The sequence below is a fragment of the Budorcas taxicolor genome, chromosome 5 (assembly GCF_023091745.1).
Source record: "Budorcas taxicolor isolate Tak-1 chromosome 5, Takin1.1, whole genome shotgun sequence".
In the NCBI taxonomy this organism is placed as follows: Eukaryota; Metazoa; Chordata; class Mammalia; order Artiodactyla; family Bovidae; genus Budorcas; species Budorcas taxicolor.
In genome coordinates, this window is record NC_068914.1 from 74,691,573 (window position 1) to 74,760,791 (window position 69,219).

The 69,219-nt window shown below is 48.9% G+C and overlaps 4 protein-coding genes across 4 annotated transcripts; 1 reads left to right on the forward strand and 3 right to left on the reverse strand.

Annotated features, from left to right (window-relative positions):
• The first annotated feature begins 2,551 nt into the window (after positions 1-2,551).
• RACGAP1 (Rac GTPase activating protein 1) lies at positions 2,552-19,789 on the forward strand. Its single transcript, XM_052640668.1, has 16 exons — positions 2,552-2,636; positions 6,645-6,847; positions 7,810-7,946; positions 8,871-8,940; positions 10,565-10,618; positions 11,540-11,620; positions 11,998-12,115; positions 12,779-12,909; positions 13,533-13,697; positions 15,411-15,506; positions 15,594-15,792; positions 17,134-17,239; positions 17,414-17,546; positions 17,655-17,790; positions 18,739-18,847; positions 19,642-19,789. Exons 1-16 carry the CDS (start codon positions 2,552-2,554, stop codon positions 19,715-19,717), a joined length of 1,899 nt encoding a protein of 632 aa, XP_052496628.1. The 3' UTR covers positions 19,718-19,789.
• A 10,925-nt stretch (positions 19,790-30,714) lies between these two features.
• AQP6 (aquaporin 6) lies at positions 30,715-33,270 on the reverse strand. The gene is made up of 4 exons (XM_052640874.1): positions 32,878-33,270; positions 31,935-32,093; positions 31,594-31,674; positions 30,715-30,927 (listed from the first exon to the last, which is right to left on the reverse strand). The coding sequence occupies exons 1-4, from the start codon at positions 33,268-33,270 to the stop codon at positions 30,715-30,717; spliced, it is 846 nt and encodes a 281-aa protein (XP_052496834.1).
• Positions 33,271-41,461: 8,191 nt separating this feature from the next.
• AQP5 (aquaporin 5) lies at positions 41,462-44,702 on the reverse strand. The gene is made up of 4 exons (XM_052640957.1): positions 44,340-44,702; positions 43,081-43,245; positions 42,625-42,708; positions 41,462-41,647 (listed from the first exon to the last, which is right to left on the reverse strand). Exons 1-4 carry the CDS (start codon positions 44,700-44,702, stop codon positions 41,462-41,464), a joined length of 798 nt encoding a protein of 265 aa, XP_052496917.1.
• A 14,344-nt stretch (positions 44,703-59,046) lies between these two features.
• AQP2 (aquaporin 2) lies at positions 59,047-63,905 on the reverse strand. The gene is made up of 4 exons (XM_052640842.1): positions 63,546-63,905; positions 60,367-60,531; positions 59,899-59,979; positions 59,047-59,256 (listed from the first exon to the last, which is right to left on the reverse strand). Exons 1-4 carry the CDS (start codon positions 63,903-63,905, stop codon positions 59,047-59,049), a joined length of 816 nt encoding a protein of 271 aa, XP_052496802.1.
• Between the last annotated feature and the right edge of the window lie 5,314 nt (positions 63,906-69,219).

Here is a 69,219-nt window from a genome sequence, read left to right on the forward strand (position 1 = left end):
ATATTTGTAGGAAAGGGAGTAACTTAAGGTGATTCTGAGGTTTGAAACTGAGTGACTGGGAGAATGATAAAAATAAGAAAATCAAAGTTGATGTCAGGAGGAGGAGGACTAGGGTAGGTCAGTGGGTAGAGTAGTTGATAAAATATGTGAGGGAAGGTTGTTTTCAAAATCAAGCTCAGCATCCAGATCATCCCGAATTGAGAGCTATAGGATTGAGTCAGTCGGAGGGGAGCTGAGGGCCAGAGAGAGAAATGGGGGGGCTGTCTGAAGCAATGTAATGACTCAAATGGGGTAGTTGGATACGTTCAAACAGCTGTCTCCTAGGTACTAGGCATCGTGTTAGGAGAACAATGTAGATTGAGGTGGTTGTGTGAGATCACAGTTACTATGGTGAGACGTCCCCACGTAGGTACTCTGTGTCTTTAGTCTTTTCAGGAATCAAGTTGTGTTTTCAAGAACGTACCTCCACACAGTGCTCACTCTAGGGAGTGGTGTACACAAAGAAAATAGTGAAACAAGAATAGAGGAACTTGAGAAAATAAAGAATTTCTCTTAAAAGGGACGGAGAATCAGATTGTTGTCATTTAAGTTGTAAAAGTCCTCTGAATTTTTTTTTAATAACCAGTTTTCAGTATTCTGGTTGCACTGTCAGGTTTTCCTTTCCTGCTAGTGTGCTCAGTCGGGTCTGACTGTTTACGACCCCGTGGACTGTAGCCCGCCAGGCTCCTCTGTCCATGGGATTTCCCAGGCTAGAATACTGGTGTGGATTGCTATTTCCTCCTCCAGGGGAATCTTCCCAACCCAGGGATTGAACCTTTTCTGCATTCCTAGTGAAGTAGAAGTTTTTCTGTGTACTGAGCTCACTCTGGTACATTCTCAGATTATACAGATGAGGGAAGAGATGATAGACACGAATAATACCCCACATTAAAACTGACCACCGACTTTCATTTTTATTGGGAGCCAAAGGAATTCATTTGAATAGGCTACTGAACGCCCTATCCCTGTTTCTGTCCTGTAGCACAGAGATGTATTTGCCTTTTTTTGGTCATATTGTTAAAACCCATGGGCATCTCTGTGACTTCTGCATCTTCTCCTGCCAGTTTTAATACTAGTCTTTTAGTTTTGTTTTTAGTTTAGAGAAAGAGCTTTGTAATAAATTTGTTGGTCTGGTTGCTTAGCAGCTTGCTGTGATTATTATGTAGCTTGGAACAGAAACATTGCCATTTGAAAAATCTTGGTTTCCGGCCCTGATTCAGGTGTATATTGCATCCAAGCTTAGAATTGAAAGCTTTTTTGCTATTAGAGCAATCATTGTACAAGTACAAATGAATAATTCTGTAGCATTTAATAGAAAATATCTTAATGTTTATATATTTCTTTTTCCCTTGGTTTTCCCTCCCCTTTCTTGCCCTCTTAGCTTATAGTACGATGTTACAAACACTGTAAAGTTACTAATCCTTCGTTAAAGAGCTCTTAAAATTCTATTTAGCTGCATGAAAGAGGACCTGGACTAGAGCGTTCAAGGGATGATTAGGAGAACATAAGAAGAAGCCTTTAATGGTGTTTCAGAGGACGTTCAAGTTTCAAATGAAATTTGATTGTTTAATTTCATTTCCTTGATAATTTTCATAACATCGCACTGATGTCTTTCTTTCTCAACTGTTAAATGAAGATATTATTTCCTCAAAGTGTTCCCAGTTAAAGTCTATTTGAAACAGAACTGCCTGTAAGGACACCATTTTTAATGTAATATCAGCAAGTCTTTAGGGGGGAAATATGAAGCTTGAAATTCACTATTACAGAACACAGTAGCAAATGATTTTTCCTTTGCCCTTCTAGCTGTGAAGGTGGTGTATTGTCTCCTTGATGCCAGAATGTGGTACAACATAATCCTTTGCCTATACTTAGTATAAATTTATTAGACATAGTCCCTGCACGCAGTCCAGCAGAGAGCCCTGCATTACAGAAATAATTCTTGTGCTGCTGAGCTGGCGATTTCCCCACTTAATCGCTCGTGTGACGTCGTCTGTGCCGTTGGTAGGAAATGTGCTGACCATGTCCTGCGTTTTAAAAGGCAGTTGCCACATGGGTACTAGCTGAAAGTGAAAATAAAAATAAACCTTTTAAGTTACATTGAAAGTCTTCAAAGTACAGCAGGATTCAAGTGGCAGAAACGTTATATTAACGATTAGGGTCGCCTAAGCAGTTGATCACCTAGTAATAAACTGACGTGCTTGTCCCTGATTGCTTTCTTCTCAGCTCCAAAGTGATTCAGAGTGGAGGAAAAGAAGCAGGCAGGAAGGGGTGTTATATTCAGGGGACTGAAATGCTTTTGTAATTTTCAAATGAGTCTTAAACATTCTCACTTTGTTTTTATAATAAGGATTACACAAAGCATCAGCTGTTGACTTGAGATTCTCATAGTGGTGGCTTACACATGGATGAGTCCAGATGTTAGTCACTGATCACTGTGCTGGATTGCTACTGAATCTTTTGTCTGAGGGAGATGGCAGGACCCCTAATGTATATTTGATTTCTTGGCAGAAAGATGGATACCACAATGCTGAATATGCGGAATCTGTTTGAGCAGCTTGTACGCCGGGTGGAGATTCTCAGTGAAGGAAATGAACTCCGTAAGTCATTCTGAGCTGGCCTGTGAGAAAAGAAAAAACAGATTTCAGATTTGGGCTTTCTCCATAGCCAAGCAAAATTGTTTTTCATTTTGAGTTACCTAAAAAAAAAAACAACGGTCAGTTATTTGTGATCAAAGTTTCATGGACATGGATTCTAAATGGTCACTTTTTTTTTTTCCTGTGGTTATTTTTAAATGGGTTTTACTCAGATTTTTTCGTTATTAAAGTTCTCTTTTTACTAAATTGTTGGCATTAGTTTCCAGTTTCATTTTTGTATAACAAACTGGGCCTTTTTTCATTAGAGGAGTTAGTTGTGTACATTTTTTATCTGAGGTTTTCCCTATGTTCTATAAAACATTTTCAATTGGAAAGGAGAAAAATGACATAATTTCTTCTTGAAGGAAGGACAATCCATCTGCTTTCACCTACTTCATATATTTGATGCTTAGTAATAAAGGTTTGAGGTTGGGTGGAGAGCTAGGGAGGCAAAGGAGGTGGTGATAGAATAGTCTTCCGGGAAGTAGATTAGTGACAAAGAAAGGTGGAGCTGATAGCTCTGACTTAGGTGATCTAAGGGAATTATTCTTTACCAGCTTTTCTTTGTGTTACCATCCTCTCCTATTTCAGATTCTCATGAATACCTAATTCAGTGGGTGTTGCTGCTAAGTCAGTCTCATTGGTATAAAAGTAATGCAAGAACTAGGTCTTAAGAATCTTCATAGCACTTACTGTGGTGTGTTGCTTGTGCCATTCAGTGCTTTCTTTAATTTGATTCATGCTTTTAATAGCTTTCATTTACTTACAGCCCTTTCAAAACAATATTCTCTTTTCTCTAATAACTGTTGTGTGACCTTGTCATCTGGTACCGACTCAGTAACCATGATGGCATACTAATTAGGCTTTTCTTTGAGGTCACATCATCTCAGAAGACAGATTGCTTTGGAGTCCAGTGGGGAAGAGATCTTAAAATTCAGGTTTAGTCAGCCCATATTCAGTGAGACCCTGTCACAACTTCTAGCACATGTAGAGGGAAAGGGATGACTAAATGACTCCATGGAAAAAACTAGGGTTTGACTTGAGCCTTCAATTGGATATAGGGTAGGATCCCAACAGACAGAGTTAAAAGAGGTCATTGAGTGTTAAGGGAGACATCTGAGTGGAGGCAAGAGGATGTGGGATGTGAGGTGAATAAGAGTAAGCGGGGAATGACTTAATCAGAGCCGTGCTTTTGGAAGGTTACCCTGCCAGAGGTGGCGGCTGCATTAGAGGTGGAGGCTGTGAGGCTGATTAGGTGGTTGCTCTAGCTCAGGAAAGAGGCATTGTGGAGCCCTAACTGGAGTGATGATTGTGAGCATGGAAATGGGCAGAAAAGGCTGTGATACTAAGATCTCTAGGAGGAGGCAGCTGATGGCATGTGGGGGCAGAGGGAGGAATTTGAGGTTTGGAGTCTCGGTAACTAGTGCTGGCTTTTAACTGTTATTTCTGTCTGTGAGATAGGAATTTTGCCACAAGGATTTGGAGATAAATGAGATACTAAGTTGTGAAAATAAATACCTATGGAAAAAATATGCTGTAAAAATACAAGATATTTATTCTTACAGGAACCTTTATTTTATAAGTAAATTTCCGTCTTTCCTTAATTTCTGTTACAAAGTAGAGGTACATTTTGTACCCTCTCTGAATCCCTAACTTGGTATGTTGGCTTTTGAGGAACTAAAATGACTTAATGTCTTCTAGACTCTAGAATCTCCTTTACTGCAACCACTCTAGTCTGTTATCGTCTTAGACCCTAGGAATTCTTCCCATGCCTAATTGTCCCCTGACTCCTTACTCTTGCTTTTCATCATAGTAACTTCATTCCTTTTTTTTTGTATAGTAATATCTTAGTCATGTATGCAGATGCTCTGGTTTTGGTCTAATATAAACAAATATTTAATCATTTGTATTAAAATAGGAATGCCTTCCTTTAAATGAACTGATACTTTATTTGGTTTCAGTTCCATTGTCCAATTCAGTTAGATCTGTAATATATGCCATTTAACAATGAATGGGAATTAAACCCCAAATAAGACTTTTCAAGAGTATCCTAAAGAACAAAGCTAACCAGCAAATTAGGTCAAGTGAAAAATCTTTTCATTCTTAAATTGTTTTTCAATTCAGGAAATAGTTGAGTGTGTAGGCAGCACTGTATTTAGAAACACTGACCACAGTGTAGAACTAGAAAGCTTTTAAACTATGGAAAGTGTGTTTCCTGTTCTTTATTTTTGAAAAAGGGAAGTATTACATTGAAAATATGCAAACAATAAGTTCCTTGCTTGGTGAATCGTGAAAGTAAATGTGACTAAGAACCAGCTCTTGTTTTTAAACTTTTTCTTTGTGAATCTATAATTTTGAAATATTTAAAGTTGCAAAAGGATATATTGTTTTCTTTTACAGTTAAGGAGAAAAAAGCCCCTTAGTAATGGGTTCTAAACTGTTAACTAAACCAGTATATCATTTACAACTATTTGAATTGTAATAATATATTTTACTTTTTGAGATCCTTGATATTTGTATTATGTAAGATAACTAGGTCATAATATCCTATTTTGCTAGACTCTTGTTGACTAAAAACCTGTTTACTTGTGTTTCAGAATCAGTTTCTCTAGATTGAACTGTTATTCTAATTTGTAAGTTTGAAATTTGGTCAAATAATTAAAATTCCTTTTAAAAAGCACTATATTATTTCTATGCTCTTATGTTAAATTCGAATAGGAAAGCCTCCCTTATTACCAGAGAATCTGCTAGCTTTGTGTGAATTTGGCCTAGTTTCCACTGTAAACTGGGTTAATTTGACCAGCAGCAGATGTACACCTCGGAAAGTTCCTCCACGATGCTGGTGGAGTGATGGCTTAGAGACACATTGAGGTTAACTAGAATAGTAAGGCATTGTAGCGGAGAAGGCAGTGGCACCCCACTCCAGCACTCTTGCCTGGAAAATGCCATTGGACGGAGGAGCCTGGTGGGCTGCAGTCCATGGGGTTGCTGAGAGTTGGACACGACTCAGTGACTTCACTTTCACTTTTCACTTTCATGCATTGGAGAAGGAAATGGCAACCCACTCCAGTGTTCTTGCCTGGAGAATCCCAGGGACGGGAGAGCCTGGTGGGCTGCCGTCTATGGGGTTGCACAGAGTCAGACACGACTGAAGCGACTTAGCAGCAGCAGCAGCAAGGCATTGTAGAATTGTCTTTGCAGTAGTCTTTGCAGGTGATAAGAATGGATGCCACCAGGGTTGTCATGCTTTGAGGTGCTGCCTTGGAAGAGATGCTTCCTTTGCAGACATTTGAAGAGAGTCCACATTCCTCTTATCAGTGAGTCATCCAAAGCTAGTATGATCTTCTCTTCCTGTGTCTTTCCACCTGGAATGTTTACATACCCTTCAGGGCTGTGTTAAACAGCAAAAGCAAATTGGCTCTTTACTTTCAAATCAATATTTGTGTAATTATACAGCTGAATGCGATTGCGGCCTAGACATCTGTAATATTAATCTACATCTACTGGAGCATATTACAGCAGTTACATTTGAATGTGCTGTTTAACGCCTCTTTGGTGCAGCAACATGTGACTCTAAAGGAGGCTGCTTTTGTTTTATGGCCTAACTGTCCTGGTGCATGACAGCTGCCCCAAAGGTATCCTGCTTTGATTGCCTTCTGTTCAGATGCTTTCACTGTTAGTGTTACATCTGGAGCCAGGTGACTAATGAGTTACTTATTCCATAGCAGATGCCACTGGCTAAGCCAAAAGTAAGTGGCCTATTGGAATAGGAGTTGCTCCTCACAAAACTCTTGACCAGAGTGATGAACAAATATCCAGGATCTGCTCCTGGTTATTTTCAGCTGGATTTGCCCATAATTCAGCCGGTCCCTTAATTATGCATTTGGAGTAAAACTAACTGGAGGACTCATATATTACAGCATTTATACTCTGTTTGGTGCTTGAATTATTAAACTTTCCCCCTTTTCTTAGAATTTATCCAGTTGGCAAAGGACTTTGAAGATTTTCGTAAAAAGTGGCAGAGAACAGACCACGAGCTGGGCAAATACAAGGATCTTTTGATGAAAGCAGAGACTGAGCGTAGTGCTCTGGATGTTAAACTGAAACATGCGCGCAATCAGGTGGATGTAGAGATCAAACGGAGACAGCGAGCTGAGGCTGACTGTGAGAAGCTGGTGTGTATTGTTTTTCTGCTAGCACTGTGATGGTGGGGGTGCCCAGTTTCTTCTTCATTAAATTAGAAGCAGTTTTTCCATGATTGGAGCTGAAATTGTAACTAGAAATACTATTTTTCATAGGTTGAAATTTAAATTTAAAAAATTTTTTTCTCCTTTAGATCTTAAACATTTATTTAATATGCAGATTCCAAATGAGAATTTCAAGAATTAGGGGAAAGGCAGGGAAATCCTAGCATATTTGATCTATTTCTTATTGTTGATTATCAATGCTACCTAGAACATCCTCATGTAAGATAGTAATGGCTAGTACTTTGTCATTGATATAAGCAGGACAATTCTTAAGTCTTCATTGCGGCTCTTAATTTAGGATGAAAGGGCTAGCTGTGTTCAACCAGTGTGAGCACTGGGACATAGAGCACTGTCATTCTGATGTGCCAGGGTGGGTCATGGTTCAAAGGAAGCCCTTCCTAGGAGGGACTGATCCATCTTGGCATACTGTTAGGCACCTCAGCAGGCTCAAATCGTCCGGTTCCAGTGCATCACAGCTTTGTATCCATTTTAATGCATTTTGCTCCACCATTTAGAAAGGTGGGTGGCTGCTTTGATCTGTAGAAGCCAATAATTGTCCTGATAAGATGACACTAACGTGTTTTTGCTCTGTGAAATCTATTTTGGGACTCTGATTTTGCAGTCCTCTCTTCTCTTGAATTAGCGGTTTGATCCAAAAGTCTTGTAGCAGAAACCTCACTATTCTAGATAGAGTTCATTTTACCAGTCAGAAATCAGAGACGCAATCTGGGCTTGATGTGAATTAATATGCTATTGGTGTAGCAGCCTTCCTGGAGGCTCATTTGCATAATGCTGTATTTTAATGTCTCCTGGTCTGCCTGTCCCATAAATTTAAGGTGACGCTTTCTCCCCTGGTTAGTTAGGACGTTTTACTCTGCTTTGGTCTGTAGGAAAGACAGATTCAGCTGATTCGAGAGATGCTCATGTGTGATACATCTGGCAGCATCCAACTAAGTGAAGAGCAAAAATCAGCTCTGGCTTTTCTCAACAGAGGCCACCCATCCAGTGGCAACGCTGGGAACAAAAGGTGGGGGAACTGCATCTGTTACCTGATCACAGGAACACAGCTCTCAGACGTTCTTGCTGTCTAAACTCTTAGATATACTGCTTTTGGAATGTGTGCTAAATAAAACAGAAAAAGACTTTGGAGGAAGGCTGGGTGGGAAATAAAGGTGCAGGGGCTTCCCGTTTTATTTTTTTATCTTAGGTTTTTTCATTAAGGGTAAAATTTGACGTTGGTGCACAATTGCACCAACATCAATAATCCTGCCCATTGCTAAGAAACCTAAAGGTGGAAGTGGCAATACTTGCAGTGTTGGCTCTCTAGAGAGCTCTCGTAGTTCTGGTTAAGAAAGACCCTCTGTGAGCCAAGACCAGATGATAGTTTTGGTTCTACTGCACCACTATTTAAAATAGTCTCAGCCAAGCTTTGAATTAACACCCCCAATACAATACGTAGGGAAAGGTCAGCACTCTTTGAGCTATTTATTTTGTTGTCTGGTTGTTTTATGGGAATCTTTATAACTAAGAAGATCTACGGGCTTAATTTGTTAGAAAGCTAATGCTGGGTAATTCTCTCTCTTGTAGAAAACAACCATAGTTGGGATCAAACTGAACTTTACTCTTCTGCCTTGTGACTTTCTAGCAGCCTGTAGTATAGACTCAGCAGGAAATAGCACCTATACCCCGACTGTAACTTTCAACTGCTGTTATGAGACCTTTGCTGAAATAGCAACTGTGCTGCATGTGTGCACACACACACATACACATAGTCCCCCTTGAAAACTGTAAAAAGCGGCCGACCACAGCTAGGGGTTGAGCTTGTAGTTATCTCCACAGGGAAGATGCTGCTGTGAGATTGCTGATGTTACCTGACCAGTGTGACTTTTTCCGGTGATGGTGGATTTTACTTTCCACAGTCTTGTTTCTAACTACTATTTCACTCATCTAGACTGTCAACCATTGATGAATCTGGTTCCATTTTATCCGATATCAGCTTTGACAAGACCGATGAATCCCTGGTAATGAACACTTGATTTCTGAGAATTATCTATTTTTCTTAACCCTGCTCCGTCAGGAATCTCTCTTCTGTCCTCTTCTGAAATTCCCTTGTTACTATTTTATTAGTTGATATGTTATAGATAATGACTAGCTTTTAAAAATATAAATACACACAAGCCTGAAAGAAATTGGCTTATATATTTAGCCTTTGGAAGTGAGAATATGGAATTTGGGATTTGGCATGAGGTTAAATTTATTTAATGAATCTGTGAGCTGCCTATACTAATTGGTTATTACATCTTGACTTTTTAAAACCCCAGCTAGGGGGGAAAAAAATTATCAAGACTCTATCCAGGCAGGCTTTATTTGCTGCTCTTGGCTAGAGTAGATGTGTGCCTTATTTCTAAATTAAATTAGTTCTTGAGGAAAACTTAGTCATACTTCACAATTAGAAGGAAACCAGTGCCTTGAACTTTAGCCCAAAGGCTGATGAAAGTTTCCAGGCACTAGATAATACCTTGATGAGCAGTGGTTCACCTGTCTGAGCCCTTTGTTGCCCTGCTGTTGTGGGGCAGCACCCTTCTTGTAATGTATGGTGGGGTTTCTGCATAAGAGGTCATACCCTGATATTCAGTCTTTGTTCCAGAGACTTGCAGCTTATGGTTTCTGTAGCTTTCCTCTTTGACTGGTGGAAAGCTAGCAAACAAAACAATAAGTCAGGAGGTTATTGGTAGTTGGTCATTTGATGATAGCAAAACAAATGACAACTGCTTGTTACATAGACTAAGAGTTTTCTGTCCAAATTCAGAGTTTGACTAGGGCAGTAATTGCTCTTTTGTAAATATTAATATTAGGTATTGCCTTTTGGGAATAAGGAATGACACAATTTGGGATTTGTAATAAAACTAGAATATATTTCTAGCTGATTTTAGAGCTAGACCTCTGGTGTAATATCTGTTGTAACTGAAGCTGAGTCAAACAACCAGTAGCTAAATTACTTGACCATAAATTGGAAAGGTTAAATTTATTTAGCTAAGCTATAATATATACAACTGTTTAGGGGTTTTGTGTTTTCAGAGACTATCAGGGTCAGGAGGTCATAGGTAGCTACTGAAGATGAATGCAAACGGTTGAAGTGAGTGAAGTAAAACTAGACCACAGTGGAAGACAAATGAACACTTTTTTAGGGCCCAAGGAGGAAGGATGATCGAGAGATGTGAATTCTAAACTAGAACTTTTAAAGTGGCTACCTTGTATAGAACATCGGATTAGATGGTAGCAGTCCCTTATGAGCGAGGATCACATCTGAACCATTAGTATAGTGCCCACCATTCTGTGAGTTCTAAAACTAATTACAAAAATAATCAGAAACAAAGGACCAGGTACTGAAGATAACCACGACAGAAGTTGATTCTTTAACCTTTTCTTACCTCTGTGGTATTGATTCCTGATTCTATTATAATAGCTTCAATTTTGGAAAGAAGGCATGTTCACTTACCACAGCACTATGGCTATAACATTTGAGAATTGTGAGTTAGATACTCAGACTCAGGAGGTTTTTAAAATTTTCTGTAAGTGTATTTGCATAGGATTTAGGGGAGGCCTAACCAAAGAAGGAAATTAATACAGTATAATTGTCAACAGGATTGGGATTCTTCTTTGGTAAAGACTTTGAAACTGAAGAAGAGAGAAAAGAGGGTATGTATGGTTTTGTTTACTTTTGGGTTTGTGTGTGTGTGTCTTTTTTTACTTAGTAGCAATAAAAGAGTTTCCTCCGAAATGTTGCCATTGTGCTACATTCCTGACATGTTGCTCTAGCTGGTGTTAAACACATATTACAAGTGAATCCATGTTGGGGGTGGGGGCAGTATTGATGTTCCCTGAGGTAGTAATTGCCTGGAAAATCCCATGGACAGAGGAGCCCGGAAGGCTGCAGTCTATGGGGTCACTAAGAGTCAGACACGACTGAGCGACTTCACTTTTACTTTTCGCTTTCATGCATTGGAGAAGGAAATGGCAACCCACTCCTGTGTTCTTGCCTGGAGAATCCCAGGGGCGGGGGAGCCTGGTGGGCTGCCGTCTATGGTGTCGCACAGAGTTGGACACGACTGAAGTGACTTAGCAGCAGCAGGAGCAGAGGTAGTAAACTCAGGACAGAATCCTGTCCTGCCTGTTTCACTATTCTTAGCTGATTTAAGTTCATTCATGGAGAGGAAAAGGATCTATTTAAGTTTGTTTTGAGATGTCATATGAATTTTTATGCAGAACTTTTGTGCTCTAATATAAGTTTCAGATGAAATGTGTGTATAATGGGATATACAGAGATCTATCTGTGCTTGTTTAGGGACCTTAATATGTTTCTAGGACTTCATGTCCTTAGATAGGATTACACTCTACTTATTCTGGTGCTGCCATCTAAATTTTTCCAAAGCTTGCTTGTTCTTCTAGGGCATTCAGGGCGTTTTTGTGGAAATAGGCTGTGAGAGAGAGCACATTGTTATTTCCTGCAGCCCTGGTACCTAGGACTTGCATCCAAGTTGTCTAATGGAATAATTTTATTTTTCGTGCTTCAGATCTCCTATCTGACACTAAAGTTCTTGGTTTTTGCCCCATTTCTAGCGCTCGAATAGCCGACAGTTCGTGGATGGTCCACCTGGACCTGTAAAGAAAACGCGTTCCATTGGCTCCACTGCAGACCAAGTAAGAATAACTAGGCTGAGAGAATTGTGGTCTTGAACATAGCAAAGTGTAGTGGCCCCAAGCATAAAAAATCCCAAGTCAACATTGCAGTGTTATTTCGAAAGAGCTGTTTAGTGAAAAATTTTCTCTGTACTAGGATCCTTATCCATGTGAATAGAATAGTAAACAACATCAGCTTCATGTTTGTTCTCAGTTGCTTGCATGTATACCCCTGTGACCTGTATTTTTATTGAAAGTATTAGATTTCAACTTCAAGAGTATTTGGGGCTGGGGGCTTAAGTCCTTACTAAGACTCAGGAATTTTTTAACTACACCAAACCACCCATAGTAGAAGGGAAATTAGATTTATCCGTCCCTCATTACTGCCTTTGTTTCAGGGAAATGAATCCATAGTTGCTAAAACTACAGTGACTGTTCCCAATGATGGCGGGCCCATCGAGGCTGTGTCCACTATTGAGACCGTGCCATATTGGACCCGGAGCCGAAGGAAAACAGGTCCGCTGGGTTTGTGGCTGAATTGCCTATGTAAAAACAACTGGTGAAATCCGGGGAGAACTGGTTTCTTAGAACCCTCATGAGGCAGGGGCTGGATGTTTCAGGTCGTTCACTTTACTGCTTCTTACTGGGGAACAGAGCCCTGTTTTCGTCATGCCCTGCTTTGGCTTGCTAGCCTGACCTCCACCGCTGGTGTGTAACTTGTTTCTCTGGAAACTGTGTTGCATAGCTCACTTCTGGGTGCTATAGATTCCTGGCTATCTACTAGTTATATTGTATATTTGGCTGTGTCGGATCTTTGTTGCAGCATGTACATTTCTTTGGTTGTGGCTCACAGGCTATTTAGTTCCCCTGTAGCATGTGGGATGTTTCCCAACATGGAAGACATGTTTCCTTTCCATGTCCCCTGGCACTGGAAGGGAGATTCTTAATCACTGGACTGCCAGGGAAGTCCCTACTGGTTATATTAGAATTGGGGTTAAAATTCAGACGAGAGAATTACCTGGCGGTCCAGTGGTTAGGACTTCGCACTCTCACTGCCAAGGACCCTGGGATCAGTCCCTGGTTGAGGAGCTAAGTCTCACAAACCACAGGGTACGGCAAAAAAAATTCAGAAGGAACGAAATATCTAAGACACAAAGCTTGGAGTTGTCTGTTTTCTAGGTACTTTACAGCCTTGGAACAGTGACTCCACATTGAGCAGCAGGCAGCCAGAGCCAAAAACCGAAACAGACGGCTCCAGCACTCCGCAGAGCAATGGGGGGATGCGCCTGCACGACTTCGTCTCTAAGACGGTAAAGCTGGGGCTGCTGCTGCTTTGGGACACATCTAATTTTTTAACGGTGGGCGTAATATTTGCTAATCACAAATTTAAATATTTAGTGTTGTAAAGTTAAATGTCAAATTTCCTTCCTCCTCATCCCCCTCTCCAGGGTTAGAGAGGGTGTGTATCTTTCCATTCTGTGAGTGATAGTAAAAGAAAGCAACTTTTCAGAAGCAGTGTTTGCTTTATCATGATATGTATTTACAGTTCATGCTTGAATATGGCACGTCTTAACTTTGTCCCATTTGATTTCTGGTAAAAATCCAAGCAAACTGACAGGGGCACAGAGGCCTTAACTGACTTGTTTGAGCCACAGGACAGTAAGTAGCAGAGTTTAACATAGAGGTTTTCTGACTCCTTGCCAGCAGTTTCTTTCCACTAGTGTATGGTGATCCCTTTGCAAATTACTTAGCCTCTTTTTGCTTGTTTCCTTATCTTAAAAAAAAAAAAAACCTATAGGATTATTGTGAGAATTACACAAGTAAAAAATATGTGTAAAGGGATGAGAAAGCTGTTGGGCACATGCTAAGTGCTTAATAAATGTGGATTGATGATAAATGTTCTAATTCATACCATTCCCTGTTTCATCCTCAGGTTATTAAACCCGAATCTTGTGTACCATGTGGAAAGCGAATAAAATTTGGCAAGCTGTCTCTGAAGTGTCGAGACTGTCGTGTGGTCTCTCATCCAGAATGTCGGGACCGCTGTCCGCTTCCCTGTATTCCTACCCTGACAGGGACACCTGTCAAGATTGGAGAAGTATGTATATGACCTGTGGGAGCCCTCACTGTGTTATGACTTTGTTAGCTTTAAAAAGCCTCTGTGCTCAGACGCTTCAGTCTGTCCAACCCCTTGTGACCCCATGGACCGTAGTCCGCCAGGCTCCTCTGTCTGTGGGGATTCTCTAGGGAAGAAGACTGGAGTGGGTTGCCATACCCTCCTCCAGGGGATCTTCCCAGCCTAGTGATAGACCCTGTGTCGTGGTGGATTCTTTACCTCTGAGCCACCAGAGAAGCCCTTTAAAAGCTTATGGTCATTTTTTTTCAAAAATTATTGATGCCATGTACATTTCCTCCCTCAAATAGTGAATAGAAATTATAAAATGTTAACTTGAAGAATCCTGTTTGGGTTTGTCTGTCTGATTAGTAGCTTTTCTAAACCAAATTCTTCTTCCTTTTCTTCCCCTCCCTTCCCCTTCCTCTTTCCCTCCCTTTCCTTATTTTCTTCCTTTTTCCTTCTCCCTTCCCTCCTTTCGCTTCCTATTCTTCTCTTCCTTCCCATCCCCATCCCATCTACTTTTGTAAAATTTCAAACATATACAAAAGTAGAGAGATGAGTGTAACTAACCCTGGTTCTTATCATTCAGCTTTCATGATCCCTGACTCATGTCCAGTCTTGATTTGTTAATACCTCCATCTTCTCCTGACCCTGTTCAGTGAATTATTTTGAAGCAAATCCCAGCCATGATATAATTTCATCTTTGAATATTCTTTCTCTTATGTTAGAGATATTCCATACTAGGCTGTTAAGATTAGATTCATTTCTAAAATTTGATTCAGTTCATTAAGAAATTATTATTAGAAGCAACATTAGCAAGAATCAAAACAAAATGATTGAGCTGCTACTCAGCCTCCAGCAAATCAAATGTTACTTTTCTTTAATCTTTTTTTTTTTTTCTTTTAATGCATGATTCCCATTTAATCTTTTTTTTTTTTCTGGTTGTTCTGGGTTTTTGTTGCTACTCGAGGGCTTTCTCTAGTTGACAGTGAGTGGGCCTACTCTTTGTTGTGGTACACGGGCTTCTTTCGTCGTGGAGCACAGACTTTATGCCCGTAAGTCTCAGCAGTTGTGGCGCGTGGGCCTTGTTGCTCTGTGGCATGTGGAATCTTCCCAGACCAGGGATCAAACCCATGTCCCCTGCACTGGAGGTGGATTCTTATCCACTGTACTACTAGGGAAGTCCTTTAATCTTAAGAGTTTTTATCCATGCATGTGGTTTTTTTTTTTTACAGATTTTCTGTACTATAGAGCCATGGAGTTCTCTCCTACAGATCAGTGTGTGTCATAGTCAACTGAGTTGTATTCAATAATTTTTCTTACTAAGAGTAATTACAGGATAGAACAGATTTTTAAGAGTAGTAACTTAGTTTATGTTACACTCCACACATGTAATCTCATTATTGCTTTCTTTCTGATGCCCTTGACTGTAAGAGGAGCAGGGGTGGAGTTGTAGCCAGTGATCTTATTACTTGTTCATGCGAGAGTGTGGCACATGTGACCATAAATCAGTCCTGGTGTAGAGGTAGGAAGAATAATTGAGCGGCTCTAGTCTTATTTATGCTTTGGGAAGAGGAATTTTAAAGTAGGCATGGTGTCCCAGCCTCAGTATTAGTCTGGGGATGGCTCTTCCCATTGGTCTTCATCTGCTAGTCTAAGTGGTATAAATAATAACTTTAAACTCGCCTTTTTCAGGGAATGCTGGCAGATTATGTGTCCCAGACTTCTCCAATGATACCGTCAATTGTTGTCCACTGTGTAAATGAGATTGAGCAAAGAGGACTGACTGAGGTAAGAGTCTACCCTTGGAGAGGGTGAGTTTGTTATTTGCATCAGTAATTAAGAGGTTTTTAATTGAAAGTGTCATCTTGATAACAGACAGGCCTGTATCGGATCTCAGGCTGTGACCGGACAGTAAAAGAGCTAAAAGAGAAATTCCTCAGAGTGAAAACTGTACCCCTCCTCAGCAAAGTGGATGACATCCATGCTATCTGTAGCCTCCTGAAAGACTTCCTTCGAAACCTCAAAGAACCCCTTCTGACCTTTCGGCTAAACAAGGCCTTTATGGATGCAGCAGGTGGGGCAGATCTTAATGCTTAAATGTGAGCCCGTGGGGCCAGGAGGTTCGGCGCTTCTGTTTCCTGTTTCGTCCCTTGCCGGGTGCAGTGCCTGAAGTACAGTGCTCAGATACTGTGATGGATGCATAACTCTTCCGTGTTCCCTGTGCTCTTCTGTCTGAACTGTATAGGGTCCTAACAGGTTTTTTGGTCGTTACTTTCTGTTGTGTTTTTGGTCAAGCTCTAGGTTATCCTTTTGAGCTTGGAGCCACCCTTGGTTTCTTCACCTCGTGCCCTACATTTAATCCATTGGCGCATCTCATCAGCAGAAGCCTTGTAAACATGCCTTAGATTTAAAATGTGTCATTCCTATTGCTGTCTAGACCTCAGATTTAAAATGTGTCATTCCTATTGCTGTCTTGACCTCTCTTAACCCTGGAGTGCTGAAGACCCTACTGCTTTTCCTATTTCTACTCTTGCCTTCTACAGTGTAACCTTCACACAGTAGCTAGAATGGTCCTTTCAGAATTTAAATTGGACGATATCCCTTCTTTCCTCAGTATCTCCCAGAAGCCTCTCATAAGTCTCAGAATAAAATCCACAGTCCTTAACAGGCCCCAAAGACCCACATGATTTTGCCCTGGTTATGTCTCCAATATCATTTCCATCAACACGTCTTCCTTCCTTCTTTCTTTTCCAGTTACACTGAAATTCTTGCAATTCCTAGACCATAACCGAGCTTACTCCCAACTCGATTAGAGGCCATCATACTTGTTGTCTCAACCTGGAGTGACATTTTCAGGATTTGCTCCTTTGTTTCTTTCAGGTTTCTTTTTGGATAGCTTGTCCACAGAAGCACCTGACCAGCTGGTCAGAAAGAACAGCTCCCATTACTTACAGTTTTCTTGCCTGCCTTATTATTATATGTATCACTGCCTGATAGGTATTTGCTTTCTGATTGGCTCCTCCAGTAGCATGGGGCAAGGGCTTTTGTTTAGTTCTGCTTGATGCTGCTCGCTTAGAACAGTGCCTGGCACCTGGTAGGCTCTTAACATGTTTTGTGAACAAGTACCTTCTTGATAGTTGTAAACTGCAGTTACACGTTTGCCTTCCTGGAAACATGAGTTTCCAGCTGCTCTCCCTAACTGCAAGAGTTGTTTTTTTTTAAAGTTCTGATTTCTAATATTGAGCTGTTGGCCAGAATCCTACTTGTTAATGAAACTAGAGACTGATGCAGTCATGAACCTAATCAGAAGTTTCAGAAGCTTACTGTATAGATGAGACTTTGTGGTCGATAGCTTGAAAAGCTCTTGTCAAGGGAAAGAAGTCTAGGCCTCTTGGTGCTTTCTTTCCATTTACAGAAATCACAGATGACGATAACAGCATAGCAGCCATGTACCAGGCTGTTGGTGAGCTGCCCCAGGCCAACAGAGACACCCTAGCTTTCCTCATGATTCACTTGCAGAGGTGAGTAGAGCAGAGATTTGTCTCTGTGAGTCTGGGAATTTGCCACACGGAAGAGAATGGGGGTTGGATGTTAGGGAAGAACGTGAAGGGTGAATTATTTTCCTGTAGATCTTATATTTTGGTCTACTTTTAAGCAGAAGGACAAGTCTTCTAATTTAATGCTCTTCTACATAGAGTGGCTCAGAGCCCAAACACTAAAATGGATGTTGCCAATCTGGCCAAAATTTTTGGCCCTACAATAGTTGCCCATGCTGTACCCAATCCAGATCCAGTGATAATGTTACAGGACATCAAGCGTCAGCCCAAGGTAAGCAGGCATGTTATGTTACGTGAACTCATACAACAAAACAGGACAGATTGGTGAGAAGTAAGCCCTGAGTGCTGACAGTTTGCAAACATGTTGGGTGGCTTTTAGGTGGTAGAACGCCTGCTGTCACTACCCCTGGAATACTGGAGTCAGTTCATGATGGTAGAACAAGAAAACATTGACCCCATGCATGTCATTGAAAACTCAAATGCCTTCTCAACACCACAGACCCCAGATGTTAAAGGTAAGGCCAAAGGCGCGCTTCTTAAAGGGCCTGACTCCCTCTCTGGTTTTTGGCTGGGTGCCCTCTCCTTCCCTTTGCTAGAGCCATTTGAAATACATATTCTTTAGTAAATTAAAATGTTTTTGAGAATTCTAACATTAAAGAAAAAGCTATACAGTTCTGCCATCCTAACTTTGTTTTTACTTTTCCATGTTCTTTCTTTACCCATATGGATATTTTTATAAATATAGATACAATAATTTAGATATAATTAGTACTTATTTCATTTAGCATTTTGTGAGAACTTTCTCTGTTACTGTATGATCTTATTTATCATTTTATGGTTGTAAACTATAATTTACTTAAATATGCTATATTTGGCACTGATTTTATTTTTCAGTTTTTCATAATTACATATACTGATGGCATCAACATATGTATAGACCTTTTTATTTTTCCTAATGGTAAATTCCTTGGAGTGGGAATTACTGAATTGAAATAAAGGTTTTAAACATTTCTGTTTCTTGATATGCTTTACCAACTTGATTTCTTAAAGGCTTTTGCCAATTTGTATCGCCACCAAAAGTGTATGAGACTGGTTTCATTCCAACTTCACTGGCATCGGAGACCTGTTCTTTTATTATTGCAAGTTGCTTTTTAAGGAAGTATATTGTTTTTTTCTAGTACAGGAAAAATCAAATAGATGGTAGATTTGTGAAGTTTGGAGTTTGAGAATGGCTTAAGTCAGAAAACGAATGTTAGCTACTCATTGATCATTGCCTGCATAGTTCAAAAAATATACTGGTGTGTTATAAAATGATGACAAAAATGACCCCCGGGACTTTGCTAGGTCTCTAAACTTAGCTCTTAATGTCTAACAGGATTTGTAGCTTAATACTAGTTGCCTTACGAGAATGCTTTCTTCCCCGCCCCGCCTCCTTTAAAAATATGTTTTACCTTTGATTGAAGTGAGTTTACTGGGGCCTGTGACCACTCCTGAGCATCAGCTCCTCAAGACTCCTTCATCCAGTTCCCTGTCGCAGAGAGTCCGCTCCACCCTCACCAAGAACACTCCCAGGTATGTAGAATTTGTTGCCTCAGGAAATAGGAAATGGTCACTTCCTTGGACATCTTCCCATCATGCTGAAGCTTATTGAAAGAAAAATTAAATTAGATCTTAGCTAGCAGCTCGACATTAAAAGCTGTAAGGATACCCTTTTTGAAAGGGTCTGGGGTCGCCAAGAGTCGGACAGGACTGAGTGACTTCACTTTCACTTTTCACTTTCATACACTGGAGAAGGAAATGGCAGCCCACTCCAGTGTTCTTGCTTGGAGAATCCCAGGGACGGGGGAGCCTGGTGGGCTGCCGTCTATGGGGTCGCACAGAGTCGGACACGACTGAAGCGACTTAGCAGTAGTAGCAAAGGTCTTTAGCGGAGAAGGCAGTGCAACCCACTCCAGTACTCTTGCCTGGAAAATCCCGTGGTCGGAGGAGCCTGGTGGGCTGCAGTCCATGGGGTTGCGAAGAGTCGGACGCGACTGAGCAAGTTCACTTTTACTTTTCACTTTCATGCATTAGAGAAGGAAATGGCAACCCACTTCAGTGTTCTTGCCTGAAGAATCCCAGGGACGGGGGAGCCTGGTGGGCTGACGTCTATGGGATCGCACGGAGTCAGACACGACTGAAGTGACTCAGCAGCAGCAGCAGCAAAGGTCTTTAGTATTTCCCCTCCCTCATCTCAGGTGATAGAGAGCGGCTTACAAAGTAGTTGCTGAGGGTTTCCTACTTTAGTTGATTGTCAGGTAATGTTATAGTTGTTTATTTATCATTTTTTATAGAGTACTTTTCCAGTTCATTTTCTTTTTCTTTAGATTTGGGAGCAAAAGCAAGTCTGCCACCAACCTAGGACGACAAGGCAACTTTTTTGCTTCTCCAATGCTCAAGTGAAGTCGTGCCTCCTGTTGCTTGACAGCATTGACTGCCTGTGAGGAAGAGTGCACCTGGACTCTCTACTCTGCAGCCGCGTTACTGCTTTTAGCATTCTCCAGGCTTTTAATCAAGTTTAATTGTGCATGGGGGTTTTATGGAAACTATATATATCTCTTTCTCCTTCTCCTCAAGTAATGTAATATCAACACTTTGTGCTGTGTTTGGGAGCTCTTAGATGGGAGATCTTTACAGGGGTATGAAATTCACTGTGATTCTTTTGCAGGCTGGGAGGTACATCCCTTTGGCTTAAAGCCAGATTCCCTCATGTAATGACATTTCTCTGATGTAATTTCCATGAGACTAGTGGTAGAAGGCCCTGCCTCTTTGGTAAGACTGACTTGTCTTGAGGTGGGAAATGGGGGGGGCAGGGTAAAGAAAGGTTTGGGCAGAGAATTTAGGATGGCTCCTTCAAGAACTTGGAAATTCCCCTTCCCCCGTTAGGAACTGAGCTGTAACAATGGAGCCTGCATAGAACTGGGATATGGGGAGGACTGAACTAGTAATGGGAGTGTGCTTGGCTTTAATTTGGTTTGATTAGGTTTAATAGTGTTAAGTGGCACAACCTTGTAAAAGTTATACTACAATTTATATTTATTTCTAATGGGCCTCTGTTGGGACATTGGGTTTGGTTGGGGTCAAAGCTAGTTTATTCTTAAGTTGAATTCATTCTGATGCTTAACACCCCCCACCACCCCTTGTCCATTGGAGCTCTACTTCTAAAGGTCAGTGTACCGTCTGTTTAACACCCAACTAGTAGGCTGTAAGGGAAGATTGTCAATATTTTGAGTGGCAAGAAAAGCCACAGTCATTTTGTCTTTGCACTTTGGATGCTGAAATCTTCCTATGGAGCATAGCCACATCTAGATAAATATGAGCTTTTTCTACTATTAGAATTGTTTACAAAGCCTATCAAAATGATTCCTTCTATAGAATGTTTCTGACCCATAGTGGCCTGTAAAACAGACATTTGGAATAATATTTGGAAAAAAGTAAATAGTTTTTTCAAAATGAATGTGAGATTGATTTTCTTGTCTGGAAGATAACCTTCAGTGCCTTTTTAAAGAAAATATATTTCCCCAAAAGTGTCCTGTCATTCACTGCTCCCCTCCGCCCTCCCCACCTCCCAGCTTCCCCACCACCAGGAGCTTGTTTCTTTGTTTCAGTCTCCTTCATTGTCCAAACTGAAGTCCTGGATTTGTCCTGACTCTTAACCCCTTATTTGAAGAAACTACTTTAAACAAAACCCAAACTTTCTAAACAAGTCTTTAAGGATGAGGATGGTGCAGGGAAAAGAAAGGAAGAAAAACACAAACGACTGTCTGGCTGACTGCCTAGAATACCCATCACTGCTGGAAGTGCCTCTGGAGTGAGCTGGGATGATTAACGGAGGGCACCTGCACTTGGAACTCTGAAGCTGGTGAACAGAATGTATCTGAGATTGAACGTAAACAGTTGCAAGCTTAATATGTAACTGTGGAGAGAGGAGGCAACCTACTGGCTTTTTTCCCAGGAGGTGGTAGCTCTCGCAGCAGGGCCCATCTGCCTCAGCAAATTGACAGAGGATGGGTCCCCTCTCCCCTTTCCCCCTTTACACACACACACACACACACACACACACACACACACACACACACACACACACACACACACACACACACACACACACACACACACACACACACACACACACACACACACACACACACACACACACACACACACACACACACACACACACACACACACACACACACACACACACACACACACACACACACACACACACACACACACCTTTTAGGATTTTTTTTTAAACTTTGTCCTAGATGCTGTCTTTCTTATTTCTCTGCAAGCTTAGTGTCGGCCTGTCTCCATATTTGCTGTTCTGTAGTATCTCCCCAAGGTACATTTTAAGTCACTAATTTGGAGGAAGCAAATGGATTGTATAATGTGAGTGAAGGCAAAAGAAGACCCTATGCAGGAACTGATGGCCCATTAACGAAAAAGGAAATGGTCCTGTGTGTCAAATGTTGGCAGCCAGTTGCTTGGTTTCTGGGCTAGGCCAAGAGACCTTAGCCATGAAAATAATAATGATATTAGCAGAGGGAAATATGCACCAACCTTCAACTTCTTTAACGGTACTTCATGCGGAACAGCTTGACTTTCGAGAGCTTTCTTAATTAAATGGTACTCCCTTGATAGATCTGTGGTAGGGGCTTGGGAGTGGGTGTCACCCCCACCTCCTGCTCCTAACCCTTTCTGATGCTGCCTCTTGCCTGTCTTTAATGCAGTTTAGCTTTATTATCCCACTTGCTAATAGCCAGAATATTTACATCTTTAAATCCATTCATCTCCATCCATCTGTGTAAGGCTCCTGAGTTTGATGTTGATTTAACTGGGCAAGCATTACATGGTTTGATTTAGGAGCAACAGTTGGTGTTTATTACTGGATATTTAATTATTTTTTTTCTTCCTTGAGAAGGTGAGTTCTTTGCTTGCAGAAATAGAGGACAAGAAGACACCTTGAGTTTCCATCAGAAGACTGTAGGGTGCTCAACTGAGTTAACTGTAGGGAAAAAAGTAATTTTGTCTATGAACCGACCCTGTGGCATTGAAAGGGATCTTGAGTTCTAAATTCATGCTTCAGTTACCGAGCGGCACAAAGTGACAAGGAGCACTGTGAGTGCTGAGAGCAGAGATCCCAGGCTTGCTATTTCTGTTTGGTTGTAGTAGGGCCTCTCTGCCCACCTCTGCCTTCTGACAGGGAGACAGACACACGTGCACGCACATCCAGTATGTGGTTTCTTACTGGAAAGTGTGTGGGCGACCCAAGGCCATGCCTGGGACACTGAGCAGCCTGCTTAATTGTGTGTCACCTTATCTTAGATTCTCAGCAGGAGCAGGAAAAGAGCTGCTGTGGCGTCCAGACCCGAGAAGCAAGGGTGGCAGGTACGGAGTTCAAGTTGGCGCAGCTCACACAGTAGGTTCTTGATCTGTGTGCTTTAATGATAATCTCGGTCGTGACTCAAGCTTCAGCCACTGGAGCAAAAAGCTTTTAAGCCTGCAGAGTCAGGGCATGTTAGTCATTGTGCTGTTGGTATAAACAGGGTTTGGAGGGTGGCCACTTCACCTAAGAATTTAGTAATTAAAAAAAATAAAATCTGCTTCCTGTAGTTGGTATATTTTGTAAATAAGTGAAAGGCCCCAGACCAAGAGGGCCTTAACTTGGGTGATTTGTGAGATTCTCATTTTCAGAGTCTATATTTGTTGATGGCTTCTATTCACGAAGTCAGGCTGAAGACAGCTTGACGTCACCAGGAATAACCTTGCAGTGTGTGGGAGCCTTGTCCTCTGCAGTTGTGTAGGATGGGAAAGGAGGCCACTTTTCAGGGACAGGGAGTTGGAAGCAGGAATTTTCCCTTTTGTATACCTTCTCCCTCTGTAACTCTCGCCAGGCTTCATTTAGTCTCACTGTTTTTATACAGCATTACTCTTGCATCTCACACAGTTGGACACCATATGTGTGTTGGGCTTAGACACATGTAAATGGATATTGAGACTTCTAATAAAGCACTTGCCAGTTAATATCTTCTCTGGTCATCAATGAAGATGGAATTAAGAACTGATTCTCCACAAAGCCTCTAGAAAATGTAATGTGGTGACTTATAATATACAGGGTGCTTCCATTTAACATATGTGTGGTGGTGGAATAGGTGATGTGATCCCAATTGATGACAAACTCAGTGAAGTAATTTGACTCAAATTCTCATAAACTGTAGTTTAGCTGGGATTAGAACATGGAGATTACAGCTCCTGCTTCAGAGGTTAGCTGTGGTGTTTGCTACTTCAGACTTCCTCAGCATCATGGGGCCTGTAATATTAAGTATGTAAATAATTCAACTCAGGGCTGGCTGTATGCAGACGTGCCTACGCGCTCTCGACAGACGACCCAGAAAGAGCAGGAAGGCCCAGACCGCTGGGAAAAGCACTGGGACTGGAGACTATTCCTTAATGTTGGGTTGTTGGGTCGGTTGGAGGACCTGGGCTTGGTGGTCCGGTGCTGTCCTCTGTGTGGAAAGAGGATGGGCTGGTGGAGAATGAGCTTAAGGTTGTCCTGGTGGGAGTCTGTTCCCAGGCCACCCATGTGCATCTTGTGTGCTCTCTGAAGCTCAGAGCTAAGATCAGGCAAGACTCTGAGCCAAAGCCATCAGCCTGCTTCTAGAGACGTGTCAGCGGATTAGCTTATTGGCTTTCCCCTGAGTGGCATTAGCTCTCACCCTGTCTCATGTTCACCATCTGGCTTTGAGTAAGAAGTCTTCAAGTGATCTCTCTTCAGCAGCCAGCTCTGTGCCAGGGCTTTCCGAGGGCTGTTCAGCTTTCTCCCTCATCACCCTCAGAGCCCAGGGCTCTTGGAAAAGAGGAAGCCTGTCTGTTGTGTTCACACAAGTGCACACCTGGCATCCAAAGAATACTTGAGACCTCAGAGGAAAAAAATAAGGTCAAAGGAGAACGAGTGCCTGGTTAGTGGCCTAAAGTCTTGTTAAAGCTACAAATGGAGGGACTTCCCTGGCTGCCCAGTGGTTAAGCCTTCATTCTCCCATTGGAGAGGGCGTGGGTTTGATTCCCAGTCAGGGAACTAAGAGCCCATTGGCCGCAGGGCCAACTAAGCCTGCGAGTCACCACTAGGACCCAATGCAGCCAAGTGTTAAAAACAAGCAAAAAACCTAATAAGTGGCTCTGTCTTTAGGTGAGTTTTAAAAATGGAGTTGTTCTTGCTTCCTGTGAGAAAAGCTCTTTCTGCCTGTGAGATGATACTGTTTGTCCAGATTTTAGTAGAGCAAGCCCTACAAAGGGGCTGGGATTTTCTTCCTCATTGGAAAGCAAAGCCTGGGGGTGGAGGTGCTTAACTGAACCACCTCCCCTCTTCCCAGGGAGCTGGCTGCTCTCCTCCTAGGTTAATATACATTGACTGGGGCTAAATGCTTGATGCTTCTGGACAGAGTCCAGCCCCTCAGCAGAGCAGCCACACTGTGGAGATACAGCTGCTAGCATTAAAGGGCTAAGCCCTTTCCAGCTGCTTTGCTTTAACGGGAACTGCCTGCAGTCGGCAGCTTATTGGCACCGTCTTAGCCCGCTTCAGAGGAAATGACTAATCTCACCATCTTCTCAGGGCCCTGGTCTGGAGGCTCGGGGGCAGGTAGCCCCATAGGGTGGAAACTGGTTGGATAATTGGTGTCGGAGTGCTAGGTGATCTCAAAAATGGCAGTCCCGGCTTTGACAGGGTTTGTGTTTTGTTTTGCCTCTGAAAAAAGTGGGGTTCTCTTCAGTGGACTCCCTGGTGCTGAAGGAGAAGAGATGCTCACTGTGAGGGGCGGCCTGGGCATTTAAGAGCTGGAATAGCAACTGATGCACAGGGGAGTTGAGTGCATACGAGGGCAGTGAGTGTTATCTAAGGAAGAAGACTTGAGCCCTGCGATTCGATCCCACTTGGGCCTTCCATTCCCAAATCTGAGTTAAGGAGCCAAGACTTGAAGGAGAAATGATCATTTCCTTGACTGTAAAATGCACTTAAAAATACAATTTAATGAGAATTAGATTCTCTTATAATCAGTGGTATATAACAGTGCTTTTCTTCAGTGGTTTGTACAGTAGCGGTGCATCTTATCATCCAAATTGTTTGCCTTGGAAATAGCTGTTCATGAGAGGTAGGCTGTTGGCTAGCCCATGTGGAGACAAGGGAACCTTCTGCTTAGCTGTGATCAGAGAGAGATTAAAACGGGGAGTTTCCCCAGGTCTGAGGGCAGTTGCAGTATAAGAAAAACAAGGCTTAGCCCCAGGACAACTGGTGTGAAGAAGCAAACAAGCAATGTGTAGAAGAGAATCAAGATCTGCCCCAGTCATGACCCCCAGAACCCTTACATGTGACCCCCCGAGTTGGAGAAGGGGGAAAAGAAGGCATTGTGGATCAGTGAGGCTCTGGCCACGATATAACAACACATCTTGGTAGAGTTCTGAAATCACAGTACAGTATTGAAACATCCAGGGTTCTTTACACGGAGGTGTTAGATAATCTCTATAATCCTTTGTCCAGTTGGCTCACCAAATCCGGAATGCCAGAGGTCTTTCCTCCTCGGGGAAGTGGGGCTTCCCTGGTGGCTCAGACAGTGAAGAATCCGCCTGCAATGCAGGAGATTTGGGTTTGATCCCTGGGTTGGGAACATTCCCTGGAGAAGGGCATGGCAACCCATTCCAGTATTCTTGCCTGGAGAATCCCATGGACAGAGGAGCCTGGTTGTAAAGAGCTGGATGTGACTGAGCGACTAACACTTTCACTTTGCTCACTGGAAACTGGAAGGCCATGTTATGGGCACCGATAAAAAATGGGGACAGATGGTCAAGTTAAGGAACCTGTTGCCTGGAGATGAGACTAAAAATATAATTTTGCTTAAGAAAGTCTTCCTGCTTGGGTAGAGAGAGGTGTTCCCAAAACTATGAAGAGATGTGTTCAGTGCCAGGACGGAGGTGGGTGCAGAGTGCTGCGGAACTTTAGAGGAGGGAGGAACTGGAGGCTTCAGAGAGCCCGGGGCTGATGACTTGAAAGCTGGGACTCGGGCTGAACCTGGCCGCTCGAGAGGCCTGGAAGCATCAACGGGGCTGGGGAGGGCCTCTGGGTGGGTGCTCTGTAACTGGTCGCTGTCCTGGACTGCTGTCCTGTTCTCTTCTGACCCAGGGCTGGGCCCTGGCCTGCCTGAGCCTTGTTCCGTCTGTCCGCGGGGGTGCAGGGGAGTTGGTCTCTCTCTGGCGTCTTCCACCCCCAGCTCAGGCAGAAACTGACTCTTTATCTGACTTAATCAGAGCTCTGAAAAATTTCCATTCCCTGCTTTTCTGCCCTTTAACTGCAGCCTATTAATTAGTGCCTTTGGGCTCACCAGTCTCATAACCCCTCCCTTCACTAACCATGCCTCCCCTCTGCAGCTTTTGCTAAATATGTGACTGCTCCTCACTGTAGCTGCTCCCCCCTGAGAAGTGATTACAGAGCTTGGCTGTGCAGACCTCCTGCCCCAGCGAGTGGTGACCTCTTGGCCGGAAGCTTCCTCTTGATTAGCCCTAACCTCTCCCCTCCCTCTATCCCTCCCTGTCCTCCCCCTGACATTCCAGAGGCCTGGCATTGGCTATCGGTTAACACCTCTCTTGCTAGGAGCTGTCTTCTCCTTGTTCCAGGTCCTGGAGAACTGCACTGTGAGCCCAAAGGGGCTGAGCTGATCACCTCTCCTGACCCAGCAGAGTCTCCCATCAAAACCCCAATTAGCTTGTTCCAGATCACTTGACCTCATTATAGATTAAAGATCACAGATTTTGATCTATGCGGCCTCTTAAACCTTCAGCTCTGTTGGCTGCTGCTCCCCTTTTGTTTACTTTCGTATGAGATTCCAGGCGCTCAAAGCCCTGCTCTTTTCACCGCTTTATATCCACCCAGCCTCCTTTGCTCCATTGAATCTCCCCCAAACCTCAATCCGTCCAAATGCTTCACTACTGTGTTCTGAAGAGGGCCTTACTTTTTGACTCCTTTAGTAGTAGCCTGGCCATGTTAAAAACTGCAGGAGAAACAGCTGAACTTTTCGGCAGAGGGCATTTTAGTCTACCTCGATTACGCTGAAAACCACCAGATCTGTGTGTCAGGCCCTGTTGGGTTCTTCCAGCCCCTTATGAACAGACCCTGTTTTCCAAATGAGGAAACTAAGGCTCGGGATCCTGAAGTCCATGCCAGAGTCCATGCAGCTGAGCCCACGTTTAAACTTTCAACCCTTTCAACACCTATTCTATCTTAATATGGTCTTTACTATTTAAGAAACAAAAAAACCTTGATGCACAGAATCCTTTAGGTCCAAGTGATTTTCTTTGGAAAGTGAACGTCTCTGGATAGTTGTCTTGTTCCTCTCCTCTCAGTCCCAGGAGCTCCCTGCGTGGAGACCCCCCACTGTGCAGCGTGGTCCTAGATTAGACCTGTGTCCTCTTTACACCCGGAGGAGGCAGTGGGGGTGGGGGATGGAGAGGGGCTGTCTGCCAGCCAATGGGGATGCGACAGCCTAGGCTCTGGGCTCGCATCATCTGCTCCTGCTAAGACAATCATCAACATAAAAGGCTAATTGTATTAATCACCAAGGCGCCCGTCCCAGGCCCCCCTCCCTTTCGGGAGAATTATGAATTGCAATTGCAGATGGCTCCGCTGATTGAAGGCAGCACTCAGCAGGGAGAAGGGCCAGATCAGATTACACACCATTAATTAAAAACTTCCCCTGACAAAAGGGAGGAAGGGAGTGCACACCAAGGGTCTGCCTGGTTGGGTCTCTGTCCTCCCCAAGCTCCCCACCCGCCCCATTCAGGCTCCAGTTGTGCCTGTGAAGCGAAGACCCTGGCTGGAGCCACTGAAATTTGGCTCCCCAAAGGCCAGCCTTTCCCACATCCGAGCAGATGGCCGGCTGTCCTATTAAAGGGCTCCAGAGAAGGAGAAGCTAACCTTTGGTTACTCATTCCTGTGTCTAACTTTGGATGCTCTTCAGATTCTAACCTAATTCCTCACTTCTCATGAAGCTTCTCTCTTGCTCGTCTATTCTGACAGAGCACAGCTTTAAAGAACCATTTGGGAAAAGAGCCCCCAGCTTTCTCTTCAGGCAGGCACCCTCATGCTCTTGGCCAGGAGGTTCCTGGGACAGAGGTTCTACGGTCTGCTCTAGGGCAGGGGCAGGAGCTCGAGTGGCTGTGCAGCCTCTCCCCAGCTCCCCCAGCCTTCCAGCGTAGGCTTCTCAGCTGCTGTGTTCTTGGCTTATTTGGAGCAGTGACTCCCGAGTTCTCTTGATCAATTACCACCACCCCTCCCTCCCCAGCCGCCCAGCCTCAGTCATTCATTCATCAAACTTTTATTGAGCACCCACTGCGTGCTTGGTTCTCAGGGATGCAGAGATAATTTGTCTCAGAGCTCAAGAGCTTGCTGCAGGAGCTCCATCCCCCTATCCTCTTCAACCTTCTAGTTCCTGCTTCCTTCTTTTCTCTGGCTGCTGCTTGTATAAGCCCCCCTGGAGCTCTGTTTTGGAAAATTCTAAGCTGGGAGCTGGGGAGATCTTGAGGGGTCTGTGGTACTGAGCTGGTGACCTTCAGCAAGTCAGTCACACACACGCACGCGTGTGTGCGCATACACACACACACACACGTGTATGCCCAGCTGTCCCTGCTCATAAAAGGGCACAGGAGGCCCTGGGCTCTGAGAGATTGTGAAGATGAATGAGTGGGGCCCAGCTTGGAGAGATGTGAGTGGTTCTCTGCACTGACCATATTACAGAACACGGCTGCTGTGGCCGCGAGCTCTTAGGACTCAGCCACTGCACTGTCACAGAATGGGCCCTGTTGCCCTGTCCTTGGGAGACGGGCAGCCCCTCTCCTATCTCTAGCCCCTTCAGAGACATCATGGAAAAGGACCTATGTTTTTCATGCTTTTGACTGCTGTAGTGCAGGGTACCATAGTGATGGGCACCATAGAGATGAGAAAAATTGACTTACTGGCTTGTCTCTTCATTCCAGGATCCCTCCCCAACCTGAATCTTGTTCCCCCATCACCTCCCCACACACACACTCACAAAGCTCACAAAGGTCAGTAGGTCCAGGAAAGAAGGCAGGGCCCTGGGTAAGTAGAGCAGATGAAATGAGAAAAGCCTACTCACTTTTCCCTCCCTCTCAGTCATCTCCCTCTCCCTTTTTTCCTCCTTCTTCCCATTATCAACAGCAATTGTATTCAAACCCAATAATTACAGTAACAGCCACAATAATCATCATTTATTGGATTTGTTTTTCTATTCTATCATTTTAACCTCCAAACACATTTTCCAATCTCTTGTTTAACATCAATCTCAGGGGTAGATTTTACAGCTGAGGAAGCTGAGATTCAGACTGGATCCCAGGTCATAGGCAGAGTAGATTGATAGCAGCTTGAAAATATTAACAAACTAGGTGAGACTCCGGTAGTCCTTCAGAGGCACTGAACTGCAAATCTTGGTTTCCTGGGTTATTCCTGACTTCCCACCATCCTTGGGGCATATTCAACAGCCTATGGGGCATCCCGGCAGAGATGAGAATGAGTCTGGTGATGGCTTCTTCAGGCCCAGCTCACGGACTGAATGCTGCAACAGGACCTTCCCCCATCAGGATTGTTTCTGTGGATGGGGCTGGAGTGGAAGGCAAGAGAACACCTGGGGAGAAAGGCCCATCTGGGCTGAACCTCCCTTACCCGTATCCTGCCCCTCCACTAGCTGGAGAAAAGGTTCCTCTCTGTGCCAGCTCTTCCCAAGGGAGGGGCTCTCCGCTGATTCCTCATTTGGAGGGGTGAGGAATGAAGATCTATTTGGAGGCGACAATATGGCCCCAGGAAGCCTCCAGTCTGAGGGAAGCCACATCCCCCATCCACATCCAAGGGCAGAGACATCCCTCCTTGGAGCTCAGAGGCTGGCCTAGGACCTGATTCTTCTGGGAAGTCTGGATCCTCCTTCCAACAGTGGGGTGAGAAGTTAGGGTTCCCGGAGGTCCCCACAGCCTCCGAGCAGAGAGCATGTCTGGGTTCAGATTCCTTTTTCTCCAAGACATGGGGACCTGGAAGCCCAGGGTCCTGCGTGGGGTCCAGACAGATGAGAGACAGGGAGAGTGGTGATGAATTCCCCTGCCTCCCTCTGCTTGGCCCCATTAAAAGTGATGGAAGAAGAGGAAACGGAGCAGATTTGCTTCCCAGGTTCCTTCTAGAAATGTAATGCTGGGGATCCCCCACCCACCCTCTTAGGTCAAGAGGCCAAGCCTTCCCACCCTACCTCACAAGCCCCCCATGTCCCCAGGAAAACCTGAAATCTGGTTATACAAAGCATGCTGTCCACTTTCAGGGCTCCTTTCAGAAGCTTGAGGGCGGAGGCCGAGCTCTATGCCACCTGACACACACTCTCCATCTCAGTGTCCTCTGAGTTGGACTGGCTTTCTTTTTTCTGGGGTTCTTCCCCTTCCATTTTCTCCATTTCTGCACTGCCCGTGAGGATGGCCAGTCGCTGGGCCAGGGTCTTGGTGTCAGGGAACAGGATGAAGTTGTAGATCAGCGAAGCCAGGACGGCTCCCGTCAAAGGTCCCACCCAGAAGATCTGAGGAGGCAGAAGCAGACGCCCTACTCATGAGCCGTCAAGACCACAGGGCAGCTCTGGGACTCCACCTGCTTTCCAGTGTTGACTTGGTCTCCTGGGAGCCCTGGAGCTTTCTACAAGGTGGCAAATTCGAGAAGCACAAGTCTTGTCCACTGCCCCCACCCCCCCCACCCCCAGCAACCCCGACCCTGTGTCTCTGCAGGTGAAGGGACATAGCCTCCCCTGGCCCGGGTCAGGCCCCCACCACCCCTGCCTCCCTCCTCTCATCCCCGTTCCAGCCCAGAACCCTGGCTAGTGCTCTTCCTGTCCCTGCTGGTGTGTTTGTGTGTCTATTTCTGTTTGTCTTTTTCTCCATCCAAGTTTGGAAACTGGTCCAGCTGGAGGAAGTGAATAAGGAAGCAGCCAGGACTTGAGGCCCAGGCCAGTGCTGCAGCGCCGGCCCTGGCCCACTTCTCGCCAGTCTACTGGGTGTCCCCGACTTTTTGAGGCGGGCAAGAGAGGATGCTGGCCCTGGTCTTCTGAGCTTAGGGAAACCTCCACTGGGAGTGAAGATGGTCCGTGGCAGGGAGACTTGTCTCCCCCAGTGTCTGGGGCCCCCCTGCTGGTGAAAGTCCCTATGGGCACTGGGGCCTCTCCCCTCCCCTGGCTGCCGGCAGAGGGTCTCACCCAGTGGACTTCAAACTTCCCCACGATGACAGCGGAACCAAAGGAGCGGGCTGGGTTCATGGAGCAGCCGGTGAAATAGAACTGGGGAGCGAGTGCAGGGCAGGGCGTGAGCAGCCTGAAAGCAGCCCTAGGAGAGGACAGTCCTCTTCCCCCGCCTTCGCTCAAGCCTCAGCCCCAGACTGGGGCTCTGGGTCCCCCGGCCCTGGGCCTGAAATGGGGCATAGCCTTGGCTCCAAGGCATGAGAAGTCCGGGAAGGGACTCTTCTGGCCCCCAGTGCCCCCGCCACCTCCCCAGGGAGGGGCCAGTGGGTGCACAGGCAGGTGTCCCCTGTGCCCCTTACCCCGATGAGGTGGCCCACTGCCACCGAAGCTCCAATTGTGGCTGCAGGGGAGCCCGTGTTCTGACGGCTGTCAGTGGAGGCGAAAACGCAGAGCACGAGCTGGAGGGTCAAGATGAGCTCCACCGCCACCGCCTGGCCAATCGAGGCACTGCTCCGGACCTGTGCGAGGAGCGGGGCGCGCTGCAGGCAGCGGACTCTGCCCGGGGAGAGCGACCCTGGGCCCTCGTTCCTCACGGTAAGGGTTGCGACACCTTGCCACCGCCAGCCCCAGGACTTAAGGAGCTAATGGGCTGGGGAGAGCGGTGCACTGGGGATCAGGTGAGCCCTGAAGTGAGCCCACAAGGACACCTGCTCCCTGTGGGAGTGAGCAGCACCCCAGCCGCTCCACAGGGTGGTCGGGGCCACGGTCCCAGGGGAGGTGGGGGCCCAGGGCTGGTGGGAGAGGGAAGGCTGGAGAAGCTGCGTTGCACGATGCTCGCCCATGGGCTGCCTGGGCTGCGTAGGAGTGGAAGGTGGGGACTTGGGGACGCAGGTGCAACACGGGCGACTAGAGAAATCTGGGGAGGTGAGCCAGGCCGCAGAGTGCTGGGGACAGAGGAGCAGGAGGGGATGGGGGGTGTGGACTGGGGAGGTGAAGTAGGTGCAGGGTCCCCCGTTGCCCCCACAGCCCCACCTCTCCCTGGCTGCTCCAACCCTGAAGCGCCTGGTCCTCCTCCCACTCCTGGGCCTTAGTGTGGCTCCTTCCTGTCCCCCATCTCCCCACTGTTCCTCAAACCGCAGTCTCCTTCCTGCTCTGCCTGCACTAAGGCCATGGTCTTTCCCCAGGGCCCCACGTCCCCAGCGCAGGTGTGGAGCACGTGCTCTGCTGTATCCCCTCTGCCCTGGCCTGGCCCTCCCCACTTACCACCTGTACAGACCTGCCTCTCCCCCTCCCTGCACCTACCATATTGACCCCAAAGTTTTCTCGGATGTCCCCAGGCGTGACCCCGTAAAGCAGAGCAGCTCCCGCCGTGGCCCCTGCCAGCTGTGCAGCCACGTAGGCCACAGCCCGGGGCAAGGAGATGTGGGAGCCCACGAGGAAGGCCAGCGTCACAGCAGGGTTGACGTGGGCCCCGCTGGACTTCCAGGTGATCTGCACGATCACGGCTGTGGCCAGGTTGAAGGTGATGGCGATCTGCAGCACAGAGGGAAGCGCCAGGGGCCATCTCAGAGCCGAGCCCACGCCAAAGAACACGTACAGCCCCGTGGCCAGGAACTCGGCAAACAGAGCCTTGCTGATGGTCATCCAGAGCCGGCACACCAGCATCTTGGCTAAGCTGCCCCGGCCTGACTCCATCGCGCCCAGGCCTTGGTGCCTTTGCTCCCAGGTCTATGTGCCTTTTCTGATCTCCTGTCTTCCGGCTGCTCTGGCCCCAGCCTGCAGCTCCTTCACGGTGCTGCTGGTTCAAGGACCATGCTGGTCAGACTGGCAGGGGGCAGGTTGACAGGGTTATGTGTGCCGGGGTGGGGTGGGGTGGGAGGTGTGGGGGTGGCCACACGCTCGCCCCACCCTAAACTCACATGACAGCCAAAGGAGGGGGGCTGTCCTTGGGCACTGAACTGGAACCTTCCAGGAGTTTTCCAAGCTGGACAGGCCTAACTCTGCTGCTGGCCGACACCCAGTCTGGGGGCCGCAGGTGACTCTAGGATGCTCCCATCTGCGACGTCAGCTTAGAGAGAAGGAGATCACTCAGATCCCCGTGTCCAAGGCCTATGTCAGAGGGCCCCGTGCACCCCCCGCCCCCAGGCTCCTAGTCTCCTGGCCCCCTTTGCCTGCAGACTTGGCCTCCAAATGGGCTCACACTATTCTGCACCCCATAAACCCAGATGTGAAGGAAGCTCTGTCCTTCATTTCCACCTAAAGCACCATTTTCTGAAAGCTGATGTGAATGGGGTCAACTTTACTGAGGACGTGGGCCTGCAGGGGTGCAGAGGGGCAGGTGGGGGGGTTGCTCCACAGCTAACTGGTGACACCTGTGGTGGTGGGTACCTCTGCTGCCCACTGGTCTGGAGTTTCCACTGACTCTTCGCCCTCTTGTGCCTCTTCACAGGGCAGCTTACCATTCTTGTGACTGTGCTGGCCTTAGTTTACCCACACCTAGGCTCTGCCCTTTAACCCCCAGCAATATACCAAGGTATTTTCTCAAACAGAAGTGTTTTGTCCCTAAGAAGAACCTGCCAAGCTGCTAAAATAATACACTCATCACCTCGCAGCGGAGTGCCCAGGCTGCGCCCGGAGTCGTGTGTCCCTGCCCAGCAGGTGTCCCCTGGTGTCTTCAGATTCCCCAAATGTGACGTGTCTCACGATGAGATCCTCATTTCTCCCCGGACCCCCTGAATGCACTCCTTCTGTTGTCCCCAGCTCAGCTGGTGGCACCTGTGAGGCATCCTTGACCTCGCCCTCCCGCCCCCGTCCAGCCAAGGCATCGAGTCCTACTGATGCAGAATCCCAAGTATTTCCTGCCACTGCCCTCTTCTTGCCACCCCTGCTGCCCTGCAGCCTTCAACCATTCTCTCTGTCGTCTCCCTTGCTCTGCTCCAATCAATTATCCACACTGCAGCCTGAGTGATCTTTCTAAAATGCAAATCTGATCCTGCTGCTCCTCGCTAAAATCCCTTCAAAGCTTCTGGTCGCCTCTGTGAGCTCCGTGCCTGGCCTCCACGGTCCTCTGGGAGGGACCCGCTTCTCCTGCCTCACCTCTCCCCACTTCCTGTCTTGTCCTTTACTCTCTGGCCTCACCAAATGGCCAGTGGTCCTAGAATACTTCATGCTGGTCTCCCCTGGGGGGATACTCTCTCCTCTCCCTGGAAAGCCCACCCCACGTCCTTTGTTTGGGGGAGCCCTAATTGATTTCTGATGAAAACAGACGACTCAATGGAAGAATCCCTGATGCTGGGAAAGATTGAGGGCAGAAGGAGAAGAGGGCATCAGGGGATGAGATAGCTGGACGGCATCACCAAAGCAATGAACATGACATTGGGGAAAGTCTGGGAGACGGTGAGGGACAGGGAGGCCTGGCGTGCGGCAGTCATGAGGTCACAGAGTCAGACGCGACTAGCAGGTGACTGAACAGCAGCAATCTATTCCCAAGGCTCAGCATTGACATCACCTGGCCCTTTCCTGGGTGAGGCCTCACCACACCTGGCCCTTTACACTACAGTCACCATGGGTGTTGGCACAGTGTTAATGTATCGCCCCAGTGAGGCGGGGAGCCCCTTGGGGGGCAGGAACCAAGCTTTGTTCATCCCTACATGTACCCTCTTGCATAGGGATTGGCTCAGCCCTGCAGCAGGTGCTCAATAAATATTTGCTGAATGAATGCATGAGTGAATAAGTTTCCTGACCTCCTGGAGGCTTTCATGTCTGCTTCATTTCAGCCAGCTCGCCTTACAGCCTTATTATACCTGTCCTTACCTGGGACAGGCCTTCTGAAATCTTCAAGTGAAATATCCCAACTCTGACCACAGGCTCTATCCAACCACCCTCTCCCACTTCAATTCTAGCCACCTCCCTCCCCCAATCCTCCCCTCTCCCCTTTCTGTTCATCCCACCCTCCTGATTTGACTCTACTTTGTCCAGCCAGATCCCCTGGCATCTCACCTTGCAGTGTCCCTGTCCCAGCTACCCATTCTCTGCACCTTGCCCTCCCTGACCCCCATGCACATTCTCCCTCCATGCATTCTCCTCCACACCCTTCTGCTCCCATCTGTGCTGCTGAGCACTGCTGGAGAAACTCAGCCAGCCATGCAGACTGATGCCTTGACAAGCCTATGGTCTCTGGCCTCAGTAGGGGTCTCAGTAATCCATATACCACACTGTCCCCAGGCAGCCCTCTCCCTATTCTTCTAAGCCCTGCTTAAAATCTTCCCTACTCTCTCTGAGTACCCTACCTTGCTCTGGCTTTCTTCCAGCAGATCGATTTGCCACTTGCTCTACCTAGAAAGTGAAACCAGCTGGCAAGACTTCATGTATCCTCCCCCATCCCCTGCCCCTGCAGCCCCCTATGCCCTTGCCAGCTTCCCTCTGGTCCTGAAGAAGAGGCAGCCCTTTTCCTGGGTTCGAGTCGGGGCCCCTCCTTGGGTTCCTGGCTCCCTGCGAGTGACTGGGGACCTCTCTCGGCCATTCCCAGCCTCATCTGTGATTTTCACTTCTCCCTCTGCCTGGCTGGCCCTTTGAAACGTGCCTGGGTAATCACCGAGTAGTGGAGACTCTGGGTTTGGAATGCCTTTCTTTTTTGGTTTTCTTTCAAGACTTTGCTCAAGTTCAATTCCTCTATGAAGCCTGCCCTAATTTCCCCCCTCCAGCAGAGTCAGGGCAAACTTCATAGAGAAGATGGGCTTGGGAATAACTAGTGGCTACTTCTGGCTTTGACCTCCTTGGTCCTGCCACTGTTCCAGTGCAGACTCCCAGGTTTGCGTGGCATGAAGGCATTTTTCAAGAAATGCTTCAGACTGAAGGAATGTGGCTGTGGGCACAGTGTGAATGACATTACTCCCTGGCACGGAGGGGTGGGGGGAATTCCCTGCCCAGGGGCTGTCCCAGTGAATTTCAAGGGCATCTCCCTCCTTTGCGCCCCTCAGACAGGGCCACAGAGGGCCTGAGGACAGACACTTCCCAGTCCCTGCACATTACCTGGCCTCAGTTTCTGCACTGTACACAGGCACCAAACAGCAGTCATGACTGTCTGTTGAGAACCTTTGATCAGAAAGAGAAGCATTTGAATACTGCCATGTGTTCCGCACCCCTGACCAGTGTTAACTCCTGTCACCTCAGCTTCCCCACTTTTAAAGTGGAGATGATGGGAATTCCTTGGTGGTTCAGTGGTTAGCATTTTGAGTTTTCACTGCTGGGGGCCAAGTTTCAGCCCCTGGTTGGGGAACTAAGATCCTGCAAACTGCGCCTCCAGGCCAAAAAAAAAGGGGGAGATGTTAGTTCCCACCTCCCTAATATGTTATTGGAGAAGGCAATGGCACCCCAACTCCAGCACTCTTCCCTGGAAAATCCCATGGATGGAGGAGCCTGGTGGGCTGCAGTCCATGGGGTCGCTAAGAGTTGGACACGACTGAGCGACTTCCCCTTCACTTTTCACTTTCATGCATTGGAGAAGGAAATGGCAACCCACTCCAGTGTTCTTGCCTGGAGAATCCCAGGGACGGGGGAGCCTGGCGGGCTGCCGTCTATGGAGTCGCACAGAGTCGGGCATGACTGAGATGACTTAGCAGCAGCAGCAGCAGTATGTTGTTAGGAGTGAATGTGCTGATGCCTTGGAGAAAGTCAGAAAATGGTGACTATTAGGATTGTCACCTCCCTTCCCACTCCAGTGAGAGCTGTGAAGACCATGCTGGGTTAGAAATGGTCCAGGACAAGCAGCACCTGAGGCCCCTGCTCTGGGACCCGGGGTTGAGAGCCTTCAGTGGGCGGTGGCCCTGGTCTCCAGTTGACCTGGAGCAGAGTCTCCTGGGAGCCTGCCTGGCCTGGAACTTGGTCCTTTACCTGTCCAGGACAGGTGGACATCAGCCAGAACTCGCTCTAGCCAGCATGTCCCTGAACCTAGCCTTCCTGGGCCCTAGTGGCATGCTTTTGAGGTCACTCACGCTGCAAGAGTTTTTGTCCAGCCCCATACCTGGCTGTCTATAGCTGCCTGCCAGGTAGCTGTGTGCTCTCACTCTTTCGGAGGCCTGTCTCTGGGCACTCTAGACTACCAGGCTGGACATCTCTGTGTAGGAGCAGGTGTGTGTGCGCGTGCACAAGTCCACTTGGGGCAGTGTGAGTGCTAAGGTCCTATCTCAGGGCTGGGAAGGGATGGGGGAGCAAGAAGGAGAAGAAGGAGGACGGATGATGGGGAGATGAGGAGGAGGAACAATAAACATGACAGAGAGGGTAGGATTCAAGGTCATCTCCCTTGTATCCCCTCACCCACTGCACTAAAACCTGGACAGAGGAAGCGGAGGCTCAGAGGGCGGCTGAGAGGGCCGACCTGCCCAGCAACCCCTCCTCTTGTCCAGCCATCTAGACAGCCAGCCCTCTGCCTATCTTCTGCCTTGACCCCTAGTTCTCCACCTCTCCATCATGTCACCATGTCCACCTGGGGAAACTGGCCGTCCCTGGGCGCAGAGGGAGGGGAAAGGGAGGAAGCAGCCTACGGAGAAGCAGGGCTCGTCTGGGTTCTGTCTTCAGATGGAGCAGAGGGTCAGAGGGGGTGACTGAGCATGTGTGTGCTTGGATACGACACACACGTGTACCCCTCAGAGAACACGTGGAGCCAGGTACCAAGGTCTGATGCCCAGCGGTCCTGTGAGAAGGAATGGGGGACAGGCGATGTGGCTCCGCACTCATGCGGAGCGAGAAGTCTATGCGGAGAAGACGCAGCCCGCTGGGTGCAACCGGAGATCCGCGTAGAGCGGGGTTAGCGTGTGCTGGCTCGTGTGTGCGCAGGTCTCTGCCAGCCTTGGTCGCGAGCTGCTCGGAGAGGATCCGACAGGAGGGGGCGCAGCGCCCTCTGCTGGCCAAACAGCAGGGCGCGTGGCACCTAGTCAGCTTTAAGCCCTAGGCGAACCTCCCTCAGACGGGGTGCCCCGCACATCCCTGAGAGTCTGTCCCTCATCGACCCGCCATTCAGCGCGTCCTGCTTCCCTTGGGGTCCGCCCGAGAAAGGAACCAAGTTTCTGGGCTGGATGGAGAGGCCAGGCTCCCAGTCACGACTGTACCTCACCTGAGCCGTTTGGAAAGGTGACGTCTGATATACTGATCTACAGATTGGGGTTGAAAGAGCCGACCCTCCCAGTCACCCCTCCTCCTGTCCATGCATGTGGACAGCCAACACTCTGTCTATTCTCTGCCTTGATCCCTGATCCTCCTCCATCTCTCCATCCATCACCGTGTCCACCTTCCTACCTGGTGAAACTGGCTGCCCCTGGGCAAAGAGGAAGGGAAGGAATCCCCTCTCTTCTGGACCACTCCCCGACAGTGCGGTGGGGTGGGGTGGGCTGGGGACCCACCCCAGAGGACCCAGACCTGAAAGACTCCAGGTGCCCTCTCGTCGGCGCTCCATCTGACTGGAGCCCAGACCCGGGACTTGCGGGACGAGGAAGCTCAGCAGCGGCGGATTCGGTGGACGAGGTCCCCCCCTGCTGGTCAGAGCTGGCACTTGCGCCCGGCTCTTGGGTAGAGGCAGGGGTGGTGGCAGCTGTCGGGGTGGGTGCCATTTGATGTTAACTATAAAGCTGCCAGGCAGGCAGGCAGGACAGGGGAGGGCTGGCCGCAGCTCCCTTTTACAGATACTAGACCCAAGACTTCCCTGGTGGCTCAGACAGTAAAAGCGTCTGTCTACAATGCGGGAGACCCAGGTTCGATCCCTGGGTTGGGAAGCTCCCCTGGAGAAGGAAATGGCAACCTACTCCAGTACTCTTGCCTGGAAAATCCCATGGACAGAGGAGCCTGGTAGGCTACAGTCCATGGGGTCGCAAAGAGTCAGACACGACTGAGCGACTTCACTTCTTCAGACCCAAATTGGGGCTTCTCCAGTGGCTCAGCAGGAAAGACTCTGCCTGCAGAGCAGGAGATGCAGGAGACGCGGGTTCAATCATCCCCGGATGGGGCAGATCCCCTGGAGGAGGGCATGGCAACCCATTCCAGTATTTTTGCCTGGAGAATCCCATGAACAGAGGAGCCTGTTGGGCTACAGTGCATGGGGTTGCTAAGAGTCAGACACGACTAAAGCAACTGAGCACTCACACGTTCACCACCGAAGTTGGGAGGAGGGCTGGAGCATCTGCCCCCACCCCCACCCCCACCCCCTGGGACTGACCCTTGTCAGCCACTGTCAATAGCTTCTCCCATCCCTTTTCAGTCCATCTCCTGGCCTTCCTGGCCCCTTCTCTTCTGGAGCAAAACTGAAAACCACAAGGAGAGGTTCCCATGCCAGGGAGAAGCGGGACCTTGGGTTAAACACTCTCAGGAAAGGAGAGGCCCTCCGGAACTGGGGTGTGGCTGGGGGCCCAGCTGGTTTCTTTACATACAAGCAAATCAAGCCCATGATCTGAGATGTCTGCCCAAGTGTTTCCTCTCTATCCATTGTCTCATTTTATCTTCGCAACAATCCATGAAATGGGTACAAATATCCCCATTTTACAGACGAAGTAATTAAAACTTGGACAGCTTGTGTCATCCAGAGTTGCACAAGCAGACTGAACGCAAAGCCAGATCCTAATTCTGATGCAGAGCTGTGTCCTGAGCTTTATCTGCCCCTCTCCCCAGAGAGCAGCCCAGTCCCAGGAATCTCCCTCCCTCCCTTCATCTGACCCCACAACCACCCTGTGAGGGAGCACTTTTTTATTCTCATTTTATAGTTTAAGAGGCAGAGGCTTGGTGAGTTTAAGGAGGCGTCCCAAGGAGTGTCAATGGCAAGGGAACAAGACAGTAAGGGCAGAGCTACAGGCCAAGGGGAGGACGGTGGGAACCCTGGCTGGTGGAGGCAGACCCAGAGAAGAGGTGCGTCGGGTATGGCTTCCGATAGGGGTGGGGGCAGGGGCTTCTCCCTCTGAACACAGGCTCCCAACGTGGCACCTTTCTGGAACCTCCAGGGGCCGAGAGGGGAGTCGGGACTGTGTCTCCTGGCCTGATGACAGACCTGGCTGCTCAGCCCCTTGGCATCTCAAGGGGCTGCCGGCCGGTTCACTTCTCCTCCACCCTGCTAAGCACACCCTGACTCAGGTGCCAGGCCCTCCTCAAGTGGCAAGGACTTGACATAGCTGAGGAGGGAGGGGTGAGCAGGTGGTCGCTTGGTGAGGACCTTCTCTGTTCCCACTGCCCCCTCCTGACCTCCCGCTCTGTTCCTACATTTGGTCTCTCTGCCCTCTCAACCCCGCCTCTCTGACTCTCTAAGCCTCCCCTGGCCTCAGTTTCCCTGTCTTTCCGCGGAGGATTGCGGAGAATGTGGACGGGGGTGTGCGATGATGCGGAGGAAAGGTGAGGAGCTACAGTATCTTGAGTATCTTCTGGAGCGAGACAGGCCAAACATGAATGTCAGTGGTTTATTGGGAAGCCCCCACCTTAAACACCAGCACCCTACCCCCTGCATCCTTGAGCAGAAATAAATAAGGTGGCATATAATGAACCTAAGAAGCTCTGGGGTGACACAATCCCTGTCGCCCCAGGAGCTGGGGCCCTCCTGGCTCTGGAAGAGGGGCTGGGGAGGAGGAGGGGATGCAGGCTGCCAAGCCACCCCTTCCTGGCCTGGCCCCAGGGCGGCCTGCACTGAGCTCACCTTCCTGTCTCTTCCCCATCAGCACCCAGCCCCTGGCCCCCTACCCCGAGAGTCCCATCCTGTGCTCTTGCTTCCAGCTCTTCACTGCACAGCCTGGGGAGCAGCACCTCTTTCCCAGCCCGGAGGACCCAGCTGCGGGGGGAGGAGGCCTTGCTGTCGTGCGCTTCTCTTCTTCTCCCCTGCAGTTCAGGGGCTGAGAGGCTGGCCCCTGTCTGATGCTGGTCAGTGGGCAGTCAGCTCCATGGTCTTCTTCCGCTCCTCTTGGCTCTCCTCCCAGTCCTCGTCCGGCTCATACGTGCCCTTGAGGATGGCCACACGATCGCTCAGGCTCAGGGAGTGGGGGAAGAGCAGGTAGAAGTAGATGATGGCAGCCGTGGCAGCCCCCACGATGGGCCCCACCCAGAACACCTGGCAGAGACAGGGCAGCGGCAGGGCTGAGCCCAGGCCTTGGGGCCGAGCCCTCCCCCCAGAGGACAGACCCACGGGCCTCTCAGAGGAGACAGACACAGACACGCCCACACCTCCGGAAAGAGAGAATTCGCCCTTTCTCAGGGACAGATCAACTGACACCCCACTCCCCAATGACCAAGGACACTGACACCCAGGTCCTGAAAGGAGATGGACATTCCCAGAGGGACAGGGCCCCCGCCAACCCCACTACGCCACTGCCGCAAGCCGCATTCGACTCTTTGCGACGGTATGGACTGTAGCCCGCAAGGCTTCTCTGTCAATGGGATTCTGCAGGCAAGAATACTGGAGTGGGCTGCCGTGTCCTCCTCCAGGGGATCTTCCCAACCCAGGGATCGAACCTGCAGTCTCTTATGTCTCCCGCATTGGCAGGCAGGTTCTTTACCACTGGCGTCACCCGGGAAGCCCACCAACCCCACCCTAAAGAGAGACAAATGAACCTTCAGAGGGAAGAGACATGGAGAACCTCAGAGAGATGAACACAGGGAGAGAGACAGACTCTGGAGAGAGACCATGAGCTCTCAAAGGAGATGACAGACAGATTGTCCAGAGGGACAGACCCTCAGGAAGGCAGACTCTCCCCAGTCCCCAACAGGGACAGATAAATAATACATCAGAGAGGACAGACACTTGGACCTCCCTGCCCCCCGCCACCCCGAAAGATGGAAACCAAATCCTCAGAGATCAACTCCAGAGCACAGGTGCCTTTCCCTTCCCTAGAGGGACAGACACGCATAGTCGCTGCCCCCCAAACAGGGTCCCCTGCCATCTAAATCTAGCCCTGGTTCTGGCTGCATCCCCTTCTCTCTCCAGTCACCCCCAAGCTCTGGGCCCCCATCATCCAGAAAGTCCTGTTAACTGTCAGCTGCTAAGGCTGGGTTTCTAGGCACTCATTGCCAGGGAGGGTCCAGCCTTACCCAGTGTGCGGAGCTGAACCGACTCATGATCACTGCGGGACCGAAAGATCGGGCCGGGTTCATGGAGCAGCCCGTGAAGTAGATCTAGACAGAGAGAAGGAGGCCGTGAGGAGGGCAGCATGCCTGTCCACTCTCACAAGGCCTGGACCCACGCTGGGGTCCCCTAGCAGTTCAGGGGCTCAGCCAGGCATCCAACTGTCCCCCGCTTCCTAGCCTGGTGCCTTTCCCTTCACAGTTCCCTCTGGACCCTCCTCTCTGTCCTGAGCTTGGGCTTGGTTCCTGCCCCCATCCCAACTCCCCCTCATTCCTGTATTTTCTCAGACTGGAGGGGATTGGGTCTGGGCCAGAGTATAGCAGCTCCACTCTAGGTCTTCACTGGGGGGCTCGTTGATCCAGAAGGTGCTGCCCCAGGGCCCCATTATTTGCCCTGAGGGGCCAAATGGCGCCTTTGCTCACCCCCACTAGGTGGCCCAGTGTGACGGACAGGCCAATGGACAGGGCTGGGGAGCCCACAGGGCTGGTGCGGCGGGAGTCAGTGGAAGAGAAGACGCAGAGTGCCAGCTGGAAGGTCAGAATCATTTCCGCCACCACAGCCTGGCCCGCAGTCGTGTTGTTGTTGAGCTGCAAGGGGATGGTGTGTTAGGATCCCTGCTTTCTTCTGACTCTATGGCCAGGAACCTGCAGGGATGGGGGTCTTGGTTTCCAGGGACTCCTAGGACCCAAGTGCCTGGAAGCCAAGCCCTGTCACTTCAGGGAGGTCATCTGCCAAAGAGACTATATACTTGCTAGTGCTCAGAAAGCTTGGAACGCAAAGCTGTGGCCAAAGTGACAAAGCTGGGGGACCTCTTCCTGGACACTGGCCCGTCACCAGTCTGCCCAGGCCCAACCCCCACAAGCTGGCATTTACCCTTCCTCCTGTGGGCAGCTGCCCAGTTTGCTTACTGCACCCCCCAAGCCCGCCTCCCGCCCGTGCCTGACCCGCTGCCAGTTCCAAACCTCAAACCCGTCTCTCCGGTGGGGCTGACTCATGGTTTGACAATGGCCGAGAAAATCCTCCTCTGTGTTTGATTAATGAACCCAGTTTGCATGGGACAAGGGGGCTGAAACTGGAGTTCTAGGGATGGCGGGAAGGGGAGGGGTCCAGGAGCAGAAAGCAATATTCATCAGAGACCATATGTACGGGCACCCGATTAGGGCACCCACAAGCCTGGCTTCTAAACATACCCCCCTGAGTCCCACTCTATGGAGGTCATGGCCATTCCCATGTAATGAGAATGAGAAAAACAAAACCCAGAGAGGCTGGGGTCACCAAAGCCAGGATCACAACCCATCTGTCACTGACGGTTCCATGAGACCACTCCACTGAGGACCACACAGGAGCGATGAGGTGCCCAGGAGGACAGAAGAGCTCGGAGGTAAGACTGGAGAAGAGAGGTAAGAGAAGGCAGACAGCAGGCACCAGGAGAGAGGCTGGGATGCGGCAGCGCGAGGTGGGTGGGCAGGCAGAGGAGGCGGATACCAACCGAGGAGCTGGCGGAGAGCACGCACCACCATGGAGATCCATCTTCCTGGCCTTAGGGTGCTATGACCTTCTTGGCAAAGGTGTTAGCTGGCTGGTCTACTCTGTGCCACCCATCCTGGAGATGGGGCTTGGGGACCAGGTCCAGAGCCCACCCCAGGGTCCCTGCCCCACAGCCAGCCCCCTGGGCACTCACCGCATTGACAGCCAGATTGCCTCGGGCATTGTACGGGGCCAGCCCATAGAGGATTGCGGCGCCAGCAATGGCGCCCACCAGCTGGGCCACCAGGTAGAAGACCGCCCGGAGCAGGGAGATCTGGTTACCGACCAGGAGGGCCAGCGTGATGGCGGGGTTCATATGGCCACCGCTCACGGGCCCCAGGGCCTGGGCCATGGTACCTATGGCCAGGCCGAAGGCCAGCGAGATCTGCAGGACGCTGGGCATTGCCGACGGCCACTTGAGGGCCGAGCCGAGGCCGAAGAAGACGAAGATGAGGGTGGCCAGGAACTCTGCGAACACCGCCTTGAGGAAGGCTGCGGAGCACACCTCCTTCTTCATGGTGTCGAGGCAGCAGCCCCCGCAGGGGTCGCCCGTTTGGGCGGCGGCGGTGCAGGGGGTGGGGGGCTGGCTCGGGGGCGCCGCACAGTCTCGGGTGCCCGCGGCGTGGCTAGCGACGTGGCACGGGGCCTGCGGGGGCGCGCTATATACCAGGCAGGCGGCCCGCGGCGGGGCGGGCCCGGGGGGGCAGTGGGCGGCTCCCGCACCCGGGGGCCAGCACCGCGCGCAGGGAGGGAACTTCAGGGCCGCCGCGCCCCCGGCCCCGCGCGCCCCCCCGCCCGGGCAGCCGCACGCCCTCTGGGGCCACGTGACCCGGCCGGCGCTGTAGACCGGCCCGGCGGGCTGGGACCCGCGCATAGTGCGCTCCGGGCGGCTCCCGCGCTCCTACTCCACTGTCTGTCCCGGGCTCCCGGGGGGACTTTGCTGGCTCTGGGCTCTCCCGTTCTTCGGCCCTCCGGACGGGTGCCTCCGCTGAGTCTTGATCTCTGGCGTGGTCTTCCCCTTTTCTTCTCTCCGGGCGCTGGGTCCAGCTCCTCCTTTTCCTCCTGCGACCTGGGCATCCTGACCCGGCCTCATGCCCGGCCGGGCTGGAATGATGCGCTTCCCTGAGGACAGCGCCGCCGCCACCCAGCTCCCTGCGGGCCCGCGGTGGCGGTGGCGGGGGCGGACGGCCGGGCAGGGCCTTGCGGGGCGGTCCGGCCATCGCGGGCCTCTCCCTGACTCGGGCGGGGCAGACCTCCTGGATTGGAGCCGGGGCGTTTGGGATTAATGAGCACCGTGCCAGCCTGCCCCGGACTTGGCCATCCTCGCATCTACTCTCTATTTCACCTTTGGTCATCTCTTTTACTCTCTGTGACTTTTGTCAGTCTTTGCATCGTTTTCCACGTCTGAATGTCTTACATGTGGTCTTTTTTAGTTCCCCCAGTCAAGTTCTCCCACCCGTGAACTGGGTAACACTTTCTTCCAGTCCTTCCCAGTCCCTCCTCTCCGCCGCCCCTTCTTCCCCCGACCCGCACCCCTCCCATCCTTCCCTCTTCCCTAATCCCCGGGTAGGTATGTGGGGAATGAGGCTGGAGGGCCCTTGAGAGCTTGGAAGAGGGGCAAAGACTGACCCCCGAGATTCCAGGAGTGGAGCTGCACTGAAGACGCCTCCACCGCTCCCATGCCCCATCTTGGGGAAGCACAGTCTGGTGCTTGGCACAGAGGCTCCGTAAAGTTTCCTCACATCGTGACTGTAATTTTAAAAGCCTCCTGCAGAGGGAGGGAACAGGTGCTGTTCCGTCAGAGGGCTGAGGGGAGGGCTGGAGGAAAGTCAAGGACCTGGAGGAGGAACCTGGGCTCCATGGCAGCTAAGAAGCCAAAGAAAACAAGGGGGGAAGAAACCTTGCTATTGTTCCTGCTCTGCCCTGGTTTCCTGCGGGAGCTGCTCCTCCCCCAGGTCTCTCCTCTTAAGACAGGGGGCCATCTGCCCTGGGTCCTGTGGCCCTGACCCTGGCAGAGGGTGGCAGCTGTGTACAGGATCTTCATCTGGGCTTGGGGCCACAGGGGTCTGTGGGCCTGGTACAGACCGGTGCAGACTGGAACAATGACATTCGTGACCCCAGAGGCCTTTGAGGACTAAGCTCTGTCACCTCTGTCTTGCCTCCAGTCTGCCCCCTTCCATCCTTTTTTTCACTCTCTCTCTTCAAGGCACTGCTCTCATAAATCCACAAATCTTAAACTCCACAGTCTTAAAGTGGGAAGGACTCAGTAGTGTTCAGGGGAAGGAAGCTCCTACTTGAGGTTTTGAGACCAACCTTTTACAGCTAACCAAGGGCTCTGGCCTCCACTGTGTGATTAAATTCTGAGCTACCTGTGAGGAAAATCAGAGGTTCTGCCTTGCCCAGGGTCACCCAGTGAGCTAAGATGAGACCCACAGACGCTTCAGGACTGACCTGGTGCAGCTGAAGAACAAGACCCTATCTATCCAGGTGGCTCAAATGAGGGCAGCTGGTTATGTTTCCTAGGCCTGGCTTGAGGCCTTTCTACCTCTCTCTGACCGTCAGGGTCCCTCTGCCCCCAAGCTGTCACAAGAGTGCCCATATGCTGGAATTAGCTTTGCCCTGAGCACTTGGATCCTTCCTGGTTAGTCCCAGAGGAATGCTTCCTTGGGACCTCTCTGGGCTGGGAGATGGATCTCCCTGTGTGTGGCAGGGAAAGTTAGAATCTCTCAGGAGGAACCCCTTCTTTTTCTCCTGATATTGGTCCCCCTTGGTTCTTTGGCAGCAGTTTCAGGCTGAGGGTAAAGAAATGGCAGGGTAGTTAGCAGTAGGTGATGCTGCCAAGATTCCACACACCCCCAGGTTTAGGGAAAAGTCAGTCATTCATTCCCCAAAGGCTTATTGAGCACTTACTGCATACCAGGCACTGTTCTAGGCACTGGAGATATATCCATGAGACAGCAGACAATGTCTTTGCCATGTAGAGCTAATATTCTCGTGAAAGGGAGACAGACAATAAATAATAGACATATGGAAAATGTGTAGTACAATAGAGTCCGGTTAAGTGCTATGGAATAATAAAATATGTTAAGGGGGACTTTTATATGTAAGGGGGTTCTTTGCAATTTTAAATGGTTGTCAGTGAGAGTCTTATTGAAAAGGTGACATCTAAGCAAAGACTTGAAGAGTAAAGCTGAATCTGGCCTCTGAACCCTGAAACTGAAATAAATCTCTGAGACAGAGTTTGGGTGAGGTAGAAAAGGATCGCTTTATTGCTTTGCCTGGCAAAGGGGGCCACAGTGGGCTAATGCCCTCAAAGCTGTGTGTCCCCCCTTTGAGGGGGCCTGTGAGGAGTCTTATTGTCCAGGGACAGGGTTGCTGATAAGGATCAGGGTGCATGCGGGACCCACATTCCTTCAACCCCGCGATCATATGGCATCAGGTGATAGGTGAACTGTGACCTTCTCTGGAACGAAGAGTGCTTCATCACGTCTTCCATTTGGTGGGGGTTTTAGTTTTGTGCAAGAGTTCAAAGATAACATGATGGATATCCCTTGAGGGGGAATCAGGACCCTGGCCCCAAGGCTGTACTACTGTTTCTTGACTGCTCCTCCCTTGTCTTTGCATCCCCTCCCTTCCCTGATCAACAACTATTTGAACCTGCCCTTTGGAATTCAGAGAAGGTGACGCAGAAAGGCTTTTGTGCCCAAGAGTTCCATAGGGTCCTGCTTGATCTCAGTACCCTCTTTTCTTTGATACTTCTCAATCCTGAGGAGAACAGGTGTTGGACAAGAAGGGGATTAATCATTTTGGATACAGATGCTAATCCTAAGTGCTTCCCAGGCTGTGCTAGTGGTAAAGAGACTGCCTGTCAAGGCAGGAGATGCAGATTCGGTCTCTGGGTCAGGAAAATCCCCAGAAAGAGGGCATGGCAACACACTCCAGTGTTGTTGCCTGGAGAATCCCATGGACAGACAGAGGAGTCTGGTGGGCTGTGGTCCATAGGGTCACACAGAGTCGGACACAGCTGAAGCAACTTAGCAGGCAAGCATGTTAATCATAAACTCAGCAGAGGAACTCAATCTTAGGGGGACTCGGTTTCAGTCCTCCCTTTCTTCTTTTTCTTTTTTGGCTACACCATGTGGCATGTGGGATCTTAGTTCCCCAACCAAGGATTGAACCCTGGCCCTCTGCATTGAGAGCACAAGTCCTAGCCACTGGACCCCCAGGGAAGTCCCAACATTTAAAACAATTAATCGGTTGGCTGCACTGGGTCCTTGCTGCTGCACACGGGCTTTCTCTAGCTTTGGTGAGCAGGGGCTCCTCTCGAGCTGCGGTGTGTGGTCCTCTCCTTGGTGCTTCTCTTGTTGTGAAGCGTGGGCTCAGAGTGTGTGGGCTTCAGTAGCTGTGGTGTGTGGGCCCTAGGGCATGGGCTCAGTGGTTGCAGTTCACAGGTTTAGTTGCCCCATGGCATGGGGAATCTTCCTGGACCAGGGATGGAGTCTGTGTCCCCTGTACTGGCAGGCAGATTCTTAACTAATGAACCACCAAGGAAATTTTCCTCTTCTCTTTTTAACCTTCCTGAAATCTTTTCAGTGGCGGCAGCCACTCTGGCTACTTCCTTCTAAAATAGGGCATAGTCCTGCCTCAACCGGACACTGAATTGGAAATATTCATGAGTTTCAAATCCTGGATCAGAGTTTATTTCGATTAAAATCGCAAACCCCTGGTCCACAACTTGGCGCAACAGATCCAATTAGAAGTAGTTGGAATAGTGACAACTGGAATTCTAATAGACAAAATAGATCACATTCCTTGAGAAATTCAGGAGAATAAACCTGAAACTCAGTCTGGAACTGGCCGTTTGAAGAGACTCATTGTAGCCAGTTATCTAATTTTACCCAAGGAGGTTTTTAACAGCATTAACATATACATAACAGGAGATACTGACCACTACACATATCGCCTTTTTTTCTTTTTCTTTTTGCTAACATCTGACCTAAACCAATTTTATTGTCTAAAAATTTAATCATTTAAAGTGGGTACCTTGAAACCATCCGGTTGCAGCTACCAACTGCCAGCAGACATTGCTTTGAGAATAACTGGTAGCATCCTAAGTGTGACGCAGCTCAGAAAATTCAAATTCTCAGCAATCCAGGAATGTGTCTGAAATCCACAGTGGTCACTTAACTTTACCTTGGATGTCTGAAAAACAGACACTCCATTTTGATTTTCAAATGTTTTTCCCTCCTCATGGCCAAAACAGATGTCACTGTTAATGATTTCAGTGCTTTTCTTGATATGAGAAGATGCCAGAATTTGGGCTCGTAAAATCTCCTGAGTGTCCAACTATCTGAAGGCCTGTTCTTCCAGTTTTTTTTCCAGAGCACAGAGTACCTCATTCCTGATCTCCACCCTGAGCTCCTTTCAGGGTGTGTTGAAGGTCCGTGGCTGCAGTGGCCTTAAGCTAATCCTTGCAGAGGCAGACGGCCAGTGCCAGTTTTCAGTTGGCGGAGCCCCTTCAGGGTCATGAATTTGACCGTAGTTTGGTGGGAGTCATCTCATGGTCTCTCATCCCACAGTGCTGAGAATCCTTACTCCCAGGTCTGGCGCAGATTTCACTGATAGGCTACTCACGTGCTATTACTGGACTAGACCTGATTAATAGTAGCCCCAAATCTCCAGACTCCCTGTCTCTTACTAGTCTCTTATGGTTCAGGAAAACATCCCCTCTTGTTTCTTCCCATATCTAGAATTACATTATTACAATCATGAATCTCATATGGAACTTATATCATCATCTTACCAGAGGTTCAGTCACACATTTCGTAATTTTAAAAAGCAGCTTTGTAAAACAGGTAACATAAAAAAATAATATAGCTAGCAGTATTAGTAAGGTCATAAGTAAGAATTTAAGTCAAGAAATTCCATTAGGTGCAGCCTAGTATGTCTCAGTTTGTCTGACTTAGTCTGTTCTGTACCAGCTGTTATCTTTAAGGGAAATTATATATCGGCATTGTCCATGAAGCACCCAGCCCAACTTCCTAGTGATGCTAGGCTGGTTATCTCTAGTATGGTTTAATTGTCCCCAACATAAGGGAGCCTTTAAATTTAAATGACCATAACCTGGTATTAATCTCTTGGTTGCAGATCATGTAGCATCTGATCTTCATCCAAAAATAGATTACTGAGTTAAGCCTCAGAAACAAAGAGTGTCCCTTTAATAATTTAATTCAACTTTGCAACAATATAACATGATTGCAACAAAGATCCCATGTGCTGCAACTAAGACTTGATGCAGTCAAATAAATATATAATTATTTTTAAAAAGCCCGGATATTTGGGATGCTTGTCAAAAAGTTTCAAAACACTTGGGTGTATAAGATCATAAGTCACTGTGAGACAATAGTTATTCACTTAACCATAGTGACAATAAAAGAGTTCAAAGGCAAATATAGAACAGATAACTTAAAAGGTAAAGAAACTTAAATCTGTTATCAGAGGCAGTTCAGTGTTTTAAGAAAAATTGTCTTCTTGACAGAGATAAAATTCAAGTTTCAAACCAGCTTACTTTTGAAATTCATTTACTCAGTTAAATTCATTCCAAACTCAACCAGACTTGACCAAGCACAAAACTCTTCTCAGGGTCCACTTCCCACAAACCTTCCATCACTTTCTGCATCCATATTAGCCCATCCCTCATTTTTCCATCCAAACACAATGAGCTCTAAGATGGACTCACTTTGTTTTTCTTTAATAAAATGTAATTCCATTCCTTACTGAAAACACACATCCCACTTTCCTACAGCATACTGAAATGTTTCCTTTATTATTTTTATTAGCTTTAACTACATGTTTAAATTAGAGTCCTCAACTTTTAAAAAACCTTGATTTCTAGTGAAAATTCCGAAGTAAGAAATTATAAACTTTTACATTAGCATTCTATTGATTGGTGGACATAAATACCAGTGATAATTTCTAAAAACATTTGCTTTTTTATAGAGAACATCTCCAAGTGGCACCAAACATATCCACTGATAGACCTAAATGTCTTTAATTTCTTTGTTTAGTAATTGATGTCCTGGTATCTTATTTTATTTGGGAATGACCCAGCTATTCAACAAACTTCCATCATTTAGCTCACATTTCATGTTACCAAATACCCAGAGAGATCTTCCTCAAGTGGACATTCCTAAACCATAATTATTCCCATACAGTTTACCTAAAAGCTCTTATCATTTACATTTACTTTCCTTAAAGGACTTCCCTGATGGTTCAGTGATTAAGACTCTGTGCTTCTAATACAAGGGGCCCGAGTTTGATCCCTGGCTGGGGAACTAAGATCCCACATACTACAGATCATGGCTGATAAATAAACAAAAGCTTCTTCACATTATGTTACTTTCCTTGACCGATTTGCAACAGATATAATAAGGTTTTATTTGATTTTTATTAAACTAAGTACAACCGAAGTATTATGTTTAATATTGATGACTCTAAAGACATATCTATATTAATCAAACCAGCAAGCTTAAGCCACCTTCAATAGCAGATGTCAATTCAGTACTATTTCCCAGGTCATAGGGTCCTGAAGTTTATCTTGGCCGATTTTTAAAATATTTAATTTATAAGCACTTATTTTAAAGACAATTAAATAGAGCTCACTTACCAGTTATTTACATACAGACAGAACCAGAGATCTCACAGTTTTTCCATTTGAGGCCCCCCTCTTTTTTTTTTCTCTTTCTTCAATCTCAGAAAGTAGAGATAGTCTAGATAAATGTTCTTGAGAATCCTGGTAGAACATTTACATCTCAAGGCATAAGGGGAGAGAAATACCAATTTCTTTTTCTTTGAATAGAGAGAGGTTTATTTTAAGAAATTGGCTTTCCCAGTTGACTTGAGGATCCTCAAACCTGATAGGATAGGTGGTTAGGCTGAAAACTCAGGGAAGAGTTCTTGTTCAAAGACAGTCAGGTGGCAGAATTCCTTCTTGCTTAAGGGAAGTTAATCTTGTTCTATTAAGGCCTTCAACTGATTGGTTGTGGCCTGCCCACATTACAGAGGACTTCAGTTTTACTAAAATTTCGTTAATGTAAATGCTAATCTCACACAAAAAAATACCTTCCCAGAAGCATTCAGAGTAATTCTTGACTAAATATCTAGGTACTGTGGCTCAGCCAAGTTGACACATAAAATTAACCATTGCAGGAAGTAAAGTAGTGTGGCTTTTAAGCCAAATTACTAAATTTTTTTGAATCCACCTTCTTTTAAAAAATTTTTATTTATGTTTAATTGAAAGAAAATTGCTTTACAGTATTGTGTTGGTTTCTGCTGTACATCAACATAAATCAGCCATAGGTATACATATGTCCCTCCCTCTTGACCCTCCCTCCTACCTGCCATGCCATCCCACCCCTCTAGGTTGCCACAGAGCCCCGGTTTGAGTTCCCTGAGTCACACAGCACATTCCCACTGGCTCTCTGTTTTACATATGGTAGTGGATATGTTTCCCTGCTACTCGCTCCGTTCGTCCCACCCTCTCATTCCCCCGCTTCCCCCGGTCCATAGGTCTGTTGTCTAATGTCTGCATCTCCATTGCTGCCCTGCAAATAGGGTTGTCAGAAATACCAATTCCTTTTCATGGGAGCATAGCTGAAATTTTCCCAGCTTTGTAAAAACACCCTAGGGGGACTACAAGATAGAAGATAGAGCTCTGGTCACCTATATCAAGGCTAGTCCAGAAGGGAAAATTCTAACCAACCCTCCGCCACAGGCGAAGCCCAGTGCAACAGAGAAGGATACCCTGATGTTGTCACAAGTGAGACCTGTTATTTACCAAAGACCTCTCCACCAGTCAGTGCCAGTACTGACACACATACAGACAAACAACAGCATGCTTCAACAGACAAAATGTTAGACCAGGTGTAGCCCGATGATCCCATTTCCACTCCCAGATGGAGAACTCAAAGTGGCTCGCAATGAGCAGGTAGAATGCCCCCATCCTGCACAAGACAGAGTGGCTCACCCCAAAACAACACACACAAATACAAATGACAAATATGCCACGGTCGCACAGACAGAACATCAGAGGAGGTATAATCTAAAACTTTCACTTCCACTCCCAGACTGAGGGTTCCAAAGAGATTGGCTCAGTTCTTGAAGGAGAACAAGCCCAGAACTGGCTCTCAAGGAACCCAAGAGTGGCTGGCCATGAAGGAGGGGAGCAAATTCCCAGCCTTTCCATTCCTGTGACAAAGCAATTCTAGCTGAAGAATAGGGGATCATACAAAGGCCACCTCTCCTCACTTTTAAGAATGCACATTGGCCAAACAGAATTACAATAGGATCTCATTTCTTTTTAGTCATAGGTTCATAGCTATAGGTCGATCAGTCTGCCAGGATTTTCTCCAGAGGACTATCAGATGGAATTGAAGATGAAGTATTTCCCATGTTTGATCGATAGAACACTCAAGTGCAGACCAAGAACAAACCAGAATCCTCGCCAACAACAGAAGCCTCAAACCAAAAGCCAAACATAACAAGGCTCAAATCAGCTTCCAAGTTCCGCTTAGCCTGTGGCCTCTGCCCCAGCAGGTGCCTTTCAAATGGAATTTCCCAGAAGGAAAACTGATGCCAGAAGCTCAGCCTCTGTACACCGGTGCCGAATCAAATCTTGGAGACAGGGTTTGGGGTGAAGTAGAAGAGAATAGATTTATTGCTTTGCCAGTAAAGGGGGCCACAGTGGACTAATGCCCTCAAAACTGTGTTTCCCACCTTTGGGGCGGGGTGGGGGCTGTGAAGAGTCTTTTAGTCAGGATCAAGGGTCAGGGTGTGTGCAAGACCCACATTCCTTTAATCCAGAGGTCATCTGGCATCAGGTGATGCGTGAACTGTGACCTTCTCTGGAAAGAAGAGTGCTTCATCATGTCTTCTATTTGATATGAGTTTTAATTCTGCAGAGGAGCTCAAAGATAACATTATGTATATCCCTTGAGGGGGGACCAGGAGCCTGCTCCCAAGGCTGTACTACTGTTTCTTGACTGCTTCTCCCTTGTCTCTGCATTTCCTCCCTTACCTGATCAGCAAATGTTTGAACCTGCCCTTTGGAACTCAGAGAAGGTGACGCAGAAAGGCTTTTGAACCCAGGAGCCCCATAACGTCTTGCTTGGTTTCAAGAAGAGAGGGAAAGAACCATGCATGTATAGGGGAAGAACATTCCAGGCAGAGGGAGCAGCCTGAATTGCTGGAGCAGAGAAAGCAAGGGAGGGCAGAAAGCGGTGGAGGTGGGCAGGCCTTGCGCATCACCGGAAGGACCGCAGGCTTTACTCGAGAGACTGAGGGAGTCACTGACCGGGGACTGGTGTGGACTGAAAAAGTTCTTTTTCGTTTTTCTTTTTGGCTGTACCATGTGGCATGCATAACTTCCCTGACCAGGGATTGAACCCATGCTCCCTGCAGTGGAAGTGCAGAGTCTTGGCCACTGGACCATTAAGGAAGTCCCTGACAAAGGTTTTTTAAAAAATTGATCTTTTTTTTATGGCTGTGCTGGATCTTCATTGCTGCGCAGGCTTGTCTCTAGCTGCAGCGATTCGGGGGCTCTCTCCAGGTGCAGTGTGAGAGCTTCTCTCGTTGTGCAGCACAGGTCTAGGGCACTCGGGCTTCAGCAGTTGCGAAGAGTGGCCTCAGTGGTTGCAGCTCCTGGGCTCTAGAGCACAGGTCCAGTGCTTGTGGCATATGGGCCTAGCTTCTCCAAGGCACTTGGGATCTTCCCAGATCAGGGATCACACCCCTGTCCCCTGCATTGGTAGGCAGATTCTTTACCACTGAGCCACCGGGGATGCCCCCTGACAAAGCTTTAAAAGACACCTCTGTTGTTGTGTTGAGAAGAGATGAGAAGGGCATGGAGGCAGGGACATGGTGGCCTGGTGGGAAGTACTGAAGGTGAGCGATCTGGATCCCTTTGAAGGTAGAAGTGACAGGATTCCCTGATGGAGTCAGGGCTGGGTGTGAGAAAGGGGAGTCAAAGACGGCTCAAGCCTTTTGGCCTCAAGCTGGAAAGATGGAGTTGCCATCAGTTGAGATGGGAAGGACCGTGGCAGGAGCAGGTTTGGGGAGAAGAGCAGGAGGCTGATCGCGCACGTTCACTGCTAGGTGTTATCCCAGGTCCCTGCCCTGTCTTCCCAACATGGTGCTATAGTCAGTACGAGGGGACCAAAGGGGGCTGTCCTTCACTCTCTCTGGTGGCCACACAGCCAGCGCATCTCCTGGTGGCCTCCCTGCAGTGCCACCTGGGTGACAGAGCCCAGCATACCCATTTGGGCCAGGCTGACAGTGGGACTTGGACACCACAGGCCTCCCCGCTGAGCTCCTTCAGCATTGAGATCCCTTCTGCACCACCCCTCGCGGCAGCTCTGGGTGCTCATGACTAGCCACAGACTCTAGTCTGTCTTCTGGCTCCTCGGACTGCACGGACCATTTCTAAATTGTGACAGAAACAGCATTTATTGACAAGTGAGCATTTATTGAGTGTTTACTATGTGCAGGGCACTGTGCTACACGGGACAGATGAGGGAAGACAGAGAGGAGGGTGCCATCTGAGAACCAAAAGGAGCCCTGCCCCCACAGAGCTCATAGTCCAGCTGGGAGGCACTGCCCAGATACAGAATCGCAGCTTAAAGACCCAAAGAGTATTGAAGCAACCCGCGCAGGGGCAAAGCCATCTGGTGCAAAGTGGGAGTGAAGAGGTGGAGGCAGCCGAGGCCCAGTGGCCAGCCCTTCCTCCCCTCAGCTCAGAATCTCTTCGTTCTCCAGCTTGGGGACCTGGAGTTCTGTCCATCTGCCTCTATGCTGCCCTGCCTCTGTCTGGTTTGGCATGTGACCTCCACCCTCCTCCAGACTGGGTGCTCTGTGAGGGCAGAAACCAGCCTGTGTTCTTCGTCATTGTCTCCCCACCTGGCCCCAGCCTACCCCCCACCCAATACTGGCAGGCCAGTAGCTCTGATTTCTGCCAAGGGCTCCCAGGAGGGCCCTAAGAGTGGCCTCAACACAGGCCTGATCTGTTCTGACATCTGAGTGGAAAGATCATGGCATTTTGCATAAGAAGGCTTGAGTTCAAGTCTTAGCTCTACCATATACAGCTGTGTGACTTTAGTCCAGTTGTTCAGCCTCGGCCTGAAATGGGAAGGACAATATTTGCTCAGCCTGTCTTGCAGGGTTGGGAAATAATTGCAGGAGATGATAAGGAAATGCTTTGGAAAAAGTAAAACACAACATGGCTGTCGGCTGCCGGCCTTCCCTAACCTCCCTGAAGTTTCAGGAGGATTAGATGAGCTAATGCATGTACAGCACCCAGCACAGAAACTGGGACACAAAAGTGCTCAACAGGTGTAGTTCCCCTCCATCCCATCACTTGATTTCTGCTTTGACTTCTGACCTCAGTGATCCCAATCTGGGAGATCGGGGCTGGAAGCAGTAGGGATCTCACATTTAGTTCAGGGGACAGTGTCATCTTGGAAGAGGAACAGCTGTAAGGAGAAATTTTTGGCAACTTCTAGAGGGATCTGTGGAGAAGGAAGTGGCAACCCACTCCAGTATTCTTGCTTGAAAAATCCCATGGACAGAGGAGCCTGGTGGGCCAGAGTCCAGGAGGTGCGAAGAGTCAGAAACCACTGACTGACGGAACATAGCACAGAAGGATCTGTTGGGGAGAAGTGAGGAGGGGGTGAAATACCCAAGACACCTCCAGGCTTGGCTCACAGCTCAGTACCTTCCTGCCTTTGAAATTCCAGTGCAAGGACACTCAGCTGCCAGAAGTACAGCCCTGGGGGTCACTTTGGACTCTGACTTGACCCCTCCTCCAGGAATGAGGCCAGTGACTGTCATCAGCTGTCAAGGATTGGGAGAATCATCTCCATAGCATCTATGACCGAGGGCAGGCTTTTTCTAACCTGAAGGAAGGTTTGGTCAAGGAAGACAGAAGAGAGCTTAGAGGAGGCAGTGGGCATAATTACAAATATGTGTTCCTTATCCAGTCTGTCTGAAGAGGGTGGAGGGCCCGAAGGGGCTGGAAGCTCTGGTGCACAGTGATGCTTGTGCAGTGTGGGACAGACACAGAGAAAAGCCTTGAAAGCATGAAGGCATCAGAGCATGGAGAAGGGGGCTCATGGTGTGGTCCTTAGGTCAGCTATGCAACAGGCTGGAGAGGGAGGGGAGAACGGCCGGCATGGGTGGTGGGAGGAGGGGAGAACAGTCAGTGTGGAGGCTCAGGGTTGGGAGAGGTGAAAAGGCAGAATCAGGATGGGGCTAGCCCCACACCCATCTCCTGCTGGTACCTTGGGGCCCCAGGGCCTGCCTTTGCTTTAACCACCAATTAAAGTAGGTACAGGAGGCCAAAGGTCATGCCCCTTTTGTATTCTTCCCCTCACCCCACCCCCAGGAACAGAAATAGCGAAATGATCCCACTAATGCGTGATAATGGTATGAGGAATTATAGTTCACACAGCATCTTTACATGCATGATCTCACTTAATCCTAGTTAATCTCGTTTGAGAAACATCGCACTGGCCTGGAAATTTAGAAGGCCCGGCTCTAGACATAGACCTGTCTCTGCCTGGACAAGTCATTTCCCCTTGTTTGGCCTAGAGAGTGCTAGGCTGCTCTCTCCACAATAAGGTCCTATGGGGGGAGCCAGAAGGGAGGGGGCAGTAGGGCTGGGGAGGTGGAAGGGAGAGAGGGGAAGAAGAGGGGCTTCCTGGCAAGGGGCCGGAAGTGGGATGGGCGATGGGGGCATGTTGCCTGGTGCCTGTGGTTACGTGCCTGAGTGCCTTGCCCAGCCGGCCATAGGTGTGTGCTGGGTGAGAGGGCTCACTTGCGAAACCGAGTGTCCCCTTTCAAGAAGTGTCTAGTTGCAAATCTTCCCCCTCCCAAGACAAAGGCCAGGGGCCCACTAAACCCTTTTGTTCTTTCTGCCACAGTGGGAGACTAATCTCTCAGTCTGCAGCCCACCCGCCCCCACCCCAGATGGGCTCGCTGGTACACCTGCTGGATACGCGCACACACACACATGCCTGCTTCTTCTTCCTGGGGCGAGGTCTTCTCTTAGGGCAGGAGGGAGATTCTTGGCCCCCAACTTCCCTCTCCCCGCTCCCATCCCAGGCCAATTCTCGGGGAGCTGTCTTCTGGTTGAAACCTCGCTACCTATAGCGAGGGTTCCCGGCAAATCTTAGGACCCCAGTGCTGCAGCTTGGGAAAACTTGCCTGAAGGGGCAGAGTCGGGAGTAGAAATCAGTGCCTCCCTCTAGCCCTCTCTGGGTGGCCTCCACACGCCCCTCTTCCCTTCTCCTGGGGAGAGAGCTTAGCGCTTCTGGGGACAGGACGCCTCAACTGCAGACGACGCGGATTTACCGCAGGTAGGGCGGGAGGGGTCAAGAAGGCAGTGAGAGTTGGTCAGCCAGGGCACACTTGCGCCAGCGCAGGCACACCTGCTTACACTCAGGAGTGTGCACAGCCCTGCACTTGGGGACAGAGAGGCACTGGGGGACGAACACGCAAAAAAATGGGGCACCATTTCCAGCTCCCGTCCCCCAGCTCCCCAGTACACTTGCGCAGGCTCTCGGAGGCGGCTTCTAGCTCCGCCCTCCCTCCCCAGCTCCCTGCCAGGAGACGCAGGGTCCACTACTTGCTGGCCCGCGCAGCCTCAGGCCAGGGGAATCTGCCAGGCTCACCGCGGTGCCCGGGGCCCTGGCCGCTCGGCGCGTCTTGGAAGCAGCTACTGTGCCCTGGGGCCCGGCTTCGAGCCTGGGGAGAGGGGCTCCGGCGGGGTGGCGGGCGGGCGGGCGAGCTCCCCCAGCCCGTCCCGGCGCTCAGGCCTTGCTGCCGCGCGGGAGGCTCTGCGGGGAGTGCAGCTCCACTGACTGCCGCCGCCGCACTTCGCGCTCCTCCCAGTCGGTGTCTGGCTCCAGCCCCTTCAGCACCGCTAGGCGCTCCGACAGGCTCTTGGCGGGCGGGAACAGCACGTAGTTGTAGAGGAGCGAGGCCACGATGGCGCCCACCAAGGGTCCGATCCAGAAGACCTGGGGGGCGAGCGAGAGGACGGCTCGAGGGATGCTCCTCTCCCCGTTGGCGCTGAAAGGGGGCCTCGCGCGGTGAAGGGTATCAAACTCTCTTCCGTGTGAACAGTGAGGAGGAGCGAGCAGCTGGGAAGACTTGTTAGTTGTGGGCTAATGGGGCGAATTCAGTGCGGACTCCCTGGCAACCTTGGACAAGTTACTTGGCCTCTCTGTGCCTGTTTGCTCACCCTAATACCTAACGCCTAGGGTTGTTGTGAAAACTCTGAGTCAATATTTGCAAAGCATTTAGAATAAGTCCTGGCACATACTAAGGAAGTACTAGATAAGTGCTAAATGATAGAAATATGTCATTTCTATCTAGTATGAATAATTACCATTTATCTAATTCTAAGGCACTGCGTCATCTCTTTTAAACCAGTAACCTCACTTAATCTTTCCCCAAAGCCAAAGGAACAACCACGCTTATCCTCATTTATAGATGTAGAAACGGAGTCTCTGGGGTCAGACCTGAAAGGTGGACGCAAGACTCCCCGTAGCCCCAGGAGGAGAATTGGGGGTGGGGTGGATTTGCTGATCCCACTGCTCTCCCTTCTAGTGGAGATGGGTTTCTGCGGGAGGGGAGGACAGGGAGGCTTCAGCCATTACCCAGTGGTCATCGAACTTGCCGGTGACGATAGCTGGAGCCAGGGAGCGGGCCGGGTTCATGGAGCAGCCGGTGTAGTGGATCTGCAATGGAGGCGGGAGGCAGGGAGGCGGGCGGGCTGAAGATGGGGCCAGAGTCTGTGCCCCTCTCCAGTGCTGGACCTCAGCCTAAAGGGCATTCATGGGTGGATATTTAAGTTTGTGCTGTATTTACAGGACTTGCTATTCGTTTGAAGCTGGAGTGCTGTCTGTCCCTTTGTGGTGCCTGGGGGTCAAACCCTCTGGAGTACATCCATGTGTCTGTCTCTCTTGGGAGGTCTGTGTATCTTTCCTTTCTGGGGGTGTCTCTGTGGCTGTCACTTTCAGGGGTTCTGTGTATCTATCTCTAGAGCAATCTGTGTATCTGTTTCTTTGGGGAAGGTCCGTGTGTCTGTCCCTCCAGGGAGGCTCAAATCAGTGGCCACGACCTACCCCAAGGAGGTGGCCCAGAGCCACAGAGAACCCGATGGAGAGGGCAGGGGTGCCCACGTTGTCTCCACGGCGCTCATCAGTGGAGGCAAAGATGCAGAGCACAAGCTGCAGTGTCAGGAAAAGCTCCACAGTAACGGCCTGGCCAGCTGTCGAGTTGTTGTTGAGCTGGGAACAGAGGAGGGGGACACACTGAGCATGCTCCCCACATTGGTGTCATCTTCCTGCCCACCTGCAGCCAGGGACCCAGATAGGCTTCCAGGCACAATCCGCCAGGGCGCACCAGCCACCGTAGTCCACACTACTGGTGGGTTCTTACTGGGCCAGGGCACACAGCCAGGGGGATGGACCCTATGACTGACTGCTTGTGGTTCCCAGGCTAGAGGTAGGGAAACTGACTCCATAGCCCATTAGGTTTGGTAACTGGGATTGTGTGCCTGCAGTGTGAGAGGAAAAGGGTACTGATAAGTGGAATTTCTTTTTCCTGAAGAACAAGGAGGGAAGAGGTTTTGATTGCAGCAGGAAGTTTTAGGCCTGGTTATAGGAAGACCTTCCTCACTATTTACACCATAGGATACTGGTATAGTGAGAGGTCTTTCCTCCTATGGTCAAAGGCTCCCAGGAACAGGATCAAGGGACTGGCTCAGGGGCTGGCACTAGTGTGCTCTTCCCCCAAGAGTCCAGTGCACAACTATGCTTGTTCCCCTTGACCTTGCCTATTCCTACTGCATTTCAGGCCTTAGATTTGCCCTGTGGATTTGCTCTCTGCACATCCTGTGGAGGTTGAGGTGGGGGTCCTGGGGCCCTGTACTGTGATGCCTCCACCCCCATGTGGGGTGCCCATGGTCCCAGCAGACCTAACCTTGTAATGAGAGAACCTGGGGCTGAGTGAAGAGGCGATTTCATAACTCGGCCACACCCAGTACTGGATTTCTCTCTGGGTTTTGTTATCTTGAACCCTATACCCTGCCCTCTGGGTCTGGGCACTGCGCTGGGTGAAGCTGGGATAGCCCTGAGCTCCTACACTCCTTCTCCAGGCTCTGAACCCCCACCTTGGGTCCTAACCATCGAGATGGCACCCTTGGGCATCTCTGGAATCTAACCTCAACTCCCTCTCATCTTCCAATATCAGAGCCTATAGTGGGGGCAGTGAAGAGCTTTGGAGACAGATACTTTGGAGCCTCTGACTTGCTGTGGGGCTCTATTTATTTCAGCCTCAGTTTGTCTTTCTGTAAAATGGGGATAGCAGAATGGATCCTGGGGGACTATGAGACAAATGACAAAGGCAGAGGCCCAGCTCCATTCCCTGGTAAAGAGTGGTCTAAAGGAGAGAGTATGGATGTGGGTTCGGTGTCAGACAGCTCTGGGTCCATTTCCAGGTGCTGACACAGCTCTGTGATTTGAATCAATTGAATGCTGAACCTCAGTTTTACCACTCAGAGTGGAGGATCACAGAATTCTCCTTATGGTGTTGTACCAATAACGAGATGAAGTCTGCCTGCCACAAGCAGATGCACGTCAGTGGTGAATTCTTGGTGGGCAGACTGGCTTTTCCAGTGACTCCAGAGGACACCTGGGACAGCCATGGGGGTCATCTGGCTCTTGCTAGCTGCAGGACAAGTCCATCTCACTGCTGCCCCATTCCAGCCAGGAAAGTTCTCCCCAGGTCATCAAGATGATAAATGCTGAGCACAAACTCAGAGGAGCCTCCCAGACCCTTCCCTCCTGAGGGCTCCAGTCAACTGCGAGATGATGGAAAAGCAGGAGGTTGTGTCCTCGAGGCCCCTTAGCACTCCCGTTGCCCTGCTATTAGAGGAGATTTCCTGGCCACACATTCTGAGGCTTTCTTGATCATGCTTTCAGAAAGTTCCTCTTTTAGTCTAACTAGACCTCATCTGGCTGCAAACTGAACTAATTTCATTCTCAGTGGAAATGGTCAGACTTCTCAGCCTATCCATCACAGTGGTCACTCTTGCCTTCTCTCAAACTTGAGCCCCCAGACTCATCATATTTTCCATTTGAAGAGAGAAGTTCCCTAATAGGGACACCCTTGCTCCTTGCATGAGGAACGCCACCTATATGGGGGAGGGGATGGCCACAGAGACCATGCAGTACTCTTCAGAGACATCAGAGCTTTCATCCAGTGGCCCAGGGGTAGAGAAGGCCAAGAAATGTGGGAGATCGAGGTGTGAAAGAAGCACTCGCCTTCCTGGCTTGGAAGAGGAGCAAGAGTTAGAGCTGTGTTGAGGGGCACAGGCTGTCTCTTCCCACCCATGCCCTCAGTTGCCCAGGCCTTGCCCAGACCCAGGAGAGGGAGAGGGCAAGGGTGTGGAGGGGGAGGGGCCACAGCGTCACCCTCAGCTCCCAAAGCCACTGGTCATGTCAATCAGCTCATGGGCTCTGGGGACAATTTCCAAAGTCTGGAGAGACCTTGCCCCTTCAGTTTTGCCCTGGGTTCTGCTACTTTCCTTGATGTCGACAAAACTGTAGAGCTTTTAGCCTGTCACTTCCCTTCTCTGAGCCTGTTTCCCTGTTTGCAAAACAAGGCTTAGATGGTGGCTCAAGGAGGGAATATTGGTGGGGTAGAGAGAACACAGGTTTTACAGTCAAGCCTGGGTTTAAAGACTAGCTTTGGTACTTCCCCCTTCTGAGTTTCAGCTTCCATGTTCTTAAGAAATGGATCTTCTCATCCCTCCCTTATGGGTTGTCGTAAGTTATCCACACGTAGCTTGCATGGAGCCCCTGCTGCTGGAATGCTGGGTCCTTCTTCCCTCAGGAAGATGCTGGGGACTAGCTCTCTGAAGTTCCTTCTTCATAGTCTATTCATGTCTGCTTGGGGACTCCGTCCTCCGTGAGTTCTAGCACAGCCCTCGCTGCAATGTGAGCATCAAGTCAACAGAGTCCTTGACGTGGCTCTCCCTCCAAGAGGCTCAGGGCAGAAGGCACCAGCAGACCCGTGGGTACCCAGCTGCTGCTCTGACATTACTGTTCCTTCCACCCTGACTCTCCTGGGGCAGCTATGTTCCTGGCTCCAGCATTTCTGCCCCTTCCCCATCCCACCTCTCTCTGTCTCTGTCTCCCCACCTAGACCCTCACCCAGATGTGGTCCCTCCCATCTCATCCTTCACAAGGGACTCCCCAGGATCTTCCCTTCTGGAAAGGACACAGTTCCGGCTACTCACAGCATTGACAGCCAGGTCCCCTCGGATAGCTGGTGGTGTGATCTCATGGAGCAGGGCGGCCCCGGCCACAGCCCCCAGCAGCTGGGCGGCCACGTAGAAGACAGCTCGGAGAAAGGAGACGTGGCAGCCCACCAGGCAGGCCACAGTCACGGCGGGGTTGATGTGGGCCCCGCTGACGTGGCCCAGAGCCTGCACCAGGGTGCCGATAGCCAGTCCGAAGGCCATGGCGATCTGCAGCACAGAGGGCAAGGCCTGTGGCCAGTTGAGGGCTGAGCCGAGGCCAAAGAAGACAAAGAGGAGTGTGGCCAGGAACTCTGCGAGCACTGCCCTGGAGAAGGCTATGGACCGGAGTTCCCACATGCTGTGGAGCCTTCTGTGGGCTGGCCCAGGGGTCTCGGGGCGGGGAGCTTGCAGCTCTCGCTCTCCCTCTGTCTGTCTGTCTCTCTCTCTCTCAGGGTCTCCGGGGACGCTGGTCCTGGGCATTTATAGGGTCCCTCCATCCTGAATTTGGACATGTGAGATGAAGGTGGAGTCTGGCCGATACCTTTTCTCCCCTATGGCCGCCTCCTGCCCCTACCCCCTACCCCTGGGCGCAGCATGCCTATCACCCCATCTAGGACTTCACAGCTGAATGGCGTTCCCCATTAATGAGCTCCAGATAGGGATTGACGTCCGCTAGTTTTCCGTGTTTGTTCCCTAGGTTATCACAGGGCAGCTCCCCCAGGGCCTCCCCTACCCCCACCGGTCCTATGGGGATTCTGTACAGCTTATGCTGCCAAACCCCTCTCTCTGATTCAAACTGTTTGCCAAGTCAGGGGCAACACTTTACAGAACTGACCATGAAACAGGGTGTCAGTGCCACCCCTTCCGGAGATCGGGGCATCCTTCCTGCTGACTGGCCTCCATCTCGCAGGGGATGGAAAACAACCGGTTGGTGTGACACGAACCTTCCAAGGCATAAAGGGTTTGTGTCTCTCCTGTGTTTGCTTTCTTGCACTCAGCCATCCACAAATCATTAAGCTTCACTTGCTCCCTGGAACCCCTGCCAAAGAGCAGCTTTCATAGCTTGGAAGCAGGGGGCGATTTCAGAGGCGCTGGGATCCTGGCCTTGGGTGATGGAGTCAAGCTCAGGTCGACTGAGGAAGCTGTGGGTTTCCATTCCATAGTGCATCTCTGTGATTTCAAAAGGGGATAATAAACCTATGTGGGCTTGGGGTTTAGATTAAATGAACTAATATATGGAAAGTGCTCAGAGCTGCTCCTGGCCCTCAGCAAGATGTCAATTGATATCATTTGTTATTAATAGCATTATTTATACCATCAGGAGAGACCATGACTCCCCAAACTCACATGTTAGGGGTCCCAGAAGCTGTGACAGGCTCTAGGTACCCCTAGAGCTCAGAGCCACCCAAGCCACAGGGGGAGGACTTTTCTGTGGGGCAGTGAGCTGTGTAGGCTCAGGGCAACTGCAGTAAGTGACTCCCTGGTCTGAGTGCCCACTCAGTCCAGCCTCTAGGCAGTGCCACCTCCTGCCATCAATGCTGCCCTGACCTGCGGTCCAGGAGACATTAGGCCCCATTACATCATATTTATTTGATCTCTCCAGCCCTGCTCCCTGTCCTGGGGACCCAGAGGCAGGGTCAGGGTCTAAGTGAGACTAGGAGAACCAGCTTCTTGACTCTGCTCTAGCTCCTGTCCCCGGGGCAAGTCACAGTCCCAGGAACGGAAATCTGAGAGCGATTGGAAGCCACAGAGTGGAGCCCCCCGTGATGCAGCGTGCCCTCGGATGGGCCACACACACTTTCTTGTCTTTCCTCTTTGATCAAAGTGTTCATGACCTTGAGAGAGAGAGAAAGTGGTTGACCCATGATTCTGGACAGGATCTCTTCTAATCTAGTCAAGTGAAAAGTCTCTTATCTCCCAATAAACCCCCCAAGAGGTGTCATGACTTCTCTCTGCAGCCCTTAATCCACACCCCAAACCGTGTATGTGTATGTTGGCCATTCCATCACACGGCCATAAATTTAGAACCCAGTGGAAAGATACCACTCTAAGACAGAGGTCGTCTAGCCTATGAATCTCATTTTACAGATTACAACATGAAGTCCAGAGAGATTGAGACTCACTCATGTTCTGGTCTGGACACAAGTCTGAAAGGAGGGAAGGACGCCAGCCATGACTGGGCCCCTAGTCGGGTTGTTCATTCCTTTTGAGCTGGAGTGGAAGGTGTTCCTGAGAAGCTGGAGGGTTCCAGCCGTGGTCCCTGTTTGGTGAGAAACCCGAACCCAGGGAGGGTTGCATTTTGTTTACAGTGATCACAACACTGTGTAACTAAAAAAAAAGTAATTTTGCTTAATTATGTTTAATGCACAGAGGAAACATTGTTTCAGCTATGTATTTTTTGGTTAATATGCATGCTGTATGCTGTGTGTGTGTGTTCAAATGTGTCCAACTCTTTGAGACCCTATTGATTGCAGCCCACCAGGCTCTTTCATCCATGGAATTTTCCAGCAAGAATACTGGAGCCGGCTGCTATTTCCTACTCCAGGGGATCTTCCTGACCTAGGCATTGAAGACACTGTTGTCTTATGAGGAAAAAGGTGCCATCAGCTGTGTGATGCACTGCTAACTAGAGTATGACAAAAATGCTTGGAGGCAGATGGTGAGATGGTCACACACCATGACTGTACCTGATACCACTGAATTGTGCTCATACAGATGGTTAGGGTGGTAGGTTTTATGTTATCTTAGAAATAAGTTTTAAACATAAGTGAAGGAAAACAACCCCCAAAATGCTTTATTCCTAATCTTTGTTTTGTACTTATTGAAAAAAGTCTTTCAGATTTACACAGATATCAGAAGAAAAGCTATGACAGAGCTAGACAGCATATTAAAAAGCTGAGACATTACTTTGGTGACCACTGTCTGTCTAGTCAAAGCTATGGTTTTTCCAGTAGTCGTGTATGGATTTGAGAGCTGGACAATAAAAAACACTGAGCACCATGAATTGATGCCTTCGAACTGTGGTGCTGGAGAAGACTGTTGAGAGTCCCTTGGACAGCACAGAGCTCAAACTAGTCAATCCTAAAGGATATCAACCCTGAATATTTATTGGAAAGTCTGATGCTGAAGCTGAAGCTCCTGTACTTTGGCCACCTGATGTGAAGAGCTGACTCACTGGAGAAGATTTTGATGCTGGGAAAGACTGAAGGCATGAGAAGAAGGGGACGACAGAGGATGAGATGGTTGGATGGCATCACCAACTCAATGGACATGAGTTTGAACAAACTCCAGGAGTAATGAAAGACAGGGAAGCCTGGCCTGCTGCAGTCCATGGGGTCACAAAGAGTCGGACATGACAGACCAACTGAACACAATAGCATTTAGTCAAAAGCCACTCTTATGAACACATGAAAAAGGATATTATAAGCAAAACAAATGGCTAAAAGAGTTCTAAAATTTCTTCACATTCAGGGTTTGACTCTCCTCAAATCCTGTTTCGATTCCAAGCTGAGTCCCTGATATTTTTCTGCACAGTTTCGCCCGCGGTGCCATTCCAAGTGTAGCGATCCATCTCTTCTTACACATTTCTGTAAGCGTACCTCGGGGTTTTCTTGCTTCATGTGTGACTGGCAATCATTTTGCCCTTTTCTCAGTAGTAAAACAACAATTTCATCTGCTTGTGGGACTCTTCCTTTCTTGGGTCCCATACAACACTTGGCAGTTGTTTTACAAGAAAATACAGGCTTGTGGTCATTCTTCAGTAACAACTATTTGCTTCACTAATGTCATATTCTTGGCAGGCTGCTCTGTTTCCATGTCCTTCTGTACACAAAATAACTTTGTTTAACTGCTAAACCATAGTGTAACTTTTTGAAGACATTTTCAATAGCAATTAAACTGAACAGATATAGGAATGAGAAGGCGTGAAACTCAAAGGACCAAATTTAAATATGCACAGGTGATGACAACCATTCCCAGCTGTTGTAAGATGCCACGATCATTAAGACATTAGGATGAGAGGAAAAAGGCACACCTTAGAACCGATGAGATATAGCAGTTACAACACTAAACTTGCATTTAGTGCTCACTGTTTCATGAACTCCTTTAGACATTCCTACATGCATTAACGCTGTTAATCTTCACAGCAATCCTATGAGCTAAAATTATCATCTCATTTTTTATGAGATGAGGAAAATGAGAGAGGTTAATAACTTTCCTGAGATCACACAGCTAATAAGTGGGGAGGCAGAATTGGAATTCCAGGTGTTTGATGTTTTGGGGTTGTTTTTTTTTTCGGCTGTGCCACGTGGCTTGCGGGAATCTTAGTTCCCCAACTAGGGATTGAACTGGGTCCCCTGCAGAAGCATGGAGTCCTAACCACTGCACCACCAGGGAAGTCTCAGGAAGTCTGACTTCGAGAGGATATTTTTAACTGTGAAAGTGAATTTCTACCTCATACCCACCCTGTGAAATAATCAAGATAGAGAAAAAGTGAGACAGAAGGTTAAAGGATGCTGAAGACTAAAGAAGCGGGGATTTGTATGAGGTTTTCTGGAGGCTTGAAGGAGGTGGCTGAGAGTCTGGAAAAACAGAGGTAGGAGGAGGGTATCTGTGGGGAGCTGGGCCAGTAAGGGTGCCCCACGTGGGAGCACAGTAACAGAATTCAGGACTGCTGCTATCTGGCAGATAACAGGTGTGTTTCCTGCTCTGAGCGGAGATGCAAGTGCCCTCCATTCTCCCATCAAGGTCAGTAAAAGCAGGTCACACACCACAGTCTGTGTGGCTGGAACTCTGGGGAAGGAGAAACAAAGAACAGGGCAGAGTCATAGTGGCTGAAGTGGGACAGAATAAAAAGAGAGCCCCCAGCAGCAGCGGGTGGAAGGGGTGGGAGTCTGGGGCTCCGGTCCCCTCTGGAAGCCCCAGAAACCTTGCAGGGGATTGGGTCCACGGAGTTCTGGGATGGAATGTCAGTGTTTCTATGGAGGGTTGCCAGATAAGTCACTGGATACCCAGGTACATGTGAATTTCAGAGAAATAACAAATTGTTTAGCATAAGTAGATTCAACGCAATATTTGGGACGTACTTACATTGAAAATTTGCTCATTATATGAAATTGAAATTGAACCGAGATATCCTGTATTTTTCTTTGCTAAATCTGACAACCCTACTCTATGTGGAAGTGAAGAGAGAACCTAGAGGACTGAAAGCCTGGGGGCATCTGGATTTCAAACTAAATTCTCACATGGACTTTTAGGAATGAGTCTTAACGGCCTCATTTAATCCAGGAGGAAACTGAGGCACAGAGAGGTTTTAAAAGTTGCCTGTGAACTTCCCTGGTGGCCCAGTGGTTAAGAATCTGTCTGCCAATGCAAGGGTCAAGGGTTCGATCCCTGATCCAGGAAGATCTCACATGCCTTGGAGCAACTAAGTCTGTGAGTCACAACTACCGAGCCTGAGCCCTAGAGCCTGTGCATCGCAGCAAGAGCAGCCACTGCAATAAGGGGCCCACTCACCGCAATGAAGAGTAGCCCCTGTTCTCAGCAAGGGTGAAAACCCACGCACTGCAACCAAGACCCAGAGCAGCCAAAAGAGAAATGCTGCCTAAGAGCAAAGGTAAGTAGCCAAGATAAGCTATAAGTACGGGTCTGTCTGATTTAGAAATTCAGACTT

What these genes read in the sequence shown, in the direction of transcription:
- RACGAP1 (XM_052640668.1), top strand. Translation starts at nt 2,552, where the DNA reads ATGGATACCACAATGCTGAATATGCGGAATCTGTTTGAGCAGCTTGTA. An exon ending in ACAAGACCGATGAATCCCTG is followed by an intron (nt 8,941 to 10,564) that starts GTAATGAACACT and finishes AATTGTCAACAG; the next exon opens with GATTGGGATTCTTCTTTGGT. An exon ending in CACCTGTCAAGATTGGAGAA is followed by an intron (nt 13,698 to 15,410) that starts GTATGTATATGA and finishes CGCCTTTTTCAG; the next exon opens with GGAATGCTGGCAGATTATGT.
- AQP6 (XM_052640874.1), bottom strand. Translation starts at nt 33,270, where the DNA reads ATGGAGTCAGGCCGGGGCAGCTTAGCCAAGATGCTGGTGTGCCGGCTC. An exon ending in AAAACTTTGGGGTCAATATG is followed by an intron (nt 32,094 to 32,877) that starts GTAGGTGCAGGG and finishes CTCCTCGCACAG; the next exon opens with GTCCGGAGCAGTGCCTCGAT. An exon ending in GGAAGTTTGAAGTCCACTGG is followed by an intron (nt 30,928 to 31,593) that starts GTGAGACCCTCT and finishes CTGCCTCCTCAG; the next exon opens with ATCTTCTGGGTGGGACCTTT.
- AQP5 (XM_052640957.1), bottom strand. Translation starts at nt 44,702, where the DNA reads ATGAAGAAGGAGGTGTGCTCCGCAGCCTTCCTCAAGGCGGTGTTCGCA. An exon ending in GCAATCTGGCTGTCAATGCG is followed by an intron (nt 43,246 to 44,339) that starts GTGAGTGCCCAG and finishes ATCCCCTTGCAG; the next exon opens with CTCAACAACAACACGACTGC. An exon ending in CACTGGGCCACCTAGTGGGG is followed by an intron (nt 42,709 to 43,080) that starts GTGAGCAAAGGC and finishes CTCTCTGTCTAG; the next exon opens with ATCTACTTCACGGGCTGCTC.
- AQP2 (XM_052640842.1), bottom strand. Translation starts at nt 63,905, where the DNA reads ATGTGGGAACTCCGGTCCATAGCCTTCTCCAGGGCAGTGCTCGCAGAG. An exon ending in GGGACCTGGCTGTCAATGCT is followed by an intron (nt 60,532 to 63,545) that starts GTGAGTAGCCGG and finishes CTCTGTTCCCAG; the next exon opens with CTCAACAACAACTCGACAGC. An exon ending in CTCTGGGCCACCTCCTTGGG is followed by an intron (nt 59,980 to 60,366) that starts GTAGGTCGTGGC and finishes CCTCCATTGCAG; the next exon opens with ATCCACTACACCGGCTGCTC.